At 41.1% G+C, this 62,634-nt stretch overlaps 2 protein-coding genes across 3 annotated transcripts; one reads left to right on the top strand and one right to left on the bottom strand.

Annotated features, from left to right (window-relative positions):
• Positions 1-2,531: 2,531 nt before the first annotated feature.
• Positions 2,532-20,025, bottom strand: PJVK (pejvakin). Of its 2 annotated transcripts, XM_077830274.1 has the most exons (6): positions 19,815-20,025; positions 16,538-16,733; positions 13,789-13,930; positions 10,308-10,425; positions 8,255-8,350; positions 2,532-2,871 (listed from the first exon to the last, which is right to left on the bottom strand). In XM_077830274.1, the coding sequence occupies exons 1-6, from the start codon at positions 20,023-20,025 to the stop codon at positions 2,570-2,572; spliced, it is 1,065 nt and encodes a 354-aa protein (XP_077686400.1). In that variant the 3' UTR covers positions 2,532-2,569. The 2 variants fall into 2 exon arrangements, with proteins under 2 accessions (XP_077686400.1, XP_077686401.1); XM_077830275.1 differs by lacking the exons at positions 16,538-16,733; positions 19,815-20,025 and adding an exon at positions 15,580-15,688.
• A 3,538-nt stretch (positions 20,026-23,563) lies between these two features.
• PRKRA (protein activator of interferon induced protein kinase EIF2AK2) lies at positions 23,564-46,391 on the top strand. The gene is made up of 8 exons (XM_077829592.1): positions 23,564-23,775; positions 27,825-27,994; positions 36,273-36,354; positions 37,211-37,289; positions 40,126-40,243; positions 42,320-42,417; positions 43,634-43,808; positions 45,531-46,391. Exons 1-8 carry the CDS (start codon positions 23,711-23,713, stop codon positions 45,686-45,688), a joined length of 945 nt encoding a protein of 314 aa, XP_077685718.1. The 5' UTR covers positions 23,564-23,710; the 3' UTR covers positions 45,689-46,391.
• Positions 46,392-62,634: the final 16,243 nt, after the last annotated feature.

The raw sequence follows: 62,634 nt of genomic DNA, 5'->3' as shown, positions 1-62,634 counted from the left end.
ACGCTCCCCGCCTGCCCCTGCTGCTGCTGCCCCCCTGGGCTTGGGCCGCCCGGCTCCCCACGAGCAGCGCCTGTTTCCTGCTGCTCTCAGCCAGCAGGTGCGGGGCCCCAAGCGAGCCTGGCCCCTTGCATCTCCTCCGCGGCGGCACCCCCTGCCCATGTCCTCCCGGGCGGCGGCAGCGGCTGGGGAGCCTGAGAGGAGGAGTGGCCCCCAGGCAAGGGGGGGGCGACTCCAAGGTGAAGAGGCTGCTGGCCCTGGCGCAGCCTGAGCGCTGGAGTCTGACAGGTGCCTGCCCCTAAGCAATAGTGTAAAAAAAAATGGGGGGGCACCGCTTTTTGGCACCCCCAAATCTTCGCCCTAGGCGGCCGCCGAATCTTGGCACCCTAGTGGTTACACTGGCCCTGGGCAAGAGGAGTCTGTGTCAGGATTGCGCAAGCACTTCTGGACAAGCCAGCATAGAGATGCAAGTTAATGCGTTGTAGCATTAATTTATTAGTCGCACCATTCATAGCTTCTGTAGGACAAGCTTCTTGTGCACCCCAGAGGCTCACTGCATTCCTCCATTCTATCCCATGCATGCCAACATCCCATCCTCTAGTTGAGGGACTCCCTGCAGCTTTCCCCAATTTCTCCTCTGCCAGGGGTTGTGTGTGCATCCTCTATGGCAGGTGCCACATATCAGAGGCTCTGGGAGCATTCCTTCCTGCCTCCCCCACCCCCTCATTGCCAACAGCACTGGTTGCTCCTAGTCACCACATGCTAGGAGATGTGTATGCCCCCTTTCCTCCTACCAGCATCCCCAATTTTGCCCCCACACCAGGGATTCTGAGCACTCCCTGCCCTTATGCCAGCTGCGGTGTGCACACACCCCATTCCCCCTATCATTATTATTTGTCTAGGAGATAAGTCACTCAGTGTGTCAACATGTTAAACTCTTTAGGCAGAGGGGAGATGGGGCAGTACTGTTATGTTGGAACGCATTAATAGATGCCATCAACCAGTTGCTTGATCTGTAGACAACTGCAGAGTTTCTTATAACTATCCTAAATCGACAGCACTGGATCCTTGGGTCCCTACTTTCCCCCCTTTTGGTTTCTGATTTTCCCCAAAGCTGTAGGATTCCAATCACTGCTGCCTAGACCAATTCCTGGAATTTTGGAATTGAGTAGCTGTGTCATTCAAAAGTTACCACCTTATAGACAGTCAGCCATACACAGAAATGCAAAAATGTCAATTTGACAGCATTTAAGTTCTAAAGAGACAAGCACCACTGTGTTTTATTTGAATGTGTAATAATTAGACTACACATTAATTGTAAGCTTCCACTAAAGCATGTGCATGCTGAAACTAGCAGCACCAGAATGAAGCAGAAAGGCTGCCACATATACACAGCTTCTACTTATGATAGAGGGAGTTAGAATTTTAATCTTCCTCACTTATAAACTGCAGCATCAGGAGAGCACCAAGCAGGTCAGGCAGACATTCTAGCAGGGCCTAGCACTGCCAAATTTCAATATTCTACACTGCAGTGCCCTCTGCTGCATGCATTCCCCACTATGAAAACTTTTTATTTATTTGGACCAACTTCTGTAGATGAGAGAGAGACACAAGCTTTTGAGCCACACAGAGCTCTTCTTCAAATCTTGGAAGGGAACTCCCAGGATCACAGATGTTCGTCCAATGAAAGATATTTCCTTACCCACCTTGTCTATCCAATATCCTGGGATTGCAACAGCCACAACTTGACTGCATACAACTTTTTAATTTGTGATATTGGGCTATACAGCTACTAGACCTGAGATGTAATAGCGGGATTCAGTACACTAGTTTTGCAATGCAATATAATTTTGTTTCTTTTATTTTTTTCAACTATGTCAAAGCCACTAAAGTCAGCAGCAAGTCTGAAGGCTTTAAAAAAAAAAAAAGTCAGATTTGAGTTACCCAAGTGCAAACCGTAGACTTGTTTGTGGTCCCTACAAATATAATCAGAATAGACATATGGTGAATTCACAGCCTAAAATGGAATCCATAATCACCAGTTGCAATCCTTTTAACTTTTCCCTCTTGTAAATGAAACCTTAAACTGAGCTAGTTTTTAAATGTGCTTTTAATCTGATATTTCAATTAAACATTCATGATAGCACTAAATTATTACACGTTCTCATTTTATCATCATACTCTGGTGTAGTTAAGGCAATATATAACATCTTGACAGACCAAATGTGAACAAGCCGCTTTTATAGTAAATTCCAAACTATATTCTGATTGCTACTCTGGAATTCAATTTCAACATGTATATATTATTTATCATGAATGATAAAATGAGAAAGTGCCACAAAGAAAAAAAGTAGCAAATTTTTTGAAGGGGCTGTATATGGGGCATTTCTGCACTCAGTAATAGAATTATCTTTATTGTAAAATAAAAGAATCACTTTACAATAAAAAAGAAAATAGCATAACCAAATATTTTGCACTTTTAATGTCTGTTGCACTTAATATTCAACAATTTTGGAAATTTTGTGGCACAGTTACACTGAAGTCTATAACAATAGTCACGCTCATAGATCATTTATCTCACTCTCTTGTGCCAGACATCAAAGCAGGGCACGGCATGTAGTCGTACATACTTTTGTCCATTAAAAGAACACTCTAGGCATCCATAGACTGTCTCTCTTTTAGACTTTCCCATTCCACAAAGGGCACAAGGACCTTTTGGGATGTTGTTATTAAGTAAATTAACCCGGATATGAGACCCTTCTCTGAGATAGCTTGTAGAGATATCAGTCATGCTTGCAGCTTTTTCATAATAGTCTGTGAAAAGGTCCTCCAAGTAAGCATCTGAATTAGCAATGATATCCATTACCCTTTTATCTGAAAAAGAATGCACACAAAATAGCAATGATTTGTCATCACATTATGAACACACCATGACACATCATACAGTTAATCCACTGACGGAAATAAGTACTGAGTTATGAAGCCATATTGGAGACACCATTTTATGGTTGTAACTAGGTTTTCCATTGAAACCTTAATATTGACACTTTTACTTCAAAGGGTGGCAGAAATTTCTTACAGATATCTTCGCCAGAGGACAATGTTGTTACTGGTGAAATAACAACCCTACATCTCATGAACATTTTGAGCATTTGAAAAGTTGGTGATAATTCACATTTGAAATGTTTCTCTAACTTTTTGTTGGGGGGGGGTAGAGGAAGAAAGGAGGGTAGGAAAAAGAAATGGACATCAAACACTCCAAATATAGTTTAATTCTGGTGTCCTCCAGGAAGGCCAGCACCTAATTAGTTTTGGAAAATTTGGTAGGTATATTTCTGAGCTGTTTATGGAATTCAGGACACTATTTACAATGGTATTTAGACTCACTGATAAACTCTGCAAGAGCAGAGACCTCCCATCAGATCCCAGTAGCCTTTGGATTTTATAAATATTCCAGCACGCAAAAGAAGTGTTTGTGTACATCTGCAGGATTTAGAATCTCCATAGGAATGGGACTGCAATCACTCTATCCTCCCAATAGTGATCAGACAGCACACTCCAACAGAGCAGGGATCATTTTCTTCCACTTTCAACATGAGCATACATGCCTCAGATCTTGAATAATCTAAACACCTTCACAAGACAGGTTCGAGATAACTCTTGTACCTGATACAGGCCAGAAAGGTGAATGCAGATTATATTATAGTACAACAAAAAAGATTATTACCACATTCTCAAATCTAAATTGGTCATCAGTATCTAAAAAGAAGTGAAGTAATTTCCATTATGAATGGGAGCTGCAGGAACTCAGCACCTTTGCAAATCAAGCCATTTTCATTTAGATGTATAAATAAGATTTTAGTAACCTAATTTTAGGCACCTAAGATTGAAAGTATTGGCCTATACGCTTTTAATAAATATATCCAACACGGGACTCTCCATTTTACAACTAATGGAGTTGTTACATCAATAAGCAGCGTATAAGCAATGAAGAAACAGAAAGTTAGAGTACTGAAATCTGAACTTAGTATTTCCAGACTGATGTTTATACTTTTTGAAATATGAGTTTAATGTGCTAATTTCCTAACTTTCATACCATGAGCCTGATCTTCAGCCTCTCTTAAATCCCCTTTGCACCAATGTGGGGCAAACTGGACTAAAAACTGTCTTAAGAGAGCAGGAAAGGACTCCCCTAGAGTAGAGAAATTCTGTGTTGTCATAAGGAGGGCAGGGCCATCCCCTACACCAACTATTCCTGTCTCCCTATGCAGAGGTGATGTTCCAGGCCAAGAATATGAAGCACTCCAAACAACTTGACCAGCAGAGTGATTCTTTGGAGACTTTTATCCACTGGTGCAGGTTAGGGCAGCACTGAGGTTACTCAAACTTGCACTACTGGTTGGTTTGGCCTCCAGCAGCCCCCAGGATCAGGGAGGGGCAGTGGTGCAAGTAGAAATCATTTATTACCGGTACGCTGCACTCATGGGAGGGACACAAAGTGGCGGAGGGGACACGTGACCTCCCCACATGACCCCCCCAAATGACTACTCCCCTCCCCACCCCACCTCCAGCCCGGGGCCCCCGCACTCTCCCCTTCCCCTCCCCATGATCCACATCCATCCCACACTACTGGGGGTGGGGGGAAGCTCTGCCCTCCTCCCGCTGTGCCAGAGGCTTCTGCTGTACAGACCCCAAGCAACAGGACTCAAGAGATGCAGCTGTGTGGAAGGGCTGGGAGCCAGGCTGGGGGCGGTACAGCCACACCGGAGGAGCTGCTGACATGGAGCCACCCAGCAGCCCCATGTTCTGCTCCTTTTGCCACTGCAGTTCCCGGGAGATCAGGGCTCTCCAGAACCACAGCGGCGAAAGCAGCAGAATAATGTGGGGCCGCCGGGCAGCACCACGCCAGCAGCTCCTCCGGTGCGGCTGCTGTACCGCCCGCAGCCCGACCCCCAGCCCTTCTATGCAGCTACCTCTCCTGAGTCCTGCTGCCTGGGGTCTGTACAGCAGCCCCACTGGAGGACAGGGTGGGGGGCGGGGGGGCGGTGCAGCAGCCGTGCCAGAGGAGCTGCCGGCGTGGGGCTGCCTAGAGGCCCCACGTTCTACTCCTTTCCCCGCTGCGGTTCCCAGGAACTGGGCAGCCCCACACCAGCAGCTCCTCCGGCGCGGCTGCTGTACCGCCCCCAGTCCTGTCCGCCGACGGGGCTGCTGTACAGACCCCAGGCAGGAGGACTCAGGAGATGCAGCTGCGTGGAAGGGCTGGGGACGGGCTCCTCCTCTGTCTTTCCAGGATGCCGTTCCAGCTATAAATATCTTACTGGTATGGCATACCAGACCATACCACCGTACTTGCACCACTGGGGAGAGGTAAAAGTGGAGTAAAGTCTCCTACACAAAGGGCACCATTAGAAGCAGATGTTTACTGCACCACCACATTTATCTTTATTTTTGTCTTTGTGTTTTTCCCCATTCTTAGAATAAGAAATACTGAAAATGGGAACAAGAGGCTGCTAGGCAGCTCTCCAACACCACACTCTACAAGCCATTACCCTCTGATCCCACTGAGGGTTACCACAAGAAACTACACCATCTGCTCAAGAAACTCCCTGAAAAAGCACAAGAGCAAATCCACACAGACATACCCCTAGAACCCCGAGCAGGGGTATTCTATCTGCTACCCAAAATCCATAAACCTGGAAATCCTGGACGCCCCATCATCTCAGGCATTGGCACCTTGACAGCAGGATTGTCTGGCTATGTAGACTCCCTCCTGAGGCCCTACGCTACCAGCTCTCCTAGCTATCTTCGACACACCACTGACTTCCTGAGGAAACTACAATCCATCAGTGATCTTCCTGAAAACACCATCCTAGCCACTATGGATGTAGAAGCCCTCTACACCAACATTCCACACAAAGATGGACTACAAGTCGTCAGGAACAGTATCCACGATAATGTCACGACAAACCTGGTGGCTGGACTTTGTCCTCACCCACAACTATTTCACATTTGGGGACAATGTATACCTTCAAATCAGCGGCACTGCTATGGATACCGGCATGGCCCCACAGTATGCCAACATTTTTATGGCTGACTTCGAACAACGCTTCCTCAGCTCTTGTCCCCTAATGCCCCTACTCTACTTGCACTACACTGATGACATCTTCATCATCTGGACCCATGGAAAAGCAGCCCTTGAGGAATTCCACCATGATTTCAACAATTTCCATCCCACCATCAACCTCAGCCTGGACCAGTCCACACAAGAGATCCACTTCCTGGACACTACAGTGCTAATAAGCGATGGTCACATAAACACCACCCTATACTGGAAACCTACTGACTACTATACTTACCTACATGCCTCCAGCTTTCATCCAGACCACACCACTCGATTCATTGTCTACAGCCAAGCTCTTTGATACAACCGCATTTGCTCCAACCCCTCAGACTGAGACAAACACCTACAAAATTTCTATCAAGCATTCTTACAACTACAATACCCACCTGCTGAAGTGAAGAAACAGACTGACAAATCCAGAAGAGTACCCAGAAGTCACCTACTACAGGACAGGCCCAACAAAGGAAATAACAGAATGCCACTAGCCGTCACCTTCAGCCCCCAACTAAAACCTCTCCAGCGCATCATCAAGGATCTACAACCTATCCTGAAGGACAACCCATCACTCTCACAGATCTTGGGAGACAGGCCAGTCCTTGCTTACACACAGCCCCCCAACCTGAAGCAAATACTCACCAGCAACCACACAACAAAAACACTAACCCAGGAACCTATCCTTGCAACAAAGCCTGCTGCCAACTGTGTCCACATATCTATTCAGGGGACACCATCACAGGGCCTAATCACATCAGCCACACTATCAGAGGCTCATTCACCTGCACATCTACCAATGTGATATATGCCATCAAGTGCCAGCAATGCCCCTCTACAATGTACATTGGCCAAACCAGACAGTCTCTACGTAAAAGAATAAATGGACACAAATTAGACGTCAAGAATTATAACATTCAAAAACCAGTCGGAGAACACTTCAGTCTCTCTGGTCACTCGATTACAGACCTAAAAGTGGCAATACTACAACAAAAAAACTTCAAAAACAGACTCCAACAAGAGACTGCTGAATTGAAATTAATTTGCAAACTGGATACAATTAACTTAGGCTTGAATAAAGACTGGGAGTGGATGGGTCATTACACAAAGTAAAACTATTTCCCCATCTTTATTTCCTCCCCCCCAAACTGTTCCTCATATGGTCTTGTCAACTGCTGGAAATGGCCCACCTTGATTATCACTACAAAAGGGTTTTTTTCCTCTCCTGCTGGTAATAGCTCACCTTACCTGATCACTCTCGTTACAGTGTGTATGGTAACACCCATTGTTTCATGTTCTCTGTGTACATAAAATCCCCCTACTTTATTTTCCCCTGCATGCATTCGATGAAGTGAGCTGTAGCTCATGAAAGCTTACGCTCAAATAAATTTGTTAGTCTCTAAGGTGCCAGAAGTACTCCTTTTCTTTTTGCGGATACGGACTAACACGGCTGCTACTCTGAAAACTCCACTTGACTTCAGTGGTTCAGGATCAGGCTCATACTATAGTAAATTTAACTACCAGGGACAGTAAATATCCAGTTTTTAATTGTACTCAACATATAACATTGTTAGAATGTTTTCATGTTATTTGAAGATAAGAAACAAAACCTGTAAGTAGATAAAGGCCAATTCCCTGTCAATTGAAGATTATGCCCTACTGAGCATTTTCTGGTATTTTAAATTAATACATTAATAACATTTACAACCTCAACTTTATCTTATCTTTATGTATTATCCTTTGAGATTGACTATGCAATACTTTCTAAATTGTAAAAATATAGAACAGATTTACATGCTAAAATATTGTAGTTGTACAATTAGTATTTATGATCACCAATATAATTTATTTTAAGAAAACAATTAGAAGTTTTCATGATAAACAAAATAATATATTCACATAAATTAAAAATATAATTATTTAAAGCCAGACTCTTCCATTAATATCTTAAAATCTTTACAATTATTTTGAATAGATCTGATCACGGCCAAAATAGCTATTATCTTGGTGCAAATTTTAAAGTGAAATTCTATTTTGATTAGATGCTTTTGAACTTCTGACCTTGCCTACTAAGTCAAAGAAAAAAATACCATGTACTTAATCCATTTGATTAGTGTATTTGGACATAAATATCAAACATCATACTTTGGTGGAACAGATTCCTCCTTAATTTGTTCAATGAAAATGATCCAGATTGCTCTTTTTCAAATCCTCCTTTTGAAACTGGAGTGACACAGAACTCTGTATTAAAGAAAAAAGTAGAACCTTCGGAATGATGAAATTCAAAAGCTACACAATTTCAAAACACAGCTTAGTACAAAATGTTTTGTTATATAACACGTATTATAAAACTAAGAGAATGCTTAAAATTAAATTCAGCTTTTCTAATAGTCATTCTACTGGGTCTTTAATTCCTAGGAAAGATGGTGTAAAACAACATGCACACAGTGTTAGCACAAAAAATGAGATGAAGCAGAGAAAGAAGATGAGATGAAGTAGTAACTACTTAATTTATTAATTTAGATGGTTTATAGTGACTTTCACAAGAGGCATTTCCTTACGGTTTCCTGGCCAGGTTAAATGTCTAAGGCAGTCAGCATTCCATTAACAGACTGCCTCACGTTTGGAGTAAAAGCAGAGTCACAAACCCATTTGAAACCAAAAATGGAAAATCTGAAATTGTGACTGATTTTCTGTGATTCCCAACCATGTTATTCACCACATAATTAGCTGTAAAACTTTTAAATTAAACAAATAAAATTCTTAATTTTTTAGCCTCTAATATTGTAAAGAAAAGGCTTTGAAGTAAGTATATCATCTTAATAAATTTACAAAGAACGTTAAAGAGATATCCTAACAGCTCTCATTCATCTGTATTGGGGATTACCTCTGCACCTTAATGATAAAAATTTAAATATCAATATTGCTATTTCATTGGTCATCTTAGTAAAAACATCTAACTAGTGCACCTATCCCCAACTGTGCAGTGACAAAGTAAAATGGAAAATAATTCCAAAATTAGGATTTATATGTTCAATTTAATATTAAAATGAATATCAGAGGGATTCTGTACTGCTTGTATTATCGTTTTTCAAAGTTAATTCAATAACTACTGTTTTTTTTAAATGCACATAAGGTTGTCACAGAAATGTAAATGTGTCACTATGCTTCAAAATTCAGAGTGCCCTTGTCATAAAATGTATCTCCAATGTGTTGCAAAGCATGTGGGGCCCCAATCAGAGTCTCTAACAAGTGAGTAGTGTTATTTGCATATATGGAGATAAGAATTACCTCATGGAGTATTATCTATCTTTTTGGTTATATTTTTTAAATACAATCTAAATTATATGTCACTAAAGTTCTGATCCTGCACTTCTGAGGTCAATGGGAGTTTTGCCATTAACTTTAATGAGTGCAGGATCAAGCCCTAAAACTATATTATGGGTTATTATTACCCCCATACTTTGACTGACTGAAGGTTCCCATCTAATTGAAGTCCTGGGCTGGGATAAAGCACACTGGGAAATTAGGAGAATTTATAAACCACATCCTTTCCACAGACAGGGAGAGTATAGGCAGGTCAATCACTTTGTTCTGTGTAACTGTTCGTTTTTTTAAAACTTTGTAAAGATTTGGAGGTGACCGTGTCTGACTAGTCTCTGACTGTGTTTCATTGGTTTGTGGCAAACTGAAATAGAAGTTCCAGGCAGGGAAAATGTTTTTATCAATTTCACAGACATGCCTTTGGGGGGGGGGGGGGCCTGCCATGCCACATTCCTCTTTTATGGAGAAATGGATCAGATGGCCCTAAGATATTCAGTTTCTTACAAACCAGCAAAGGCATACACTGATATGCAGATGCATTTTTTAATGTTTCATTGTTAACAGTGTGATTTTCATTTTTCAAAAACTTACATTTAAATAGTTAATTCTGTGAAAGCATTTCCAGGATAAATCAGACCCTTTAATGCCTTTTATATTTATCCTAGCAAGAATTAATTGTGAATTAAAGCTAAGAATTAAAAGTGGATTAAGGCTCTGATGAGGTCAGACAACTGACATGTATAAAATTAAGTATGAGCATAAATATTTATAGGATTGGGGCTGACACATGTCAAGTCTCAGTTCAAGAACAATGTTTTAAAGAATCAAATTACTATATTAGCAATTATAATAATAACACAAATAAATCACTTACCAAAATTACCATCCAAGTGAATATAAAGTTCAAATACACTAAATGCAATAGTTGTGTGAGCTGGAAAAACAATAGCTTTCTCTCGTCCTTTGTGATTTTGGTCCTCAATAATATGAAACTATGATTTTAAAAAGGAAAAACGTATTGCATTAAGAAAAAAATATTTACAAGAAAATGTTTTGAACAGAAATGAAAATTAAGAGTAATAGCTTTAAAATACAGTATGAAAATTTCAGCAATGGAAAGACTCTTTTGAAGTTGAAGATAAAACTCCACCTCCAAAGAAATTTTCTCAGTTCTAATCAGTATACTAATGTCATCCTTTCTTTTCTGCACTTCAGTAATGTTTGATACAGAGAAACTATCAACTTGCCATGGAAAATTAGGCATTTATATCTGATACATAAAATTAGTGATAAGCATAACTCAAAGGACTTGTAGGATTGTGCAAACCTAATTATCCAAACCTAATGATATGCAAACCTTATTATCCAAACTTTCTGAGATTCCTTCTCTATGCATATCACTGACAATATCATAGCTTTATCCTTCTAGTCACCCAGACTCCCAACAAGCCTTAGCTTTCTGACTTCCTGCAACCAGGTCCAATCATCATATCTCCTACTTTGACAAGTCAGTCACAGTTTCTACTTGAGGTGAAGCTAAGAGTCCAATCCAAAGACCACTGAAGTTAATGGAAAGAGTCCCATAGACTTCACTGGATTTGGGATAAGGATCTGCAGGACTGGCTCCAGGCACCAGCATTCCAAGCAGATGCCTGGGGCAGCAATTTAAAGGGGCGGCAGTCCGTGCGTCGTTAGGGCGACATGGGTTTTTTTTGCCGCCGTGGCAATTCAGCGTCAGTTTGTATCTTCACAGTCCCGCCGCAGCAATTTGGCAGCAGCTCCCTTCTTCAGGTGGCAATTCGGCGCGCTGCTTGGGGCTGCAAAAAGTGTAGAGCTGGCCCTGAGGATCTAAGAGGCCTGCTTCTGTCCTCTCAATAGCAGCTCCTCTTTGGAGGAGTCAGAGTGGGCCTCTCTCCTGTTTGGATGAAACAGCAATGACAGGGCCAATATCTTGTGTTGCCATTCTTCAGTGCATTCTCCAATGGAATTCAAATATTATATGGTCTGGAACTATATGCCACAAAGCATATAAAATCTTAATTCAACAGTATCAGGGCCCAGCAAACAAGATGCAAGAGGTGTTGAACCTTGCAATAATGCCACTGAAGTGAGAGTTGCAGAAGATAGGCATAAAAGAAGGAATATAGGGTGGATAATTATTGGAAGTTCATAGTGATAATAAAAGGGAGTGGTTCCTAAAGTTTTTTAGCAAGAGCTATGTCTTGGCCAATGCCTGGCCACCCCTCCCCTATACATACACACCACATCCCATTCCACCTTTGATTTATCTCAGCTGTTTTCTGTATGTTCACCCTGACCTATGTCTTTCGTTCATTTTGTTTTTCACTTCTCATCTCTTTTCTTCTCTGTGTATTTTTTCTTGTTTTGCTTTCTATTTTTCCATCTTGTTTTTCTTTTCACCCCTCTTCTTTTCCCTGTTCTCCCTTTCAGGAGTCAGGAGGAAATTTTGATCATATTTTTCACATAGGCTATGATTTTCTTTGTATGGGAGTGAAGAAGAGTGCAGCTGGTGCCGACTGAAAGTGAGTAGGTAAGACTAACATCAAAATGTCTTCAAATCAAATTTACAGAAATAACTGTAAATATTGCACTATTCAAACACTATCAAAATCAGCTCTCAAACTTAGTAGTGCTGGCCCTGAGCACTAATCTTCCACCTTTCTGTCTGCCAGATGTTTTCTTATGGAGTTTGCCTTGTAATTTCATTCCAGATTGCACCTTCTCATCTATAGCACTGTAGCTGGTCCATTTTTAAATGAGGAATTAGCAGCTTTTAGAAGCAGTACATTCAGACTCAATTAACCCAACAGCAGGGACTGGGCAGGTAGAGGATATCTGTATTATTATTACTGTTATTATGATGGATGTTTCAGGGACGCAGCTGGCTCCCAGCCTGGTCGCAAGGCAACCCAGCAAGTTCCGATAGGCCCAATGAGCCCCTTCCAAACAGTTGTACTTCCTGATTGAGCAGAGGAGCCAACAGTCTGCTACTTGAACCTTACAGCCACCACACGGTGGCTGCTCAATGCATACCACACCCACAGCCCTCCTTACCCTGCTCTCACTTATGCTTCCAGCTCCAGTCCTTGCTCCAAGCCCTGCCCTGCTTCCCACTCTGTTCTCGCTCCAGCTCCAGCCTATACCTGCTTCATCCCCAATCTCCCTGTTCCATTCTGGTTTCTAACTCCTATTTCCGACTCTTTGCTATGTCCCGGATTACAATTCCAGCTTACCCTTTGTTTTAGGATTCTGACTCCAGTTCTCAGCTTCAGCTTGGCCCCTCAATTCGGACTCTAGCTTTACCCTTGGACTGGTGCTTGACCCCTGGATCTTCACTTATCACCTGAACTGCCACCACAACCACCTGGCAAGGTCTTGTTCCATCCACAAGGTACACTGCCCATGCCCTGGTAGCTTACAGAATGGCTACAAAGCCAGTTCTAAGGAATCTGGGACAAGTATCAGATTTCACTACAACTGACTGGGATTTCAACTAGAACATGACTGTACCTCAGAACCAAGACAAATCACTGCAAACAAGGCCATCTAACCACCCTAATCCTATATAATTATAAATAACACTGTATTAACTTCCATTAGCTATTATTAAACGGTAAATTGCATGACTGGGGGAATTAAATTAGAACTAGCTAATTCCTTCTTTCTCCATTCTTTTTAAGTGATCTGTCCCCTTCTGCCTCGTGCAGAATCTGGCTTGCAACCAAATTTTCTAATTGTAGAATCTGTGCATTTATGTAAAACAACCAATGTAAAATGCTCCCTTATATAAAATATTACAAAAGCTTCATATACATGAATAGTTTTTCATGTGTTAAAAAAAAAATAAGGCCCTGTGTGAGCAAAACAACAGTACTTGTTACCCATAAGACTGGTGATTTTAGAATATGAAAAAGTGTACCAGTGTGACAAGCAAGTTCTCCTAGTAATGTTTTTAATTATAGCTTATTAAAATAAAACATTTCACTATGGAGAGCATCACACACATAGCATAATTATGGTATATGGCCTATTCCAATATTAAATTAATAGAGTGGGGTGAAATCCTGGCCCCAATGAAGTCAGTAGGAGTTTTGCTATTGACATCAGTGGAGCCAAGATTTTACTGGCATAGTTTTCTCTAGATCTGAAAAGTAGAGAGAGGGTCAGAGTCTAATTTAATTTACATCAGTACAATTCCATTGACTTATATTGGTATTGCTCTGGATTTACACCAGTATAAATGCAATTAAAATCTGGTCACAAGTCCCTACAATAAGAATACGAGTCCCTACTATGCATTTTATTATTTAAAGAAGTCTATCAAATATATTTACCCTCATTGTTTCCCCACGCATACCAGCATGCACAGATAACGAGCATTGCCGTGTTGTTCTAATACTTTCCATGACCACACACAGAACCTCTTTCCTACTTTCTCTTGATTGTCGGACTAGGCAGTGATCAAAGTTAATTTTTCTAAAGTTAAAGGAGAAAAAAATCCACAGATAATTAGCAAATTAAACAGCAGCTAATAAAGTTAGACATTTTTAAAATCAGCAGGTTTGCCTAACTTGCATCCAAGAGTTTAAAAGAGTTGACTGAAGAGCTATTGGAAGCATTAAAATTGATTTTCAATTAGTCCTGGAACGTAGGGAAGTTCCAAAGGACTGGAAAAAAGCTAATGTGCCAATATTTTAGAAAGGTAAACAAGAAGACCTGGGTTATTATAGATGGACTGACCTGGGCATTTATAGACCTGTCAGCCTGACAAGGATTCTGGGCACTAAAAAGAACAGCTGATATGGCACTTGATTAATAAAGGATTAATGGAGAGTAATATAACTAGTGCCAATTAACAAGGATTTATGGAAAACACATCTTGTCAAATTAACTGGATATCTTTTTTGAGAGTACAAGTTTGGTTGATAAAGGTAATAGCATTGATGTAATATACTTGGACTTCTGTAAAGCAATTCACTTGGTACCAGAGATGACTTGTGCCTGCTGAGAGTGGGGGGGGGGCACCCACGATTTAAAGGTTCACCCCCCAAACAGCTTGAGTCACGCCCCCGCAGGCTTGCCCCTCCTCTTACCCTCAGCAGCCCCTCCCTGCAGCTCCAAGCTGTTTACCGCTGCCTCTCCTCCCACGGCAGCAGCTCCCAACTTACTGGTTCTAGCAGCTGCTGCACAGGGAGGGGGCCTAACCACACCATGTGACCAAGCAGAGCCACCAAACCCTGGCAAAAATCTGGGGGGGGCACATGACTCAAGCTGCCCACCCCCCACATCACCTCTGCTTGGTACCATGGACATTTTGTTTAGAAAACTAGAAAAAAACAAATTCATAATAACATACATTAAATGGATTAAAACTGGTTAAGTGATAAATCTCAACATGTAATTGTAAACAGGGGATCAAGCAGGTGTGTTTCTAGTGGGGTTCCTGGTCCTATGCTATTTAACATTTTTATCAATGACTTGGAAAAAAAACATAAAATCATTACTGATAAATGTTTGCAGAGGACAGAAGAGATTGGGGGAATGGGATGACTTGCTCACAGACTATAAGTACCTACATGGGGGAAACAGAAATTTGCAAGAGGGCTCTTCAGTCTAACAGACAAAGACATAGCAAGATCCAATGTCTGCAAGCTGAAGAGACACAAATTCAGGCTCAAAATAAAGCACTTAAAAAAAATAACACTGGGGGTAATTAACCATTAGAACAATTTACCAAAGGATATAGTGAATTCTGTATCACTGGAAACTTTGAAATTAAGACTAGATGTTTTTCTAAAAAGATATGCTCTAGTTCAAACAGGAAATAATTCATGCAAGTCTTATGGCCTGCATTATGCAGGAAGTCAATGTACATGATCACCAATGGTTCCTTCTGGTCTTACACATCTATTTAATATATTCATAAGTCATCTGGAAAAGGTGGTGAACAGTGAGGTAGTAAAATTTGCAGATGATAACAAAATTACACAAGACAGTTAAGTGCAAAGCTGACTGCAAAAAATTACAAAGGGATCTCACTGAACTGGGTGACTGAACAACAAAATGGCAGATGAAATTCAGTGTTGATAAGTGCAAAGCAGTGCACATCGGAAAACATAAATTACCTGTTACCACTCAAGAAAGTGATTTTGAGTCATTGTGGGTAGTTCTCTAAACACATCCTTTCAATGTGAAGCAGCAGTCAAAAAAGCTAATAGAATGATAGGAACCACTGGGAAAGGAATAGATAAGAGAGAAAATATCATGATGCTACTATATAAATTCAATGTACATCCACGCCTTCAGTACTACATGCAGTTCTGGTCACCATCAAATAGAATTTGAGAAGGTAGAGAGAAGAGCAACAAAAATGATTAGGGGTATGGAAGAGTTTTCATATCAGGAGAGATTAAAAAGACTGGGACTGTTCAGCTTGGAAAATAGACGACTAAGCGGGGGGATATGATAAAAGTCTATAAAATCATGAACTGTATGGAAAAAGTGAAGAGGGAAATGTTATTTACCCCTTCACATAACACAAGAACAAGGGGTTATCCAATGAAATTAATAGGCAGCAGGTTTAAAACAAACAAAAGGAAGTACTTCTTCACACAACACACAGTAAACCTGTGAAACTCTACGTTGTGAAGGCCAAAAATATAACTGGATTAAAAAAAGAATTAGGTAAATTCATGGAGGACAGGCTCATCTATGGCTATTAACCAAGGTATTCAGGGACACAACCCCATGTTCTGGGAATCCCCAAACCTCTGGCTGCCAGTAGGTGGGACTGGACAATAGGGGATGGATCAGTCGATAATTACCCTGTTCTGTTCATTCCGTCTGAAGCATCTGGCATTGGCCACTGTTGGAAGACAGAATACTGGGCTGGATGGATCATTGATCTGACCAGTATGGCCATTCTTATGTTCTTATTAAATGATCATACAGCAAATCTTATTAGTTGATTTACAGTTCTCAAAGCCTAAACAAAAAAACTAATCACCCAGGATTTCAATGTAATTTCACATACTCTAACCATGGAATCACTTGGGTCAAGTATATAAAAATTATAGTACTAACCTAGTAGTAAGTTCCTTAAGTAATGCTGGTACTTCAACCTCATGTTTGGTCACTATACCAAATGAAGCTTTTACTGCAATAGAATCAGATCCAGCAATATTGACCCCAACATCACTCATCATCTGATTTCCTCGTCTACCATAGAGTGAAACATCTGATTTGTCTTCATAATTCAACAGCTGATAGGATGAAACACCTGAGGAAAAGAGTATACTTGCTGTGTTTTTGGGGGAAAGTCTCATGCCCATATACAGAAAATAAAATCAAAGTCCATTAGGTTATAAACAGAATAATACTGAAATACACCAACATTAAATGGCTGAGAATTGTAGTAGTGATTCAAACCAAGTCTGGCATTGCGCAAAACTGTTACTAATTTTACAGGACCAAACTTAAACTAAAGAACAGGGGTATCACTCTGAAAATATCAAACACAAACTTTATTCTTTTGGGGTGAAATTCTCAGAGCAGCAGAAGGGTCTCAGACAACAATCATACTTATTGCAATTCTTATAAAGTACCCTTTCATCCACAGATATCAAAGCTCCTTACACAGGTGAGTAAGCGTTATCTCCAATTTATTAGTGGAGAAACTGAAGCACAAATAAAGTGACTTGTCCCAGATCACATAGTACATCAATGGCAAATTCAGGAACAGAATTTAAACTCTTAACGCCCAGTGTGATGCCCTATACTAGACCACATTGCCATTCTCATGACATTAAGAGAGGCTGTGGTGGTACATAGGGCCTTTGGTCGGTACAAGGGTAGTTTATGCCCTCTGTGATTTTTTGTTGTTGTTTTAAACACAATCCTCATGGACGAAGAGTCCCATAGAAAAATCATTTTAATAAGTGCCGAGTTTCTAGTTATATTTATAGTGGCAATTTAGCTGAATTAGTTTTTTGTTTCTGTAATACATGTGTGACACACATGACTACTAGTAGCATACCTGGCTTAATATTCTGGCCCCCATTACCTAAAAGAAGTCAGTTAGAAAAGGTTAATACACGTGTCATGTGATAAGAATCAGCACCCACTGATTTCATTGTCTACTTTTATAATTTCTTCTGGAGAAGTAGCAAAATACATAGTAAGTAGTCTGACTTTCTTGAAATTTTGCATGTACGTAGATCTTGATATGAACTAAAGAATCCATTTTTGTTTGAACTCTATTCTAACTTAATAGGCATTTTTAGTTAATACTTCCCTTGTGATTCACAATATATTTCTGTTCTACTTGTGGAAAAAATTAGAAGATACTGGTTGATAATATAGCACGACTGAAGTCTTTTATTAACAAACAAAGGAAGATACAGACTTTTCAAAAAGTGAATTTTAAAGCTATTGAGTGCCACTTCTGTTGTAATTATATTTCTAATAAAGCGTGTCGTACATTTCACTCACAATGCTAAGTAGCTTGTCACATTTTCCAGTATCTTTGTCATCCAAAAAGTAGAAATTCAATTACAAATTAAAGCACATTGTCTTCATGAGATGTAACCCCTATTGAAAGGGCACTGTCAAGGTGTTTTGTTTGTTTGACCTTTTTAAAACTAGATTTTACAAGAAATCTTTTGCAACTTTTACTTACACAAGTAATCTTACTTTCTCATAGGTGCAAGGCTAGAAGGATTTGACGTTATGTGTGTGTCAAGTCTCCGTGTAGTCTTGAAACAGAAATCTTTTTCCTTAGTGGATTTTTCTGCTTTCATGTGCACTCACTGCATTAAAGAGTCATTGGGCCTGAGCGAGAAAGAATGACTCCATAGCCCGGTGGTTAGGGCACCCATCTGGGCCCAGGAGACCCAGGGTCCAGTCACCATGCTCCAGTGACTCTTTAATTATTTATACACAGTGGAACAGCTTCAATTGAAGAGAGTGAGAGAGCCCCATGGTTCAGCGGTTAGAGTGCTCTCCTGACACAAGGGAGAGTCTCTGTTCAAAGTAACAACCGTGTTAGTCTGTATTCGCAAAAAGGAGTACTTGTGGCACCTTAGAGACTAACCAATTTATTTGAGCATAAGCGTGAGCTGTAGCTCACGAAAGCTTACGCTCAAATAAATCGGTTAGTCTCTAAGGTGCCACAAGTACTCCTTCTCTGTTCAAATCCTCTCTCCCCATCAGGCAGCAGGAGGAACTGAATCTGGATCTCCCTTATCCCAAATGAGTGCTTTAACCAGGGGTTAAAGTTATCAGGTGGACACCACCTCTTTCTGTGTGGAGTGAGGTAATTACATAACTCCCCCTTACAAGAAAGGGCTTAGGCGTCTAAGCCACCTGATGCCAGGAGAGAGGGTTCCCCATTGTGGAATGCACATAGAGATAGACACTTTTCTGCAGCCCGGAATTAGAAATCTTCATAACAGCTTAAGTCACACAGCTCTTGTCAGTCTTTCCTACTGGCTAGCTTAGGCAGCTCCCCATCTAGTTGATTGCATTCTTAAAGTGCCTATCTTGCGACATTCATTGTAAAGGAAGCATAGGCACTTAATTCAGGCTATGTGGATCCCAGGTAGTTTGAATGATTTTCTAGCCACCTATAAGCTAGGGACTGTGACATTCAGCATCACAACACTTTTGTGCAACTGGACCTATAATTTAAATTTTGAACCTCCTACTTATGACAGAGTCTCCTTAAGATTTATTGGAATTATACATATCTAGAGGTAGTTACACTACTGAAATATGTGACTAAATTATAAAAACAAATTACTATGGCCCAATTCTTCAATCAGATCTGCATGGGTCCCTGTGCCTGAACAGATCCCCATTTAGCTGGTACAAGGGGTCAGTCACATGAATCAGGATTGGAGCCTGATTTCTATTCAACAGTGACGCTTCATGGAGATGCGTCTTGAAAACAAATATATAGTACAATGGAACTTAAAATAACTGGAAAACAACATAGGCTAACATTTACCAGGAATCTTTTGTGAGAATACTTTTTTAAACACACATGGCTGAACTGTACTTGCTATTTATTAGTACACAAAAATCATCAAGATTTGTCAATAAAATGGATTCCTGAAAATTATTCCAGAATTTTAGCCATTTAGTAAACATATTTGTGCAGTTTTTTAAAATAGAAGTTTGACTATGTTTATAATTTATTTTTTCATTTCTCATTAATTGCATGACTAATGAAGATAATTATCTCTTAACTGTACTAATGCACAATTATATTACATATACTAATTAAAAATATAACACCAGGTCTATGTTTACTGCAAAAACTTAATTTTTTAGGCCTTAAAGAAGAACAAAAAAAACTTACCAGCTGAAATTTCTTTCTCTCCCTGAAGAATGTCTTTTAGGGCAAAAGGTGTCGAAGCAAATTTAGATTTTTTTGAAAGAAAACATTTTCTCTTCTTAATAACAAGACTCAGAGGTTGGTATTTGTCAGCCTCACTGAGGCTAGGAACAGGGACTAATCTCCCACCATCACCAACCTGCTTAACAAAGTTTTTGGTAGCAGCAGCAAACATAGTATGGCATTAATAATAATAATTAAAAAACCTGTATCAACTGCAGCTTCCAAACCTCATACTCATGATAAAATATTTTAGTAATTGAATTCTCACATGGCAAAACTTAGAGTCTAGCTGCTTTGTTTAAAGCCTAGTTACATTTTACTTGGAAAAGAGAATCAGTAGGGTCATCACCACCCAGCTTCTACAGTGTATTGTTTTCCAACTTCCTTCTGTTATGCCATCTAATCCAGTACAATGAATAATAAATTAACTGTGTAAACTGATACAGAGATGATTGCTCAATCTTCAGTAGTATAATGCCATTATTTGAAAATAAGATGATTGCTTTAGAATCAAAAGACTACTAAATTCTGCAGTCATCTTTTTTTGTTGTGATTGCAAAGACAATGATATATTTGCCGTTTAATGTGCCTATTATCCAGCTGGATCCCAAAGTGCTTTACCAACGGGAATTCACCTGAGCAGGCCTGCTGAGCTACACAATTGGGGGCTGGAGGAGATTCCTTTCAGTGGTGGTTGCATAATAACTCTATTAAAGAGCTCAGCCCTGAAGAAATAAACTTCAGATTGTGTGAACCTTTCTAAACGTTTTCCTTAGTTGATGTGTAGATATGACTTTACCCAAAGTTAGGGGATTTACTGTATGTTAGTCTCTCCCCAGGGTGAGGAAAGCAGAGATTTTTCTCAGCGTGGTATGGTCTCACCTCTAAAAGAGTCTACTTTGCTGATGTTTACTGTCTTTTCTGGCTGGTTGGTGCATTTGAGTCAGGAGGGCTTGGTACATGTGTAATATTTTCTGTATCAGAAAGGATATTCTTGTGTTTTATTGCCTCTCCCCACATGATTATGTGTGGATTTTGTTCTGTGAGCTTGGGATGGGGGAAGAGGAATTTAACAGTTTGTTCCTTTATGGATGGTTGTGTGTGTCTGTGGGGCGGGGAAGGAAGATTACTGGGGTGTGTCAGCATTTGGTAGGAGGATGTGACATACCAGGATACGATCCAGGCTAATGAGTAGCTATGTCACCCCTTCCTTGTAACCTGGGGTGCCTTTTACAATGCCTTGTTGCTGTAGCCTTAACCTGGACCGCTCACAAATAGCATGTAAATCTCTCCCAGTTATGTCTGTATGTGTGCTGCTGCAGCCAGCCAACCACACTTTGGCTCTTATCAGCCTTAGTTATGCTGCAGGGTGACTCCCACGTGCCCCCCATCACAGATTTTCCTCCAGAAACATATGTCCTATATTGCACAGCCCCCCCCGCAGACAGTACACATACAACTTGTTACCATAAATGGAGTTACCCAGATATTTCAGCTTGAGCACACTGGATTAGATACAAAAAGTTTATTAACATAGAAATACTTGTACTCACTTAAAAGCTAATGAGCCATAAAAGTAAAAAAAGGTTACAAAGAAAAATAAAGGTAAAATGCTCACTAGTGCCTAACTTAACAAAGCAAAAAGTTCTCACCACATGCTTTCACGAGTCTTACACTGACCAAACTCTTTAGGTCAGGACACCTGCCCTAGAGTATCCAATAACTGCTCCCTTTGTTTCCTCAGGTGCAGTGAATGCAAAGGGCAGGGAAAGAGACAGAGAGGGGTGTCTTCAGGTGTTTGACCCTCCTTTTTATAATTTCAGTTCCCCTCTTGAAACATATTTCCAGCTGAGACCCAAGAGATAAAGAGTCTACCTGGAAAGATATTCCCTGATAGTTTTTTCACCTGTTTGAATTTCATCTTCCCTTCCTGCCTGATGACTCTGTTCACTGCTTAAATGCAAATTAAAGCAAGCACACAGTCCATTGTTTAGGACAGACCTATTTGCCAGTATCCAGTGGTGAGCTGGAGACGGTTCGCACCAGTTCAATGGAGCTGGTTTTTAAATTTAGAAGCCCTTTTAGAACTGGTTGTCCCTCAAAAGGGCTTCTAAATTTAGCACCCGGCCAAAAACGGCACATTAGGCGCCTACTCAGTGGGTGCTCCGGGGCTGGAGCACCCACGGGGAAAATTTGGTGGGTGCACAGCACCCAGCGGCAGCTCCTAACCCCGCCCCATGTCCAGCCCCAATTCACCTCCACTCTGCCTCCTCCCCTGAACACACCGCCCCGCTCTGCTTCTCCCCGCCTCCCCACCCCCGGCTTCCCGTGAATCAGCTGTTCGCGTGGGAAGCCTGGGAGGGCTGAGAAGAAAGCGGCAGCTTCACACTCAGGCCCAGGGAGGCGGAGGCGAGCTGAGGCAGGGGGCACGAGGAGGGCTGCCCACGCCGCAGCGGGTAACCCAAGGGGGGGGGGGGGGACGGGGACAGGGGAACCTCTCCCCGCCCCAGCTCGCCTCTGCCTTCCTGGGCCTGAGCACAAAGCCGTCGCCTGCTTCTCAGCCCTTTCCGGCTTCCCGCGCGAACAGCTGATTCGCGAGAAACCGGGGGGGTGGGGGGAGAGAAGCAGAGCGGGGCAGTGCGTTCAGTGGAGGAGGGGGAGATGAGGTGAGCTGGGGCCGGGCGGGGAGCTGCCGTTGGGTGCTGTTCACCCACCAGATTTTCCCCACGGGTGCTCCAGCCCTGGAGCACCCACGGAGTCGATTGCTCCCCCTCTAGCTTCGCTACCCCACCCCTAGGAGCCAAAGGGACCTGCCGGATGCTTCCCAGGAGTCGCACCAGGTAAGCCCCGCCGGGACTCCCCACCTCGCCCTCTGGCTCTTAGGGACGGGGCAGGGTGGGCACCCACTACGGTGGCCCATGAGACCCTCCTGCCCGGTTCTAGGGGCAGTCAGGGGACAGGAGACGGGGGATGGATGGGGGAGGGGGTTGGATAGGGCAGGAGTCCCGCGGGGGGGCACGACCCCCTTGTGGGTTGAAGAGGGAACCGGTTGTTAAGATTTTGGCAGCTCACCACTGCCAATATCTGTATGGGCAGGACGGTGGGGTTTGGAACCTGGGTTAATAACAACTACATGGGGGAATCTTAGAACTTCCCATACAATGTTGCCACACATATCTCACCAAGACGTTACTAAAAAGAAAGTTATGAATTTCCAAGTGATATCTTACAAGGTATACTTTGTATAAAGATTACTACAATAGCGTGTAGGGGTAAATTTGAGTTGCCCACTCTCCAGGATTACCCTGGAGTCTCCAAGAATTAAAGATGTCATGTGATGAAATCTCCAAGAATACATCCAACCAAAATTAGCAGCCCTATCGTAACATCACAGAGGGGCACAGGGGATTTTGCTATGCTTTGAGTGTTCATCTATATATGAGTGGGAAGGGGCCTACGTTAGGGTTGAGGGAGGGGGAATATAGGGCTTCCCACTCTGCCCCATGGGTGTGTAGGGGACTGCGAGGGGGGGGGGCGCATTACTCTCCCCTCTGGGATTTCTGCGGGAAGAGGGAAGGAGGTTTGTGCATCACTCGCCAGGCCACACAGGGTGCGCTCCGCGAGGGCCGGACCCATCCCCTCCGGCCCCATAGGGTGCACTCCGCGGAGGGGGCGGGCAGGAAGGACTGTCGTCCTGCGGGGAGGTGCCGGGCACCGCAGCGGGAGAAAGCGGGGGCTCTGCCGAGCAGGAACTGCAGGTAGCGCCGCCCCGCTCTGCCAGCGCGTCCCCGCCCTCACAACACGCCGACTAGGGGGACGCGCTTCGCTGGGAGGCGGAGGCGGCCGGCGGCCCGGCCATGTCTCAGGAGAGCTTCCCGGCCGCGACCCAGCAGAGCCCGGAGGCGGAGGACGAGCCCCGCAGGTCAGGGCCCAGTGGGGCATTGTGGGTAACTAGGGACACCTCTCCCACTCCCCACAGGCGCGCGAGCGGCCGCGGCCAACTGCTGCCTGCGGGGGTGGGACCGGCCGGGCTCGTGCCCCCGCCCCATTTTCGCTGGGGCCCGGCAGACCCAGCCCGTCGCCTCACCGCGGAGCGGGCGGGGAAAACGGCGGTCCCTGCCGGAGGCCGCAGCCTTAGGCGGGCCGCGGATTGCCCAGCGTGAGCCCTGTCGCCCCCAGGGAGCGGCCAGCTGCGTCCCGCCCTTCGGCCTGGTTCCGGCGCGGGGCCTTTACCCCCGCCGGCTCTCAGCGCAGCCTGGGCCTGAGTTTAGCCCCACCCCTCAGGGGGGCTGCAAGTGTAGATGCTGCCCCAGCCCGCGGTCGACCGACCGGCCGGCCCGCCTGCCTGCCTGCCTTCCAGAGGCGCCCGCCAGCCCCTGAGGCTCAGTCCCTTACCCTGGGAGGTAGAGTGATGCCGTTAGAGGCAGGCTCAATAACCCTTAAACTCAGCTCCCTGTTGACGATCCCTCTCAGTCTTGTCAGTGTAAAGTTAGCAAAAAGAAAAGGAGTACTTGTGGCACCTTAGAGACTAACTAATTTATTTGAGCATAAGCGTTTGGTTAGTCTCTAAGGTGCCACAAGTACTCCTTTTCTTTTTGCGAATACAGACTAACGCGGCTGTTACTCTGAAACCTGTAAAGTTAGCGTGGTTAGCGGATGTAAGCAGGACTCCACAGCCTTGAAAAGGAGCCACCTTCATGGAAAAAGAAAAGGAGTACTTGTGGCACCTTAGAGACTAATCAATTTATTTGAGCATGAGCTTTCGTGAGCTACAGCTCACTTCATCGGAAACCTTCATGGAAGAATGTGACAGCTGCTAAACAAGGCCCAGCACCTTCATGGACCTTTCCAGTTCAAACCAGAAGTGGTGGACTTATAGGTGGAGAGACAGTAATCACCCCCACCCCCAGCAAGAAAGATCCTGATCCTTAGAAGTATTTAGGTGTCCAACAGCCCATCTTTCAAACAGTGCCATGGTACATTGTTTCATGATACTTCCAACAGCATAATGTTCTGTTATCCTAGTGGTGTAGCAAAATAAATAATATAGGGAGGGGGGAAAAAAAAGTCTAGGCCATGTTCCAAGCCTGACAAGGACAATGTTTGTGTACCATGATCCTACAAATGCACATGTTTGACTTTAGGCATGTGATTAGTCCTGGCCTAAAACACCAGTTCCTGAAATAGCTGGGCTTTTGTTGGAGAAAAGCTTCCCGGGATGGCCAACCTAAGCCCGAGAAGGAGCCAGAATTTACCAATGTACATTACCAAAGAACTACAGTAATATGTAACGATTATATATGTATATATATGTGTGTGTGTGTGTGTATATACACACACACATCATTATATAAGTTCATAATGTATATTTATGATACATTTATAATGTATAGTTAATGATAACTTAATCTTTTACTTAGTGGGACTTCTGGCAATCCTTGCTTTCAACAGTTCCCTTGAAGTTTGGTTTGTATGCAGTTGTGCTCACATGCAGCAGTTCTCTTAAGTGGCTGTGTGTCAAAATGGATCGGTGCTTGGATTTCACATGTTTGAGCGTCAAGAAAACAGACTCACAAAGATAGGTTGAGATAAGCATCGAGATTAATTTTAGAGCTGCACCTCTGATGTTGGGGTATTTATCCTTTGGTACACCTGAACACCCACCATTTTTTCCCCAGAGTTGGCTCCTAGCAGGAGCCGCATATTATCTTCTGAAGAGCCGCATGCGGCTCTGGAGCCACACATTGGCCACCCCTGAGCTATCCAGATACTGTTAACTTTTGAACCTGGTGAGTTTGAGATAGATTGAGCTTGCACCCACTATGGAACTGTCACCTTCAGATTCTCCTCAACAATGATTGTTTTTTTGCTGTGGAGAATTAGTGTTTTCGTATCCAACCACTTGTCCATATTGTAACTGAAGCCACTCCCAGTTGTCTTGGTGATCAGAAGAAAGTGTTAATTACTTGTAATATAATGTTACTTTGCAAATATTTTGTTTCCCCTGTTTCTATCAGCCAATAGAACAGTTGCCTACAAAAATCCTCTACAAAAATTGTTTTCTGTCACATTATATATACTTCTTTATTGCTGTGTTTAAGAATGATCCTATATTTGAAGTGTTTGTTACCTAATTTGTATTCTGGTTTCATAGCATGCAGCTTCCATCAGAGCTGAAAACCACTTCCAATTGTCAGTGCAGGCTTTCAGCATAAAATAACTTTTCTTTCATACCTAGTGAGATCAATTTGATGTTTTGTAACTTGAATGGACAATGACAAACTGTCTTGAAACAGAGGTAATAAGAGCCTTTCACAAGGTGGTCAGTGATTTGAATCCACTGCAATTCAGTAGCAACCAAAATTCATTCACAGACCTATGTAAACTAATTGGAGTCCATCTGGTTTCTTGTTGATAGGGGTCTGTATTACAGAATGACATTCTTGTTGGCAATTTCAGCATATTGAATCGTCACGGAGTCTGTGTGTACTTCTCATTTTAGGCAGCCTCTTTAGAAGAGAGCTGAGGTACATAGGATGGCACTTTGTAGAGAATTTTGCACTGTCACTACTCATAGTGTAATAGTGCTGTTACTAGTCTCCTGATTTGTCCATCTGGTACTCTTTGAGCACTAAATTTGCTTTACAATATAGAGCTGATAGTTCTGAATAGTCTACAAATGCATGTAGGTTCTCCTGATGCAAAAACTTCATACATGTGCTTGGTTTTAAATACTTGTGGTCTATTGGGTACTAAGATAGGAAGTCTTGTAAATCTGAGAAACTGCAGGGTTTTTTGTTTTCAACATATCCCTCTAACTCTGTCCCCTGTACGTTCGAGGCAAAGCTTTTGCCAAATCCTGTTGCTTTTTCCTCCACAACAGCTTGTGGAGGAACTTTTCTGTCTCTTTCCCAAATGCTAAATACAGACATACCTTAGTTTAGCTTAATCACGTTGTGACTGTCTGAGCTACCTGTTTTTCCTCTAATCACAAGAGTTCTCAGACTGGGGGTCATGACCCCTCAAGGGTTGCAAGTACATGCCTCCCAGCTAGCTAGCAAGTGTGCTGTGAAAACTGATATTTATATGTTTATTAATATCAATTTTCACAGCCTCCCAGCTAGCTAGCAAGTTCACTGTGAAGTCTGCGCTAGTAAATCTGCTGTGAAAAGTGATATTAAGAAACATACAGATATCACTTTAAAATAGCGTTAAGTATAAGGGGTCGCACTCAGAGAGCTTTCTGTGTGAAAAGGGTTGCCAATCCAAAATGTTTGAGAATCACTGCAATCTTTTCCCTTTCTCTGCTGCAGCTAAAATACTCTTCCTTTCTTGCTGTTCTAGTTCTCAGGTGCCCATCCCTAAAGCCTCTTATTGCGCATTCTGAAACAAGTTTAAGCTCAGACCTCTGGGTAGCTTTTCCCCCTACCTACATCTCAGTTCTTGTTTCCTCCTATACTGCAAAACAAACTTCCTATATATGAATGGATACAAGGCCCACCAAACTGAGAATTCGTTAAACTATTTTTGCCACAACCAGATTTGAGTTTTAGTGGGTGGTAGGGTTTTTTTAATATATAATTTTATCCTTTTACAGGAGCTAGAACTGATTTTAACAAAATGGAAAGTTGGGAGATAATATTCGCCTAGTAAATAGGGTGCTGCATTGGGATTCAGTAGACTGGGTTCTATCCTGGTCTACCATGGGACCTTGGACAAGTACTTTGCTTCCCTATAACTCGGTCTCCCCATCCCAATGTAACAATGCTTGTCCTTTTTTGTAAAGTGCTTTGAGATCTGTGGATGAAAAGTGCCACAAGAGCCAAGTATTACAATTATTTCCTCAAAGTTTCAGTGAAAAAAAAAAGTAAGATTCAGATTTTTTTTGACCAGCTCTAAATACAGTTTTCCCTTCTAAATTATTTTATTTTGTACATTATTCATCAGGAAATTTTCTTCTTTTCTTTGTAGCTTGGAGGAAATGATTGTTGCCAAACCAGGGAAAACACCAATTCAGTTGTTACATGAATATGGCACGAAGGCTGGTATCGCTCCTGAGTACAACTTTGAGAAGGCTGAAGGACAAGTACATCTTCCAAGTTTCACCTTTAAAGTCACAGTAGGTGAAATAACGGGCACAGGTCTGTAATGTTACTACACTTTGGTATGGTGGTTGGCAGTGGTTTAAAAAAAAAAAATTTAAGTACTTACAATGTGTTTTTCATTAGAAAATACAAAAAAAAAATTCTATGATTTGACCATTTCATTTATTTAATTGGTTAATATGCTTTGCTTTTGCTCCTTCCAGTACTTGCCAAACTTTAACAGCTTTGCCTAAAAGGCAAGCTTTCAGGGTGGATTTTATTTAAATCACTACTCAGGAAGACTCGATTTAATCATGGATTTCTACATAAAAGTGCATTCTTGTTGGTTGTTATAACCTTAATACATATTCTTCACAACTCAGGGATAGATGTTTCATTTTTAGAATGTACACACTATACATTTTTAAAGTGATTAATTTTGAAAACTTTTCAGATTAGTTTTACAGCTATATCAGAAAATGAATGATTGTTTGGTTATTTCATTTACCAAAAGTAAGACAACTGGGAGGTGAACTATCATTAATATTTGGAGGATTTTCTTGCCATGCTGTATTAGGAGGAGATCATCACCAGACAGACATTTAAGTTGTTTTATTTAACTAAAACAACAACAACGTTATGTATTCTGGATTTTTTTCTTCAAACAGCAAACATAATATTTTAACAAAACAAGCATATGAATTTTTTAATTTAGTTAAACATTCAAGTTTTTTAAAATCAGGTTTGTTTTTGTTAAAATTATTTAACTTATAATTAAATGAAATATTTTAAAAAAATTAAATAGACTGTGTCAGCCAGGTCAACATGGAGAAACTTAAAATATTGGTTCTGTATCTAACTCGGTTGTCTTTACCTTCACTTTCCTGTTTGTTCATAATCTGGAAAAGAAAAAAAAAGCTTTCCTGCTTTATCAGGTCCCAAACCGTTTTTCAGTTTCGAATGAATTAGTCCAAAAGAAGAAAATAGTCTTTTTACACCAGCAGAAGAAGCTACCTTTGTTAAAAGTGAGATTATCACTTCAACAGTCTCTGAATCCAAGTGCTTAAGTGACTTCCACCAGTTCACTGGTGTGACTTTCTTTAGAACATCATCAGCAAACATATTTCTTGAATGGTTCACCCTTAGCTCCGAAGTTTATTATAGTTGGCATTATGGAGGGATGATTGCTGGATGTCCATGTCATTGCCAACTCCTCTTCTTCAGCCGTTAAAAGTTTGACCCTGGTACCAAGTATTGAGCATATTTGCAAGAAAATGAGCTGGAGATAGTGCTTGTCCCATTCGTTTTTTTAATGCTTGTAATTTAACTTTGTCATTGCATATTTCTCTTTTTAAGATCTCACTCAGTTCCTTCTCTCTCATGTGTTCAACATTTCTCTTAAGCCCAGTGTTGAGAACTTTGGCTGTGACAGTGTCATCGATTTTTTCACAATTTTGTTCACAAACTGTCATCAGATTAGGCCAGTTCTGGATATAGTGCTCAAAACAGTCCACTACTGAGTTCCATCACATCTTGTGGGAGAGTTAGCTTGGTTCCTCCCACTTCTTTCAGAGCAGCTGCTGCAAAGTAGTTGTTATGGAAGTATTTTGCAATTTCAACAACATTCGCCTTTATTTCTGGAACACTGAAATAAATGAAGTGCATCAAATGAGCACTGCAACTGTATGTTATTAGCTTGGGACTCTCTTCACTCTCTTCTAAATAATTTCTTCTCATTTTGGATATATTTGCAGCATTGTCTGTGACCAAGCTGCATACTAGACATTTGGATTTTTTTCCCCACAGTTTGTTATAGCTTTTACTGTTACTTCTTGTAAGTATTCTGCTGTGTGTGCGCATTTCCTGATGTATCAATTGTTTCTGTGAGGAAGATATTCCCTTCTTCTGTTGTCACACAAGCACATACAACAGGATAATTGTGGACATTGCTCCACCCATCAAGACTCAAGTTAACAATTTCACCCTCTCGACCTTTTTTCACACTGCTCAGTTTCTCTTTCATACCCTTTATGCAGCAATTTGCTGGTGACATCTGCTCTGTCGGGTGGACTTTATCCTGGTCTTAATGACTGAACTACATTAATGAAGTATGGGTTCTCAATCATACGGAAAGGAGAGTTTGTTGCATAAACAAACCAGGCAATTTTCTTCATCAGTTAGCTCTTTTTGTAATCTGCTAGGTCTTATCACAAACTTATCTATGGTTGTTTCTGGGTGATGGAGGGTTGTTTTTTTTTCCTTTTTGCTACAGGTGATATGCTGTGGCTATGTGACATACATGAGGTGACTGAAACACGATCATTGGCAGATAACTCTGAAACTATAGAAAATTATGGTGATCTTGAAGATGGATAGTCTTCAGATTCCTGTATATTGAGGATGGATTTGCCTAAACAAAATAAGTCAGTGCAGTTATTTAATTACCATACTGCTCATTTAGTATTACTCATTGCATTCACTGGTTTCAGAGTAGCAGCCGTGTTAGTCTATATTCGCAAAAAGAAAAGGAGTACTTGTGGCACCTTAGAGACTAACCAATTTATTTGAGCATAAGCTTTCGTTAGCTTCCGATGAAGTGAGCTGTAGCTCACGAAAGCTTATGCTCAAATAAATTGGTTAGTCTCTAAGGTGCCACAAGTACTCCTTTTCTTATTGCATTCACTGACACTCAATACTACTTTAAAGGTGAAATTGTAAAAGGAAGATCTGCCTATTTCAGCTATTTATTTTTTATCACAACTGCATCTAAAATGATAGTACCATGGAATAACAACTATATTTTTGGAAGTCCTTAGGAAACAAGTATGAAATAAAAAAAAGTTTACCAACCTGAAGATCCTGCATGTTCAGACATGTTCCTTTCATCATCTTCAACACAGCTTCCTCTGAGGTTGTTTCATTCTGGCAACTAGGCCAGGCATTTATTTGTTGCGCTGTTTGCATTTTGCACACATGCCTGTCTTACCCACAGGTAGAGGAACTCATTAAAATATCCCCCAAACTGGGTCTCTTCTATGGCCTGCTGCCATTATAGGTTTTCCCTTCTAGTGAGAGAATAGTATGCTAGATCTCAAATCAATAAAGGCTTCACGGAGAAAGACCTCAAGACTTCTGGAATATGCTGCTCAAACAGTTTCACTTTCGTTTCTACGGCCTGTCATAGAATTTCAGGGTTGGAAGGGACCTCAGGAGGTCATCTAGTCCAACCCCCTGCTCAAAGCAGGACCAATCCCCAACTAAATCATCCCAGCCAGGGCTTTGTCAAGCCTGACCTTAAAAACTTCTAAGGAAGGAGATTCCACCACCTCCCTAGATAATGCATTCCAGTGTTTTACCACCCTCCTAGTGAAAAAGTTTTTCCTAAGATCCAACCTAAATCTCCCCCACTGCAACTTGAGACCATCACTCCTTGTTCTGTCATCTGCTACCACTGAGAGCAGTCTAGATCCATCCTCTTTGGAACCCCCTTTCAGGTAGTTGAAAGCAGCTACCAAATCCCCCCTCATTCTTCTTTTCCGCAGAATAAACAATCCCAGTTCCCTCAGCCTCTTCTCATAAGTCATGTATTCCAGTCCCCTAATCATTTTCGTTGCCCTCCGCTGGACGTTTTCCAATTTTTCCACATCCTTCTTGTAGTGTGGGGCCCAAAACTGGACACAGTACTCCAGATGAGGCCTCACCAATGTCGAATAGAGGGGAACGATCACGTCCCTTGATCTGCTGGCAATGTCCCTACTAATACATCCCAAAATGCCATTGGCCTTCTTGGCAACCAACGGCACACTCTTGACTCATATCCAGCTTCTCGTCCACTGTAACTCCTATGTCCTTTTCTGCAGAACTGCTGCCGAGCCATTCGGTCCCTAGTCTGTAGCGGTGCATGGGATTCTTCCGTCCTAAGTGCAGGACTCTGCATTTGTCCTTGTTGAACCTCATCAGATTTCTTTTGGCCCAATCCTCCAATTTGTCTAAGGCCCTCTGTATCCTATCCCTACCCTCCAGCGTATCTACCTCTCCTCCCAGTTTAGTGTCATCTGCAAACTTACTGAGGGTGAAATCCACGCCATCCTCCAGATCATTTATGAAGATATTAACAAAACCGGCCCGAGGACCGACCCTTGGGGCACTCCACTTGATACCAGCTGCCAACTAGACATGGAGTCGTTGATCACTACCCGTTGAGCCTGACAATCTAGACAACTTTCTATCCACCTTATAGTCCATTCATCCAGCCCATACTTCTTTAACTTGCTGGCAAGAATCCTGTGGGAGACCGTGTCAAAAGCTTTGCTAAAGTCAAGGAACAACACGTCCACTGCTTTCCCCTCATCCGCAGAGCCAGTTATCTCGTCATAGAAGGCAATTAGATTAGTCGGGCATGACTAGCCCTTGGTGAATCCATGCTGTCTGTTCCTGATCACTTTCCTCTCCTCTAAGAGCTTCAGAATTGATTCCTTGAGGACCTGCTCCATGATTTTTCCAGGGACTGAGATAAGGCTGACTGGCCTGTAGTTCCCAGGATCCTCCTTCTTCCCTTTTTTAAAGATGGGCACTACATTAGCCTTTTTCCAGTTGTCCGGGACTTCCCCCGATCGCCATGAGTTTTCAAAGATAATGGCCAGTGGCTCTGTCCCTCCCTTCTTGCATTTATCTCCAGACTTCTTCTCTTTGTTGGTGGCGGAATAGATCTGGTCAATCTTCTATTCATTGAACTTTTTGAAACTTTGCACTTTTAGAGAGAGGTAAGGGATTGACTCTGTGTACACAAATTTGCAGAGGGACAATAGGGTTGAGGGCTGTTATTTCTCACCTCTATATTTTATTTATTTAAAAACATTTTTGCTGTTAACAAGCATTTTATCTCTTGAGACACAAATCCACAATTTGACAACTTCAAAACTAAGCATCTCTGATGGTATCTTTTAGACTGAGCACTGAGTCCCATTGGGTAGATAGATAGATTAACTAAAATAATCTATACAGAAGCCCCTGGAACCCCATAAGATTGGGTCCCTAATCCATGAACTACTGGAACTCATTTACAAAACTTTTCTTAAACATTACATGAATATATTGTATCATACTATAGAATTAGAATTTATAATCCATATTCCATGATGAGATATCTTTGAGCTATTAATGTATCTATCTTTAGATAGGTTTTTGAGGAAAAAACCATTTTATCAAAAAAATATGATTTAAATCAAAAATCCAATTTTTTTAATTTTTTTTTTTTAAAAAGCAGTGATTTTTATCTACCCTGCAAGCTTTTAAACTTTGAGTTTCACATGTTAAAATATTAAAACAGTGCGGTTTTAGGCTGTTATTCTGATTTGATATTTTCAGAAAGTTCAATAAAAAGGCAAAGATAAATATTACCTTGTTCACAGGCTGAAAGGAAAAGCTCCAATAGCTGCATGCTAGTTTGAGGATTCTGAAAAACCTAACCACAAGAAACTATAAATGTTAAATTAATCTGTTTGGATTAAACTACATCTATTGTCTTCATGATAGCACACTACATATAGATTTATTACATGCAAAAAAGTTACATTAAAAGAATATTATGGTTGTAATGTCAAGCACTCAAAAGCCAAGGAAATTCCAGAATTAAAGTTGCCTGTGCATCTTTGATTTGGCCCCCTTGTACACAGCCATTATGAAAATTACATGCTCTGTTATATCTTTCCATATGATCTCTACTTCAGTGGAAGCATAGTTATTCATTATTTATCTGTATCCTCGTCAATACGTGACCCCAGGTCTTAAATACATACCATTTAAACCATGCACCAAATAAGAAGTTGTTAGTTTCTTCTTGGGTGTTTACATCATGCTTTCACCATGGTAACTGAATGCTTCTTAGACAATGAATTGATCTTCAGAACACTCATATGAAATTAGGTAGTCATATTATCCTCTTTTCACAGATGGCAGAACTGAGGCACAAAATGTCTAAGGTCAAGATTTCAAGAGTGTCCACTAATTTTGGATGCTCAACTTGAGATGCCTAAGGCCTGATATTTCAGAGTACTAAGCATTTTTGACACTTTGTATATTCAAAGCACAGTCCCTATTGACTTCACTTGTGAGTGCTCAGCACTTCTGCAGATCTGGCCCCAGGAGTCTCAGGTTGGGCTCTCAAAAATGAGGAGCATACAATTAGTGGCTCCCTTTGGAAAATTTTCGTTTGAGTGACTTGCCCAGCAGCCTGAAGGAATAGTGTGGCAGAGGCAGGAATAGAATCTAGTTCTCTGGGATGACATTCAACATGAATAACCAGAAGATCATCATCTCTCTTCTTGCAGTCCCCTGCCTCATTCACTGCACAATTTCCAGGAGGTTGGTGGCACCAGAATGAGAGACTTCCTGGACTATCATCAGAGGGACTGAGTGGAAACCATTGTGCTCAGACAGCCAGGGGTTGCCTACCCTGTGTGTCCTCCATCATGTGCTCCAGAAGGTGAGGGCAGCCTTACCTCCCACTTCTCTCTTTCCTGGAGTGGATCCTGTAGGTAGGTGCTCCCTACCCACTGCTTACCTCTGGCCCTCCAGAATTAGACATCAGACCCCTGCCCTATGAGCCTCCCACCCAACCTGAGCTGGCTGAATGACATTCAGCTGTATCACCTCCAAACCATACCAAGGAAATATGTGTATGCACTTGTGCTTCATACTATCCATTTCATTGCCCTCATGTCTACCCCTACCCCACCTCCCTGACAGTAAGTGGTGGGACTTGCTGCCACCTGAGGAGAGGAGGTAACCTAGTGGTCCAGCCTATACTCCATTCTGGTCCATGGCCTACCAGGGATATCAGTTGGTGGCTCCTCCATGAAGCCATAAGCACGGGCGTGTAGATGGTGCAGTTCATGAACTCCCCCAACACCTGTCCTGTCTGCAGTGATAGGGAGAGCCTGGCACACATCTACATATGGCGTGTCAGATTGCAGCCCCTCTCCTCTGTTACAGAGGTTCTGGCTGCACTTGTCCCCACACTTCCCGATCCTTGCAAACCCCATCCATTGCCCCACAAAGGTGCAAGACCTCCTTATGAACTTCCTGGTACTGGCAAGGCTGCCATCCATCATACCAGGAGGAAGAATCTGGACAGGGCTCTGCAACTGTGGGGACTATTTCCAGTCCCTTGTGAAGTCATGTCTTCAGGCAGAGTTCCTCTAGGCCAGTGGTTCTAAACCAGGGGTACACAGAGGCCTTCCAGGGGGTACATCAACTCATCTAGATATTTGCCTAGTTTTCCAACAGGCTACATAAAAAGCACTAGCAATTTTTCAGTAATAGTGTGCTGTGACACTTGTGTATTTTTATGTCTGATTTTTTTAAGCAGGTAGTGTTTAAGTGAGGTGAAACTTGGGATATGCAAGACAAATCAGATTCCTGAAAGGGGTACAGTAGTCTGGAAAGGTTGAGAGCCACTGCTCTGGGCAGTGTCCACTGACTCCTTAGATGCCTTTGAGGAGCAGTGGGCACTGTCTGGGGTTCTCTGTTCAGTGTCCCCTTCCAGTTCCTGGATTTTCATCCTTTGATCTTCACTCCCATCCCTGTTTTTTCATTTGTTGTCCCCAGTATACACTTGGGGCCCAGATTCACTGGTTTCTGCCAGATAAGAGGCAGGGCCTTTAACTGAGGGCAGGCTTAGGGCCGCCATTTCCCAACAATCACAATAGGTACACACTTTCCAGCTTCTGCTACAAACAGCCTCCATTATTACACAGCCCTGATTCATCCCCTGAGCAGATCCATGCAGTGCACCGAATGAGGCAGGGTTTCTGAGCTGCAGATCCATGCATATGCACATGATCGCTGAATTAAGGATGCACAAACTACCTTAATCCTGGTGTTTCCTGACTTCTGAATACTTGACTTTGCAACCGTAAAGTTTAAGTGTGGTTTCGTGGAAGATCATAGACTAGATGGTTCTTTTTAAAAGTCTTAAGACATTCTGTAACATAGAACCATATAGTCTTCACATAGTTCATCAGGAGGGTTCAGACTACAGTACTTGAGATAATGCAGCAACTGATGTAATAATATGCTGTTATCCTCTGGAGTACCACTAGGGGGAGATGAGAAACACTGTGCCAGTGGGTTTCAGAGCTATTTGCTGACAACCCACGGATACAGACTCAGGACTTCTGGGTTCAATTCCAGAGGAGTGTTCTATTTTGGTTATATAGAATTCTGCTCTTATTCTCCCCCCACCCCCATGTCTCCCTCTGATACTGTATAACCCACCCTAGATTCCCTCAGCCTCTCATGCTTTAGGGATATCAGATTGTCTATTTTAATACAGGTGAAGGCCATAGCAAGAAGATTGCAAAACACAGAGCTGCAGAAGCTGCCTTGAATGTTTTGAAAGGAAATCCAAGTATTGGGTGAGTTAGGTGTTGCTGTATTGTACTGCACAAAATTTCATTGCTGCTCTAAAAATGGCATTCAAAGAAGCTCTGAAGACCAAAAAAAATAAAATAAAAAAATACTGTCAGTTCAGCAGTTGGAAGACTTCATTTTCTTTTTGAGGAAAGTCTTTTCTAATTTAAGTCTAAAAACTGACTCTCTCTCTCAAACTTTCTAATGTTACCTTTTCTGTAATCTGGATTCTTGTATTTCATTCTTTTCCTAGTGAAACTGTCTAAGATGAAGTGGGGCTAATGTATTTTTTCAGGTGCTATTTCTGTTGCATGATAGTGTACTGTATAATTTGAAGCACTTATATAGGTGGCTTTTACATCAAAAACATTCTTTAACAAAAAAATTACATGATTATAGTATAATAATAAATAATAATAATAATAATAAAAGGCACCGCATATATATTCAGTTTTTACTATTTTCTCTGTATAACTGGTCAATCCGCTATTTGTGTGGTTCTCCTCCCCTCCCCTCCCCGACACACACAGCCATGGAAGAGAGAAAATGACATGTTTAAAATAAATATCCACAAGTTGCCAGGGGACACATTAATATCAGGTGTATCTGGCTCTAAAGTTTTAAATCTCAAATAATTACGATATAGTATTTTCAACACGTGAGAAGATGGAGATTTAGCCTTGGACACTAATCATGCAAAGATTTCAATGGGACTACTCACGTGTAAAATTAAGTATATGCATTAGTGTTTAGAGGATTGGGTGCATAGGTTATTAATGGATTAGTGCCTAATTTATGTCCCTCTTAAGCAGTTTTAACTTAAAATTGTCAGTTTAAAAAAAAAAAGTTAAACTATTTTAGTCTTTCAGTGCCAGACTCCATAGTTCCAGATTCTCCAAAGCAACCACAAAATCAGACCAATCCTATAGGTACATTACAGGTAAGATGTAACCTTTTTTGCATTTTAAGACCATCATGCTATATAGTTCAGGTATGTGTATAAAAATGTTCCTTACAAGAAATGAATATTGGATAAGCCTGAATTTAAAATATATTCTGGTTCTTAGAAACTAAACTAGCAGCTAGCTACTTTTTGAACTTTTTTTTTTTTTTTTTTTTGTAGTTACAGAAAGCAGCATAGACAGCCCAGAGCAAGTAGTACAGGTCAGAAAAGAGCAACAACTAATTTTGTTCACTGCAGGAAAGCATGTAGAGAGCCAGCAGTAGTAAGAATATGAAATGTGTATGTAACTAACTTTACTGTTATAAGTATGCTTAAATCCAGTTAATACTGTCAAAATAAAAACATGGTGTGAACAGATTTAGACATGAAAATTTGGCTTCCTATACTATAAGATTTTCTTTAAAATGTTCACAAAGCTGGTTGAAATTGGAGACCCATAGACAACATATTTAGAGGATTATTTTTAATGTGTTCTGATGAATTTAAGGTGTTCTGTATTTCTGAAATTTAGAGTGTTTATGGAAGAAGGGGAACAGAATGTTATGTACAAAATCTTCCCATTTAAATAATGTTTCATGTCTGCTTTGTTTGGCATTTTCATATGAAACATTTAATGCATGTGTGTATTAACTGTGATACTAAGTGCTAAAGTTATAACACTGTAGGGTGAACCCTGGAGGTCTAAATACAGAGTGCTGTGTGCTCTGCCTCCAATCCAACAAAGTACTCAGCCACATATACCTTGCTGGATTGGGGCTAGAGTGCTCAATTCCTTGAGGGATTGAGCCCAGACACCAACCCTGAAGACAGTTTTGCATGTGCTTTAAGCATAAGTAGTCTCATTGAGTTTGACGGGGTTTCATATTAAGTGAAACTGTTTGCAGTGTTTTGACCTAAGTTTACTTGCATGGCTCTGAAGAATCTCATGGTTCACCAATGACTAGTTGTAAGTAAGAATCAAAACCTGAAAGTCGCCTACTGGACATGAGATTTGGGTGCTTTTGTTTAATTTTTTCCCCATAGACATATTTAAGGTGGAAAGGTACAGAAAACTTAGCTTAAGACATGCACTTCCCTTAACAACAACAGTTTTCATTAATGAATAAATCCTTGAAGACACATTTCTTGACCATTGTTTTTAAAGACAAATAAATGTAGTCAAATTGTTTTTCTCTCACACACACTCACAGCCCTTTCATCTGCTTTAAAATATTCAGTTTATGTACCATTCTGCTCTTCAAGAGATATAACATAGAAACTTTAGTTGAAAGGCATGTCTTACTACCAGGTCAAAAAGAAAAACTCACTGACCACATGATTACTCTGGAGCTATGTTTTTATTTTAATGCTGTTGGTACAGTATTGCATGATGTGATATGTTCAGTCACTAGTTTTGTTAATTGATTCTCTATTTTAAGCAGGCTGGCCTTGCCAAATCAGTACTATAATTTGGATAATCATATTAAAATATGAAATAAAAAGAATTGAAATTAATAGCTCAGAATGATTAAAGAAGGAATTGGCACTTAGTCAAGGCTTAAAGTTTCAAGTTTGACTAAACAGCTGAGATTCAAGCTGGTTTTTAACTTTTCTGAACAGGACCAGGTCCATCTCTCTTACATGGCACTCTAAATCCTGCCAGCCTGAAGCGTGAGTGCTGAGGATCAGACACCCTACAAAACCACCCTATGTCTTTTCATTTTTAGACAGGGTTTTAGGCTAACACAGCTCTTTAAAATGTAACTTACTAGTGTTTTGGGGTTTTTTTTACATGTGCTGCTAGTATTGGCAAATACCAGAACAGAACACGTTTCAGAGTAGCAGCCATGTTAGTCTGTATTCGTAAAAAGAAACGGAGTACTTGTGGCACCTTAGAGACTAACAATTTTATTTGAGCATAAGCTTTCGTGAGCTACAGCTCACTTCATCGGATGCATTCAGTGGAAAATACAGTGGGGAGATTTATATACATAGAGAACATGAAACAATGGGTGTTACCATACACACTGTAAGGAGAGAGTGATCACTTAAGGTGAGCTATTACCAGCAGGAGAATGGGGGGGGGGGCACCTTTTGTAGTGATAATCAAGGTGGGCCATTTCCAGCAGTTGACAAGAACGTCTGAGGAACAGTGGGGGGTGGAAATAAGCAAGGGGAAATAGTTTTACTTTGTGTAATGACCCATCCACTCCTAGTCTCTATTTAAGCCTAATTTAATTGTATCCAGTTTGCAAATTAATTCCAATTCAGCAGTCTCTCCTTGAAGTCTGTTTTTGAAGGTTTTTTTTGAAGAATTGCAACTTTTAGGTCTGTAATCAACTGACCAAAGAGATTGAAGTGTTCTCCGACTGGTTTTTGAATGTTATAATTCTTGACATCTGATTTGTGTCCATTTATTCTTTTACGTAGAGACTGTTCAGTCTGACCAATGTACATGGCAGAGGGGCATTGCTGGCACATGATGGCATATATCACATTGGTAGATGTGCAGGTGAACGAGCCTCTGATAGTGTGGTTGATTGTGATCAGGCCCTATGATGGTGTCCCCTGAATAGATGTGTGGACACAGTACTTTGACTTCTGGTAAAAGTGTCCTTTTAGGTAACTTATATCCTTGTGTTTTCCCACATCAATATATTGTGCTCTTCAAGCTATTACTGAAATATTTTCAGTGTTATGGCGGTAAATGTGTTTGAAATATGGACCGATGAGTTTTGCTAAGCAGTGGTGGTAGCTGTTTGAATGAGATGTTTAGAGACAGAACAAAGCAGAATCTTTTTTTATTAGTCAGGTCTAACTTCTGTTTCTCTAGGAACTGGCTGTTCAGAAGGGATGGAGACTTCCTGAATATTCACTTGCACATGAATCGGGGCCTCCTCACAAGCGAGAGTTTACAATGACTTGCAGAATAGAAACGTTTGTAGAAACTGGTATATATGTATATATATATATATTTTTTTTTTTTTTTAAATCAACACAAAACGTAGCAAATTTAGAATGTGGTCAGTTTCCATAGCAGTCCCTAATGAATTGTGAGTGTTGGGCTCCCTCCCCCCCATTTAAAAATCTTAATATTGTACCTATCGGTTCTTTTTTAAAGCAAATTCATGACATACAAAATGCATCATTGGCACTCTTAAAATATTTGCTATTAACCTTTGGACAGTGAGGATACATTTTCAGTTCCCTAACATTAAGGAAGAGACCATTTTAAAAAAAATGTTCCATTATTTAACTTGAAAATGCTGGAAGCTATGGTGTTAACTTTGAAAATACAGACTTGCAGTGCTTTTAAATATTAGGATAAGTGATATTCTGCATGACAGTTCTGTCCTATTACCTCGAAATTGGCAAGAGAATGCGCGAATACATTGCACTGATATCCTAAATAGTGTTTGTACATAAGACTGTAAATCAAGCTATTTAAATGTTGCATCTAAAACATTTCTCAATGCAACAGAAATTGTTGAATGATACCTCCCAGTGTATTGAAGTAAAATATTCCATTTGAAGTTAGCAACATACTGTGCAAATACATAGTAGTTCTATTTCAACAAGTATTTGCTGAATGACATTCATGCATTATGTATGTTGAAGAACCTGCAAAAATTTTGCATTGGTACTTAACTCCCTTGTAAACTCTTGAGCAAATTCTATACTTGTAACTGTAAAGTTATTCTTGACCAGCCTTTCCAACCTAGTGACCAGCATTTGGTTAGCTGCAAATAACCCATCCTCAAATGAGATTGTTTTGTAATTTTTTGGTGGAGGGGAGGACTCCCTGGTTGTGCTTAGTGACATTCTGATATAGAATTTAGGCTTTGAGAAGTTATGGGAAGGGGTTGGTGAGGAGAGGAAGCAGTTTGAAATACTTAGTGCAAGACACTGAATCTTCCTCCTCAGAACAGGTATTAACCTCCAGCTTTGAAGCTCAGTAGTAATCATAGAGGCAAATAACTGTATCTGGCCCTAAGTTTTTAAATGCTTAATGTGTTATCTTACAGCTGAGAAATTGGAGGTTTACTTTCTTTTAATGGAGTCTATGGGAGAATCCTGCTCTTTAAATTACTATAAAATACATTCTAAACCCTGTTTCCTTAGTGTACTTCATAAGACTAGATCAGACAAATTCTCTAGGAACCTGAATACCTGTAACCATCAGTGGTTAACAATATTGCATTTACAGGGAGACTTGCAGATTGAATTCAAGTCAGGTGGATTGCTCAATGATTTGGGTCACCCATTTAACCCCTAAACAGGTAGCTAATGATCAAAATGTTGCTATCTGATGTCTCTTTGGTGGTCTACATGAAGTGAGTTGATTTTAGTCTAGTTCTTAGTGAACAGGTATCCTCCATCAGAAAACCATTACCATTGCAATTATTAACTAGCACCAATATTGGCAGAGTGTCCCAGGATTAACTGGACTTATAGACTGAAGTCTTTCACTACAGGAGGTGATCCCTTCAGTTTATAACTGACTTATTCTGGAAGAACAATGTGAAAACTTGCACAATTTCACATCTTCTACCTGTTCTGAGTACTAATAGAAGGCTTCTGTTCTCTTAACTAAGTACCTTTCAATTGTATTACAATTCTTTCAAAAGAAGGAAAATGTGAGTAAGAGTAAGTAAGCTGCAAGAGTGTTTGTGTCAAGATATTATTTAAAATGTTTTATAATAGTGAATCTATTTGTGGAACCCAAACACATCTAAAGACCAAATTCTGCTTATCTACAGATTGGATAATCAACAAGCTGTAGTAATTCAGGAACTCAGTGTTGCAGCAATGTGCCCCCAATGCTAGTCCACTAGCAACAGGATTGAAGTCAGTTTATTTCACATAAGCCTTCAAACAGCAGTCAGATAGTAACAATTTATTTCTTACTGTTTATGGTAAATTTGAACCAGCAACCTACAGATGAATTATCTGTCCTCTGAGCCACTAAGTCCACCTCCATGCATTTTTCTTGTGTTAATACTGTTTGGTTTTGTTTCTTTATGCAGGGACTGGGACATCTAAGAAACTAGCAAAGCGAAATGCTGCTGAAAAATTACTTGCCAAATTCCACAGGTTCCCTCCAGATAGCATCAATATTTCCTTAGTAAGTAATGGGCAGAGCAGCATAAGTGCCATAAATCCTGTCAGACAATTCAAACAATGACAAAACTAACAAAATATCGTCAGACACTTTCATTATCACAAAGTTTTATGCCATGTTCCTATTTCTAGATGGACCCAAAAGCTCTGGGCTATCATCCAAATTTTGCATCAGATTATTAATAGGACATTGGTGGAAGAGACTATATAAGGACAGCCACCGTTAAAAGTAGGATTTTTCTCTGTGCTACTCTTATTAATTGGCTTCAAATAACCCATCCTGCTATTTTGGGAGGGAGAAAAAGAGGTATGTTATAGGTAGATATCCTTTTTCATAATGTCAAATGAGGGTATCAAACAGGGATAATTTTTATTTGACCAGTAACATAAGGGAGTTCTGGGAGCAGGGATCTGAAAAAGTGGGAGAGCGGAAATAAAGTCCAAAAAGTAAAATAAGTGAGTAGTGTTTTTGAATCTGTTTGCTTACTACAATAATAAATTATAATACCTTGACACAGACAACGCATGCTGGTGAAATATAAGTATTTGCCCACTTAAGTGATTGGGAAACATAATAAAAATACAAGACATGGTGGCCTATTAAAGTGTACCTTCTGGGATATACTAGGTTTGTTCACACTAAATTTGCATGGCATATCTAGGGTATCAAGGAGGCCATCAGGCAGCTGCTGCTGGCAGCTGCATATGCTTTGCTTTCCCCAAGCAGCAATACACATCACTTCGTTCAATGGTATTGTCTGCACACTTTCTTGTAACAGGCACTGTGGAGGAAGCAGCCATGCAAGAGGCATAGAACACAGGGTCAGACCAGTTTACAGGGAGTGGAGAGTTGAGGTTGGCTGAAAAGAGGGAGAAGGCACAGAGTGTGCTTGTTGAGAGAAGAGGAGCAAATATAGGGGAAAAAATTAAAAATAAAGAATGGGAGACAGCGAGAACACAGGCAGAAAGACAGACAGTTGTAATCAGGCCAAAACATAGCATAAGGAATAGGATAGCGGGCAGTCAGGCACCAGTCCATCACTGGGGCAGTTGAACAAAAAAGCTGGGAATCACTGACACACTATCTAAAGGTGCTGTGTGGAAGTTTGCATTTTCTGTGTTTTTGTAGATTAAAGTGAATATTGCATGCTTTTTTTTTTTTGTTGCTGAACAGCATTAATATATAAACACAAATCTAAACCCTCTTCAAATGTTTTCAGGGAAATGAAATGGGAAATAATTTAGGATGCACATGGGATGCCTTAAGGAACTCATCCGAAGAAAAAATTACCTTGCTGAAGAAAAGTCCACTCAGTATTCCTAATACAGACTATGTCCAACTACTTGGAGAAGTTGCAGAAGAACAAGGTTTTGTTATAACATATTTGAATATAGGTATGTTAGTATTGTAATACATGAAGGATACATTCCTCCTCTCTGAGCCACACTTAAGCAAAACATGCAGTGATGTTAAATGGCAGCTCTGCTCATACAGCATAAAGGAAAACTTTGCCCTAAGACTCCAAGCCTGCAATTCATATATGTGAGCATATAATTCACATGCAGCTCTACCGAAATCATGGTTTGCCCACGAGTCTGATTGGAACCTAAATTACTATAACTACAGAGGCATCCAAGCCTAGATTTTTCGATTATTTATGGCTAAGGCTATGATTTAGTCACAGGTATTTTTAGTAAAATTCATGGACAGGTCACGGGCCTGTGAATTTGTGTATTGCCTGTGACCTGTCCATGAATTTTACTAAAAATACCCATGACTAAATCTTAAGTGGGTCACTGCTGGGGGGTGCCAGGACTGCTGCTGGGGCATGGGGGAGGGCAGGCATGGCACCAGCTGCTAGGACTGCCGGCAGTGACTGCACCAGCTGCCCGGGCACTGCCTCTGGTAGTGGCTGCACCGGCAGCCCGGGCTCCGCGCTGGGGGCTGCCCAGGGAAGCGGCTATTCCAGCTGCCTGGGGACTGCCAGCAGCGGCTGCACCAGCCACCCAGGGACCACTGCTCAGGCGGTTCCTGGAGCCAGCTGCACCAGCCACTTCTCAAGCAGTCCCCAGGGTTAGCTTCCCGGGGATGCCCGAGCAGTGGCCAGTGCTGCAGCGTCTGGCTGCGGAGTGACTTTAGCAGTGACCAGGGTAGCTGTCCCCATGGCCACCTGACCAGCTGGCTCTGGAGCCACATGTTTGGGTGGCCCCGGGGTCAGCCACACTGGCCCCCGCAAAAATCATGGAGATAGCGGAATCTGTGACTTCCGCAACCTCCATGACAAACACTGAGCACTATATATGGCTATGAACTTAAGAGCCAAAGACTTTCACATCCCCACTTACTATGATTTCAGAAGTTTGGAATCTAGCTGGAATTGTAAATTTTCCCTTCCTTTCTGTTATTCTGGTTGTCATTTCTCTTTTTAAATCTCATGTTCTCCCTCCTCCCTTGTGTTACCACCACTTGAGTTGTGACAACCTTGTAACTAGGAAAAGCAGATACAATCTTGTGTGGTATCTAATACCACTCTTTTTTTATTGCATTATTAAGATGAAAAACATATATGCAGTCTGGACTAGACAGACACTTGGCAATGTACATACTATTCTTAACCTCCAAATAGAGATGTCCTGATTAATAAGAAATTATGATGGTACCAAAAAGTGTTAGCTTTGATAATGCAGGGTAAGATTGATTAAAATCTTAGCTCACATTTTAGTGATATCTAGTAACTAATTTACAAGTATCTAGCACAGCTGCTATTCTAAAAGTTAGAATTTTGCAAAATATTTGACACCTACACAGTTAATATTTCCAATAATTCTTTCAAATGTTACTAGCAAAATAACTATACATGCCGCACAGCAGGAACAGAAAGGTGGATGGATCATTCAAGAGTATAGTCAACATTCTGTCCTATCCTTCATAAACTTTCCATCCATAAGTGTTTTGGAAATTAATTCTGTGTAATGAGTGACTAAAAGTCAGTGTGGTTGTATAAGTGATTTTAATACATGTCACTTGGAAAAATTTGGGGGAAATAAGGGAAGTTGTGCAATAACTTATACAAGGTGTAATGTTGAGCTAATCATTGTTTGCTTATTTGATTTCAGAGGAGCTGAGTGTGAATGGACAGTACCAATGTCTTGCTGAACTCTCAACAAATCCAGTCACAGTTTGCCATGGTACTGGGATTTCTTGGGGCAATGCTCACAACGATGCTGCTCACAATGCATTACAGTATTTAAAGATCATGGCTGGAAGAAAATAAACTTGAAATAGAAAAATATCTTCTGCTAAAGATTTAACTTAAAAGATATTTCCAAAGTTGGATGTTCTCATATATGTAGTTCAAATTTATTTTGGGCTATTTTTAAGTCACTCCACAAATACCATTTTAATTATTCATTACTTTGAAATGAGTCAGTTATCATAAGGTTTTCATTTTGGATTGGTTTACAGTATTTAGCTCTCAGTATTGTAAAGCAGTGAGGACATTAAATTACTGCTTGCATACTTACTGAAGCATAAACACTCCCTTATGGAAAACCTGTAGGGAGAATTATAAATTTGATACCAGAGTTAGAGAACACAACACAGACATCAAAGATGGTAGCTATAGGAAGACCAGTCCTATAGTGTGCTGAGTATCCCCAAACACCATCGTTTTCAAAGGGCATTGGGGATTGTCTGTTCCTTGCAAGGGCAGGCCTTTGAAGAGCATATTCTGTTGCTATTTATAACCCAATGGAAATGTATCTGATTATATGCTTTAAAAGTTGGGCATGGTGTTTTATGAAAGTTCTCATTTTATTTTTACTTCATTGAGTGAATGGTGGCCTTTTAAACCCATTATCTGAGATTGGCACTTGAAAGCAATGTAATGGCTACAGAAACATTACTGCCCTCTTTTAATAAAGATATCTATAAATGTCATTAGCTGTTCTTTAATAAATTAAGGTTAACTCCTGTAACTGGTATTTCTCATCTTATTTTACTAGTTCAGTCACACATTCCAAGAAGTTGGATACATAGGGTGACCAGGTGACACTGGGCTGTGCCCCAGAAGCATCCAGCAGATCCAGCTCCTAGGCGGGGGGAGGGGGGGGGAGGGGCCGACGGGGCTCCATGCGCTGACCCTGCCCTGAGCACTGGCTCTGCATGGGAGCTGGGGGGTGGTGCCTCCAGGCGAGAGAAGCATGTGCTACGGAGACTCCTGCCCCCCACCACCTAGGAGCTGGACCTGCTGGCCACTTCCAGGGCACAGTACAGTGCCCCAGGACAGACAGGAAGCCTGCTTTAGCCCCCCACCCCACTGTGCCATTCACCACGAGCCACTTGAGGTAAGCCCACATCTCAACCCCAAGCCACAGCCCTGAGCCCCCCCAAACTCAGGCTCCCTCCTGCACCCTAAACCCCTCAGCCCCAGCCCAGAGCCCACACCCCAACCTGCAGCCCCCTCCCCTATTCCGAATCCTTCGGCTCCAGCCTGGAGCCCCCCCTGCACACCAAACCCCTCATCCCCAGCCAGAGCCTGCACCCCTCCCCCAGCCCAGAGCCCCCTTCCTGCACCCCTCATTTCTGGCCCCACCCCAGAGCCCACACCCCCAGTTAGAGCCCTTACCCTCTCCCACACCCCAACTCCCTGCCCCAGCCCAGTGAAAGTGAGGGTGGGGGAGAGTGAGCCACTGAGGGAGGGGGAATGTAGTGTGCGGGGGAGGGGCTAAGGTGTTCAGTTTTGTGCCAATAGAAAGTTGGCAGTGCTAGGGATACATGTTAACAGTCCTGTATTTGGGGAATACATTTGTTACACCAATAAATGCAGACATAACCAGTTGTAACAGTAGAGTGATAGGCAATCAGAATGCAGCTATTCAGTACAAGGAGAGAATATATGCCTTGTATTTTAGCCTCATTTTTAAAACGTTTTCCTGTTTATGAATAAACTGGTTTTTAATTGAAGCAAATAGCAATCTAATTTGGTTGAAAGATTCCATTGGAAAAATATATACACTTACATCAGGTACTCTGGCTGGAAATTAATGCTTGTTGATACAATACGCTTCTTTTTAGGCTTATAAAGCAAGGAAACAAGACTTTGTTAGAGCTTTTCTAACATCTTTGCTGTTATGTATTGTTATGCATGGGTCTCAGAACAGATTGTGATCCTGCATTTGCTTAACATCTCATGTAATAATAATAAGGCTGAAGAGGGTAAGTCTTGTACCAAGATGTCCTGTGTTACAACATGACTGTTACACAGCAATCCATATATTAAAAGCTATAGCTTTATTATAACTATTTCAGGGGAGGGACGTTGCATAGTATGGAGGAGTCTATGCAAGTTCATTGCTTGGTTTGCTCTTTGGCTTCTGGGTGTAGGTTATCTGGCAGAGCCCAATCACCTCCCACACCTCCTTCCATGTCTTTCACCTGTGGAATAAGGGTATCTATTGGATTTGTGGGAAGGGAAAACAAGCTGCACCATTAGCTCCCCTCTACTTCTTCCATACGTGCTTCCTCCAGCCAGATCATTAACATTAAAAAGAAAAAAAAAAAAAAAACACAGACCAATGAGAGAGGTATTCTGGTGGCAATTTTATATACACTCCCACAAAGACCAGCCTTTCTATTCAGAGGGCATCCACACAGAACTGCAAATACTACTAGCTTGAGGTGCTTCCTAGTATAAGTTTTTATAATGATAAAAGATTACATTAATAGATCTGGCACTGGCAAAATTGTGTGAAATGGGCCTAGTCATTTTTCTCAACACTTGCCTTAATTTTGCATGCAGTATCTTGAATGGCCAGATGAGGGCACTGGCTACACAGTATTTATCAGTAAGACAGACTGTAGCAGCCACCGAAAGGGAGAGGGTTGAAACAAATTGCATACTTTTATTTAAATTCCTGATGCCTCCTGTATATGCTTAAAAAAATTATAAAGCAAAATTGTTTCCATCAGATTAATGTCAGGACAGTAAAGGCCCATCTACACGAAAGAACTAAATCATTTACAGATTGTTACAACTAAGCATTTAGCTACCTATCACCAGATTATTGGCTGCTGGCCTAGGGTGACTTGACTATCACAGAAATGTGGAGGAGGGGGAAGGAAGCCAGAGAATGTAGTAGTACCTAAAACACAGGTGTATTGGTACTTATTTTTACCAGAGTTTAACACTCGTTTTACTTTTGGTCCCAGATTCCAAAAGTGCTGCATGTTCCATGTTTCTCAAGTGCAATTAAGACCTTCTCCCCCAGCATTCAAGTCTTTAAAGGGAGGCAGGCCCATACTGTACCCAAACTTTCCTTGGTACAGTACCTTCCTTTCCAAGGGTCTGTCATTCTTCAGTATTCTCTTCCACTCTGCTCCAAGGCTCTGCTGTAACCTTCCTGGGCTACTTATCAGACTCCACACATCCAGCTTTAATGAAGCCATCCTTCAGGAAGCAAACAATATACACGTGCTCCCAAGCTGGGTCTACCTTGTATAAGCCACAAACCCCTCCCATTCCCAGCAGCCTCTGAGAGGATTATGGTTGATTGGATCCAGCTGGAACACCTACAGCTACCAGGTTTTGTTCCGTCCATGTGACAGTTCACTCTGTCAAACGAAACTAAAATATTTTTTAGCAGCTAGAAACCTCAAAAAGTCAAATGTGACTTATATACACATCTCAGTTAAGATTGTGTTGTCATATTTGAAAATAAAGGTCTGAAAAGTTACAGTTTTGAAAATTAGATACAACTATTTGGAGTATGGGATTTACAGTAAATATAAATCTATATATAAGGGTGCAGAGTTCTAGATATATCCATAGCTGTGTAAGGAATAAGCCATTTATGTGTTCAAATTAGGGATGTCAAGAAATAAAAAAATTAATTGTGAGTAATCGTGCAATAAAAAATGAATGATTAATTGCACAATTAATCACACTGTTAAACAATAATAGAATACCATTTATTTAAATATGTTTGGATGTTTTCTACATCTTCAAATATTGAATTCAATTACAACACAGAATACAAAATATACAGTGCTCACTTTATATTTATTTTTGATTACAAATATTTGCACTGTAAAAAACAAGAAATAGTATTTTTCAGTTCACCTAATAAAGCACTGTAGTGCAATCTCTATATCATGAAAGTTGAACTTACAAACATAGAATTATGTACAAAAAAATAACTGCATGCAAAAACAAAACAATGTAAAACTTTAGAGCCTACAAGTCCACTCAGTCCTACTTCTTGTTCAGCCAATCGCTTAGACAAACAAGTTTGTTTACATTTGCATGAGATAATGCTGCCCTCTTCTTGTTTACAATGTCACCTGAAAGTAAGAACAGGTGTTCACATGGCACTATTGCAACCAATATCGCAAGATATTTATGTGCCAGACGCGCTAAAGATTCATATGTACCTTCATGCTTCAACCACCATTCCAGAGGACATGCGTCCATGCTGATGACGGGTTCTGTTTGATAACAATCCAAAGCTGTGCAGACTGATGCACGTTCATTTTCATCATGTGAGTCAGATGCCACCAGCAGAAGGTTGATTTTTTTTTGTTGTTGGTTCGGGTTCTGTAGTTTCTGCATCCAAGTGTTGCTCTTTTACGACTATTGAAACCATGCTTCACACCTCGTCCTTCTCAGATTTTGGAAGGCAATTCAGATTCTTAAAACTTGGTTTGAGTGCTGTAGCTATCTTTAGAAATCTCACATTGATACCTTCTTTGTATTTTGTCAGATCTGCAGTGAAAGTATTCTTAAAATTAACACGTGCTGGGTCATAATCCAAGACTGCTATAACATGAAATATATGGCAGAATATGGGTAAAACAGAGCAGGAGACATACAATTCTCCCCCAAGTAGTTCAGTCACTAATTTAATTAACACATTTTTTTTAACAAGCATCATCATCATGGAAGAATGTCCTCTGGAATGGTGGCCAAAGCATGCAGGGGCATACAAGTGTTTAGCATATCTGGCACATAAATACCTTGTAATGCTGGCTAAAAAATTGCCATGTGAATGTCTGTTCTCACTTCCAGGTGACGTTGTAAATAAGAAGCAGGCAGCATTATCTCCCATAAATGTAAACAAACTTATTTCTCTAAGCGTAGCTGAACAAGGAGTAGGACTGAGTGGACTTGTAGGTGCTAAAGTTTTACATTGCTTTGTTTTTGAGTTCAGTTATGTAACAAAAAAATCTACATTTGTAAATTGCACTTTCACGATAAAGAGATTGCACTACAGTACTTGGATGAGGTGAACTAAAAAATACTATTAATTTTGTTTATCATTTTTACAGTGCAAATATTTGTAATAAAAATAATAATATAAAGGGAGCACTATACACTGTGTATTCTGTGTTGTAATTGAAATCAATATATTTAAAAATGTAGAAAAAGATCCAAAAACATTTAATACATTTCAATTGGTATTCTACTGTTTAACAGTGCAATTAAAACTGCAATTTATCGCAATTAATTGACAGCCCTAGTGCAAATATCTTGTGACCCAGATCTCAAAGGTATTAAGCTCTTAACTTCCAGTAATTGCAGTGGGAGTTAGGCACCAAAATGCCTTTGAGGACCTGGGCCAGTGAGCATCTTTGTTCTGAATTCCCAGTTGCTCCCACAGACTAAAACTTTTGAGATCAGGTGTCCACCTTCCTGTGGTAGGAAATCCAAAGAGCTAATTCAGAACCTAATATAACTACATTAGAGCTCAAACCTTTGTTTTCCCATTACATAGTTTCATGGCTTCTCTCGCTTAGGCGCAGGGAACGTAAGGGCACTGATGTACGTTCCAACCACAGAATATAATATTGGTGATTCTATCTGGATCATTTTGTTGTCTGTGGTTTGCAGGTTATTTCAAGACCTGGTTCCACTTAAATGCCAGAGATGAAGAGTGAAGTGTGTCCTTGTTCTACATGACTTCTGTCATTGATGCCAGCCTCTCCTCTATTGACTATTTCAGGAAAGACTTACAGGGATACTCATGAACCTATGATACGATCAATTAAAAAAAAAAATATTTTCAGGCATTTGAATCTTCCTGCCAATACTTGTGGCTTTACTATAATAATCCTATTTTTAAAAAGGTTTTTCTCTCTTGTATTGGTGTTAAAATCCCACACAAGAAACCTGGTGAAGCAGTGGAATTTAGGCATTTTATCGGTTCTTTTGAAGGAAGCTAGAGGTGCAATTTATTAATACTTATCTTTCAATAGGGCCTCTGTATTTGTAGCAACCGGGGATACTATAGTACTACTCAGGAGTGGGAAGTCATGGGTATTCCTCATATCTCATGGTGCACACTCACTCTGATCACTCATTGGAATTAACTCCAGATGTGATTTTTTTTTTCTCTTGCTGAATGAGGTTAGCAGTCTAAGTTTGTATGTTTTAATTGTATAGTGTAGTTTTAAGTTATTTTGTTCCTTCTGATCAAAGGTATCTCCATTTGTAACTTGGTTTCCAACCTGTTTTGGGTCTTGTCCCCACCTTTGAGATTATGGATTTTTCTAGTTTGGAATAGGCAATAGCTTTGTAGACAAATCCATAATCTTCATACTGAAGAGTTATGGCTTCTAGTGTGTCTTGGTAATCACAGTTTTATTTGTACACTTGGAACAAGGGATTTGATGCTATGACCATTATTAAGATCTCAGAAGACGAGATACAGCTGTGAATTAGTGACTCTACCAACTAACTGTGTAACATTCAGGCCTGAAGAAGCAGAAAAAGTGCCTGCAGCATTGTCTACATCATCGTACCTTGGACTGCAAGTTCTTCAGATATCGGTAACATAATATGGTTTGACTTGGTCTGCAACTGGAAGGGAAACCGCTTTGGAAAGCTGTGGTGCTATACCCATAGTAACACTCCTGCCTATCAGAAAGTACTGAACCAGTGCATGGGATGCACTGAGTGTGCAGATTTTTGGATGAGATGTAACCAGACGTCCTAATATCTAGTGGTCATTGAAGGTTCATCACAGTTTTTGTAAGAATAAAGACGCTAGTGTCAGTGTCCTCACTAAGTTCTAACTTGGATAACTACATTTGACTTATTTAAAATTCCTCTGTAGTTTCAGTCAGATAGGATAGGCATCATTTTCTGTTCTAAATAGTTTTGCTGTTCTGCTAAAAAGCTGCTGCCTTCCACCCCATAAGTGCACACCTCTGAATAGCTGAGGAGTGATTACATACCTATATGCAACACGGTCGCTTTATATTAAGGAATAATTTATAATTAGTTTATAACAGGTTAATAAATTAATAGATGTTTTCTAGTCCAAACGATTGCTAATAACAAAGGCTAATTAACAGCTATGGTAGTTTTAAGATCATCTGCAGATGTTATCTATAACACACTATTCATCTCTGTAACATGCTTATAACATCCATTAATCCATTATAAATACTGTATAAATCTACCCTTTATATAAATGCACAACACTCAGGATATGGGATTTGTCTTCTTGTCTGTTAATTGCTATTACACTTAGTGCACTCTATAAATACTATGTAATCAACACTTTAAAGCATTCAGAGATAGAAAGCACAGTATAAATTAAAGATTATTTTTGAAGATCAAAAATGTAGAGGTTTTTAGTAGACTTTGAGTAAAACACACTGTCCACATTCAGTTCAAAATATAAACCATGTGATACTTCCCCTGCTAGACTGTAGTTTTTCCAAAGAGTTTTTGGGTGATGTTTATGCTCAGTTTCCATTAACCTCAGAATACCCAACCATCTTGGCCAGAAGTTTTTTACAGTTTGGAGACACAGGCAATTATACTGACAAATGTCTCAATTTATAAACTGACTCATATTATAGGAATAGGTCAAAAAGATACTTGTTACTAATGGCACCTTAGAGACTAACAAATTTATTTGAGCATAAGCTTTCGTGAGCTACAGCTCACTTCATCGGATGAAGTGAGCTGTAGCTCACGAAAGCTTATGCTCAGATAAATTGGTTAGTCTCTAAGGTGCCACAAGTACTCCTTTTCTTTTTGCGAATACAGACTAACACGGCTGCTACTCTGAAACTTGTTACTAATGGTGGTGCAACTCCAGTTTATTATGCAGTAACTAAGATCAAGGAAGGGCTTGAGAAGAAGATACTACTTAATTTTGTATGTGTTATCACAACAAGTCTTGTTCAAGTCTGTTCTTGTAAGTTATACTAAACAACTCATGCAGCTGGCATTTCAGTTACCCAAAAGCAATTCTTTATGCTTTGTGTAGTGTCTTTGCAATACTGATATATACGGGTACTTCTTCACTAACCAAGATTTAAAAGATTAATTTAGAATAGGTGTGCACAGAATCTGCATGTTAGGAATTAAAAAAGGCACAATCTGTGGCAGAAATAAAGCAACCACATACCTGATGCAAACTCCAAAAGTACATTCTTTCAAGCAAATTACCTTGAAATCAAAGATTAGAGGTTGGATCCAGTTGCTTAGTCTGTCTTCTGCCAGTTGCACAATGGCAGCCACTGTGGATAAATACCTGTGAAGAGTTACGAGGCTGAAGTTGGTTCCTTATTACCAGTTTCTTATTTGTGGCACCAGCTCCTTATTCATGGTTCCCAGTTCCTTATTGAAAGGCCAAAAAATAGTTTAAAAATACATCAGTGTAAGATAATTTTTTTTTAAATTTCATCCACTTAATTTGATTGAATGTGATAAAAATTTTAATGATTATTTACTAATTAAATAAATAAGGAGCTAAGATTTAACTGACTGTATGTGACCAAATAAGTTTTGGGTCACCCCATTTGATACGTCCTAATGATCAAACTATTCTGCGAGGAGCTGGAACGTGCCACTCGCCCAACCCGTAGCTTTGTTTTAGTGCAATATTGCACCCCCACTCTACTTCCATTTTGTAAAGCTAGGTTTTGACTGACGGCACAAGACAAAATGTGACAGACTGTTCGGAAGGAGCTGGGACATATAAGTGGCTGACCCAAAGCTTTATTGTTGTACAATATGCTGCCATATTCACACCCCCACTCCACTTCCATATTGTACATAGAGTTTGAATAAGGTGGTAGACTTTCACTGGCTGTACATGACAAAATAAGTTTTGGGTCACCCCAACTGACCTGTCCCAACAACTGATGGATAGTTCTGAAGGAGCTGACACAAGCCGTTCACCAACCTGAAGCTTTGTTCCTGAGCAACATGTTACCACCCATTATGCCACCACCATTTTCTACATTATACATAGAGTTTGAATGAAAGACTGGGTTTTGACTGACTGCATATGACAAAATGTGTCTCGGATTGTGACCGTCAAACTGTTCTGAGGCAGCTGGGCCATGCCACTCACTGACTGGAAGCTTAGTTCCAGCACAATATACTGTGAGATATGACACCCTACCCCACTTCCATATTGTATGTAGCACTTGAATTAGGAACTGGGATTTGACTGGCTGTACAAGGCAAAGTAAGTTTTAGATCGCCCAAAATGGCCGTCTCTGTGACTATTCTGCGAGGAGCTGGAACGTGCCACTCGACTGTTCTGAAGGAGCCAGGACATGGTATTCACCAACCCAAAGCTTCCTTCCTGCACACTATGCTGCCAAATGTCATGTCCCCATCTCATTTCCTTTTTTGTAAATGGTGACTGCATACGGAACTGAGTTTTGACTGACTGGACATGAGAAAATGTGTCTCTGGTCATTCCTGTGTCCATCAGACTGTTCTGAAAGTGCTGTAATAAGTCACTCCCAGATCGAAAGCTTTGTTCCCATGCAATATGCTGCCAAATATCACAACTCCCACCAGACCCCATCCTGGGCATTGTTAGCACATTGATCCATACGCATTCAAGTTCCTGTGGGCACGAGTTATCATTAACTCTAAAACAGATAATGGTGTCTTTAATGTAGAGAGCCACCACTCTCACAACTTTTACACACATTGTTCTTCCTAAACAGTTTGTAACCAGTCATGTTACTGCATGAGAGGAAAGTGATCAGGAACAGCCAGCATGGATTCACCAAGGGAAGGTCATGCCTGACTAATCTAATCGCCTTTTATCATGAGATTACTGGTTCTGTGGATGAAGGGAAAGCAGTGGATGTATTGTTTCTTGACTTTAGCAAAGCTTTTGACACGGTCTCCCACAGTATTCTTGTCAGCAAGTTAAGGAAGTATGGGCTGGATGAATGCACTATAGGGTGGGTAGAAAGCTGGCTAGATTGTCGGGCTCAACGGGTAGTGATCAATGGCTCCATGTCTAGTTGGCAGCCGGTGTCAAGTGGAGTGCCCCAGGGGTCGGTCCTGGGGCCGGTTTTGTTCAATATCTTCATAAATGATCTGGAGGATGGTGTGGATTGCACTCTCAGCAAATTTGCGGACGATACTAAACTGGGAGGAGTGGTAGATACGCTGGAGGGGAGGGATAGGATACAGAAGGACCTAGACAAATTGGAGGATTGGGCCAAAAGAAATCTGATGAGGTTCAATAAGGATAAGTGCAGGGTCCTGCACTTAGGACGGAAGAATCCAATGCACCGCTACAGACTAGGGACCGAATGGCTAGGCAGCAGTTCTGCGGAAAAGGACCTAGGGGTGACAGTGGACGAGAAGCTGGATATGAGTCAGCAGTGTGCCCTTGTTACCAAGAAGGCCAATGGCATTTTGGGATGTATAAGTAGGGGCATAGCGAGCAGATCGAGGGACGTGATCGTCCCCCTCTATTCGACATTGGTGAGGCCTCATCTGGAGTACTGTGTCCAGTTTTGGGCCCCACACTACAAGAAGGATGTGGATAAATTGGAGAGAGTCCAGCGAAGGGCAACAAAAATGATTAGGGGTCTAGAACACATGACTTATGAGGAGAGGCTGAGGGAGCTGGGATTGTTTAGCCTGCAGAAGAGAAGAATGAGGGGGGATTTGACACCTTCCAACCCTGATATTCTATGATTCTATGATTCTATGTGAATTGTCCCATGTTGTTTCAGCAATGGCAATTATATAAAAACAATCCTTAGCAATGAGAATTTCTAATTCCTCTTACTTGTTACTCAGACTCCTAGCATTGGTATAGAAGTAACTGAAAAATGTCTTCTTTTTGCGTTTTTTGCCACATCCGTTCAATTAGTTTGTGACATTTTGAGTTTGGTAGCAAATTTGCCTCCTTAATACCCTTCCCAGTGCTGGTAGTTTAATGCCCTCCTAACTGCTACAGCTAGTCTCCAACTGGGAAGGTTGTTCCCTTACCTGTGAGATACAGACCATCCCATTTGTACAGCTCCCTCTCCCACTGGAATGCGGCCCAGTGTTCCACAAAAACAGAATCTTCAAGAGCTGTAGAGCCAATAGTTCACCTCCAAAATTTTTGGTCTTCTGCTGCTCATTGGGCCAGAAAGGTCCAGGGAAGATTGCTTGGATTTTCCTTTTCTTCCATTGTGTTCAAAGATGCCTGAGGTCTTCTATATGTAGTTTCACATGATGCTGTATCATTGGTTCCAATGTGTGTCATTATCAGTGGAGAGTTGCCAGTCCTGCCGTTACATCTCATATCTTCACTTCAGGAAGACAGCACACAATCCTATTGTCCTTGTGTCCCTTCTCTGTTCATTCATCTTAATATGGAGTCCCTAATTATGACTGTTTGCTTCCCTAGAATGGTTAAAGAACCCTCCCTGGCTGCTGCTTATTTGAAACCACAAGGACACCCATCAGTTTTGGTCCCTGTAACTTTCTGTTTCATTCCTCTAGAGATGGGTTCACCTCTGGGAGTGGAATATCCTCAGCTCTTCATGACAAAATGACAAGGGACATATCACTTGGGGGGACCTAATATATATTTTGTCAGCCAGTCAAACCCCAGCTCCTTAATCAAACTCCATGTACAATACGGAAGTGTGGTGGGAATGTGATATTTGGCTGCATATTTCACAGGAACTAAGCTTTGGGTCAGGGAATGACTTATTCAAGCTCCTTCAGAACAGCCTGACAGTCACAGGGATGTATCACATGAGGTGACCAGAGACATTTTGTCACTTACATTTTGTCAAATCCTAGCTCCTAATTCAAGCAATATGTACAATATAGAAGTGGGATAGGGGTGTCATATCTCAGAGTATATTGAGCAGGAACAAAGCTTTGGGTCAACGACTGGCATGTCCTGGCTCCTCAGAAAAATCTGAGGTCATGGGGATGTTCACTTAGGGTGACCAAAGACACATTTTTGTCACATACAGTCTGAACCGTTCCTTATTCAAGCCCAATGTACAATATGGAAATAGGGTAGGTGTATGACATGTGGCAGCATATTGCTCTAGAGCAAAACTTAGGGTCAGTGAGTGGCATGTCCCAGCTCCTTCTGAACAGTCTAGCGGTCACGGGGATGTGTCACTTGAGGTGACCCAAGGCTAATTTTGTCATGTACAGTCTGTCAAATCCCAGCTCCTTATTCAAATTCCATGTACAGCATGGAAAAGTGGTGGGAGCATAACCGGTGGCAGTAGGCTGTTCAGGAACGAGGCTTTCAGTCAGCGAATGGCATGTGTCAGCTCCCGCAAAACAGTTCATCGGTCGCAGGGATGTATCAGTTGGGGTGACCCAAAACGTACTGGGTCCACCTCCTTCTTCAAACTCCAAGTACAATATGGAATTGTGATGCGGTGTGGTATCTGGCAGCACACTGCACATGAACGAAGCTTCGGGTCAGTGAGTGGTATGTCCCAGCTCCCTCAGAACAGTCTGATGGTTGTGGGGCCATGTCACTTAGGGTGACCCAAAATTTATTTTGTCACAAACAGTCAATCAAATCCCAGCTCCTTATTTGATTTAATTAATAATTAATAATTTACATGTTTATCACATTCAATCTATTAATTTGATGAAATTTTAAAAAAAATCTTACATTGATGTATTTTTAAATCATTTTGGCCTTTGAATAAGGAACTGGGAACCGCAAATAAAGAGCTGGTAACACAAATAAGAAACTGGGGAATAAGGAACTAACTTAAGATTTGTTGAAGAGTTAGCATCACAGCATGGCATTCCAGTGACCTACCATTGCTAAGAGATTTAAAGGTTCTAGGATGTTTGACAATGTTTAGCTAATGGAGTGTGAAAAATACTGTGTACTCGCTTGAAGGGAAAGAAAGCGACAGATGAATATTTTTGCAGGAGCACATAGTACTGAGAGTGGTTAAACATATACTATATGACTATGATGGCTACTTTTAAACTTTATAAAACTAAATAAACATTACAACAGTAACAGGGATCTAAGGTACAAACCTTGTCTGGGTGTGTTCGGTTACTCTCCCAAACAATCCAAAAATTCCTGTGTACCAGAACACATCGCAAGTATGCAATCCGTGTTATAACATTGAACAGCTTCCTGTGGGCAGCTATTGCAGATGGCTTGGGATGAAAACCTGCCATTCTTTCCCTGCCCTGTCTTGCTTCATTGCAGCACAGTGCCTATGTTTGTGATTAAAGGAGGCGCCATCCTTACATTTAAAAAATAAAATTAACTTACATGGTTAGGTAAGAAGTGGTACTGATGCTGAATTAGGTATCATGTTACAAGAGCACAGAAGCAGTTTAATGGCAGTGCTTCAAGGTCCTTCCTTGCCCTAATCTCATCCCCAAGTCCAGTCAATTAAATCTACACGACAGGTGACTTTTTACACTTAGCTAATGCACATTTTTGCTGAATAGTGGTCACATTTTGCTGTAAGATGTTCAGGCCCAGATTCTGGGATCTCAGCTAAACCACTGTACATCTTGAGTAACTCCAGTGAAATAATTGATTTAACAGAGAACAGACTCTCGTACACAAACAAGCATGAGGCATATATTTGGATGATCTTAGTTCTGTGCTCTGCAGCATAGCAACAGCATTGCCAAGCTTGGGAAAAGCAGCTGTCATTCTCTGGTGTTTCCATCTGGGCAGCACGCCAGGAACCTGTTTGAACTCCTGTACATTGCACAATGCCAAGAAATGCTCAAATATCTTAAATCCTCCTCTGGAACAAATTCTTTGTTTTCTACAAACTATGACTCAGTTTTAATTACATTATTAAAAATTAGATCAATTTTTAAGGATTGTGCAATTCCAAAATTAAGTGTAATGGGTGAATTCCATTCTGGACATTTGATTACTCTGCAGATCTAAACCAAAAGCTAATATGTTTTTATGCCAACTTTCCTACACCCTCCCATAAAACTTGAGACCCATGTTCTGAGAATCCCCTTATTCATAAAAAAGACAATGGGGGGGGGGGAGGGAAACGCACACAAACAGGTACTTATCAACTGTAACAAAAAGATATAGTCAGCAATTGCCAATTGTGAAATCAGTTACTTTAGGCTGCAGTTGTTTGACTCTGCCAGATTTAAAGTGCAAGCCTCAGAAAGGCATGCTGGGGATAGTTTTCCTATATGAAGGTTATTATGCAGTGGGAAAAGTTAGCAGAGACTCGGAAGTCATCAAGGAGAGTGCTCCTGGCGAAAGGGCTGTTAAGCCTGTCACAACTCCGTAACTCTAAATATGAATTATTTTTTAATCTGGTGTATAACCATCTGTACACTGTATCCTCCAAACTGCACGCTAGCATTCAGCAATAAATTCACACAACTGTGTAAAGATATATGTAGGATTTTTGGTTTTATGAATTATACCCAAACGATCTTGAACTAACAAATCAAACCACAGAGGTTACAGCAGCTTAAACAGCGTACATTAAGATTTATTAGAACAAGCATGAATAGCAGCAGTGCACAGAGCGATGAAGAGGCAATGAACTGAGTGCACTGAACAACAATAATTATACAATTGCACTTCTTCAGAGATCTATTAGAAAATGCTTTTCAGCAAACAGTTTCCCAAATCTAGCATTGTTTGGATTTGCCTCTGAGGAAAAATAAAAACAAAAAATACACTTTTTTTTTGTGTGGTAAGGCATTAGCAACATTCATCGGCAGGCTAAACAAGTCATCTATACATGCATTATCCAATTACATTGCAACAGGTAAAAGAGCATCATGTTTCCTCAAAAAATTAGAACTTACATCTTTGTTTTCTAACAAAATATGCAGGTAAATCAGGCTCAGCCTGAAGGAAGTAGATGGTACCTTTTGTTACATTTTAGTGCACAATGTAAACTACAGAATAGCCAAGTTCACTTTCATTTCCTAACAAAAGGTGTAAGACCTCTCTTCAGATGGGTCTGATGATAAGGATACAGGGCATACTATATACCTCACCACTTTGAAATTCTTCATTTCAGACTTAAATGCCCTCAGTTTTAGAATCCCCCTCCTGACCTCCAGAGGGAATTGAACAACAGAGGTTTCTTTTGCCAGTCAAGATAACTTATTGAACCTCTAGGACTTTGTGAGCTTCTGTTATTTATTGCAGCAGATGTGGAGAGCCTAACAGGGTCTGCATAAGGCATTTTTGCACCAGCGTGCCTACACCAGGTAGCTACACCAGTGCAAACCCCCAACATAGATATACTCCACCAGCGTAAGGCAGAGAACTTACACCACCCCCTTACTTTAGGGTCTGTTGTCTCTTACAGCTCTTTCCCTGGCTTCAGTCTTTGAAGTCAGCCAGAAAGAGCCGTATATACCGCAAAAACAACTATATATGCTAGAGTCTAAAAGAAGAGAGGGCAGGCACTTTCTCTAGTTTATAAGGTGTTCCTTGACTGAGGTGAGGAACATGCCTCTCAATGAGATTTGAAATAAGCCACCCCCATGTTAGCAACTCAAAAATATTATTGGAGAATGCTAAGCGGAGTCTCCTTGTTTCACCGGCATACAGCACTAGTAACCACTCTGTAGTAGTGGGGTCCTCAGGAAAAGTTGATGAGGGTAGAAATAGGGATTGTACATGGTTTTACAGTCAGGCTTGGAAAGGTGAGATCTGAACTGATAAAGTCAATAATTTATCTAATTTTCCAAAAACTCCCTCCAAAAGAAAATTCTTTCTTAACTGAAATTTACAGTGAGGGAAAGTTAAATGTTTCCTAAAGCATCGCGAGTTTCAGAGTGATTTTCATAAATGCAACACAGCATCAGAGGTGAGAGGACAGCACAAAGGTCTAATACTGCAAAGAGTAACCCTTGCTGCACTTCATACATCTGAGTAGATCCTTTGACTTCATTGAGACTACTCATGTGTATAAAATAAAGCGCACATAGCTGTTTGCACAACTGGAGAGTAAATATCCACTTTAGGCCCCAAACCTGAAAGCTGATTCAGGCAGGTAAACACATCCACTGCCATGGAATCTCACTGAAGTCAATAGGACTCCCAACAGGGCCAGAGATCCAGCTGCACAAAACAAACCGCAGGCTCAAGGTTTTAGCTATATCAAAGGTGGCACAAGAGAAGACACATGCAAGGGGTTACTTTTTTCAGTGCATGAGGATTAAAGATGAAGTATTGTGAAGCTTATGGTTACCTTATTTTGAACTGTTATCAATGTCAATGTTGTGTCCCTACATTCTGAAGAACAATATTTACTGAAAAAATATAAGGCCCAATCCTGAACAGACTTGCATACATGCTTTACTAAACACTGTGAGTAGTCCCATTGATTTCAATGTATAAAGTTGAGCATGTGTGTAATCTGATTCAGGTGGCCCCAGAGACGACCACACCAACCGCTGCTGGAGCGGCTCCCCGGACAGCCACACCAGCCACTGCTTGGGCAGCCCCTGGAGCATCTGTGGTCCATTCCCCAGTCAGCCATCCCTGGCAGCTGGCTGGAGCAGCCGCGGTCTGCTGGCCCCGGCAGCAGTCCCTGGGCGGCCAACTGGAGCAGCCATGGTCCCCAGCAGCTGGTGCTGCTAGCCCCGGGCACCTCCCCTCCAAGATTTAGTCACAGGTATTTTTAGTATAAGTCATAGACAAGTCACGGGCCATGAATTTTTGTTTATTGCCCATGACCTGTCCATGACTTTTACTAAAAATACCCATGACTAAATCGTAGCCTTAATGATCAGACAGAATACCACATAGTTCAGACTGCACATTAGGACTTCCTCTGTTTCCTTACCTGGGAAAATGAAACCACTCTTTGCACACATTGCAAATACACAATTGGCTAAATCCTGTTTCATGTCTTTTTTTATTATTATTGTAAAAAGAATAAAGAGTTCCCCCTATAATAAAAGTACATCATCCAGAGATGATTTTA

Source organism: Eretmochelys imbricata, chromosome 11, assembly GCF_965152235.1.
Source record: "Eretmochelys imbricata isolate rEreImb1 chromosome 11, rEreImb1.hap1, whole genome shotgun sequence".
Classification (NCBI taxonomy): domain Eukaryota; kingdom Metazoa; phylum Chordata; order Testudines; family Cheloniidae; genus Eretmochelys; species Eretmochelys imbricata.
This window is presented reverse-complemented; position numbering and strand designations above follow the sequence as displayed.

Excerpts from the sequence above, each read along its gene's own strand:
- PJVK (XM_077830274.1), bottom strand. The coding sequence starts at position 20,025 with ATGTTTGCTGCTGCTACCAAAAACTTTGTTAAGCAGGTTGGTGATGGT. Across the intron at positions 16,734-19,814 it reads AGAGAAAGAAATTTCAGCTG|GTGTTTCATCCTATCAGCTG; the intron begins GTAAGTTTTTTT and ends TCTTTTCCTCAG. Across the intron at positions 10,426-13,788 it reads TGCGTGGGGAAACAATGAGG|TTTCATATTATTGAGGACCA; the intron begins GTAAATATATTT and ends TTAAAATCATAG.
- PRKRA (XM_077829592.1), top strand. The coding sequence starts at position 23,711 with ATGTCTCAGGAGAGCTTCCCGGCCGCGACCCAGCAGAGCCCGGAGGCG. Across the intron at positions 36,355-37,210 it reads AAAGGAAATCCAAGTATTGG|TCTTTCAGTGCCAGACTCCA; the intron begins GTGAGTTAGGTG and ends AAACTATTTTAG. Across the intron at positions 37,290-40,125 it reads ATCCTATAGGTACATTACAG|GAACTGGCTGTTCAGAAGGG; the intron begins GTAAGATGTAAC and ends CTGTTTCTCTAG.